This window comes from Hypanus sabinus, chromosome 22 (genome assembly GCF_030144855.1).
Source record: "Hypanus sabinus isolate sHypSab1 chromosome 22, sHypSab1.hap1, whole genome shotgun sequence".
Taxonomy (NCBI): Eukaryota; Metazoa; Chordata; class Chondrichthyes; order Myliobatiformes; family Dasyatidae; genus Hypanus; species Hypanus sabinus.
In genome coordinates this window covers 27,264,806-27,336,894 of record NC_082727.1, presented here as the reverse complement: position 1 = coordinate 27,336,894, position 72,089 = coordinate 27,264,806, and the positions used below count along the sequence as shown (strand labels likewise).

Here is a 72,089-nt window from a genome sequence, read left to right as displayed (position 1 = left end):
GGATCTGATTGAAACATATAAGATTATTAAGGGATTGGACACACTGGAGGCAGGAAGCATGTTCCCACTGATGGGTGAGTCCAGAACTAGAGGCCACAGTTTAAGAATAAGGGGTAAGCCATTTAGAACAGAGATGAAGAAAAACTTTTTCAGCCAGAGAGTGGTGGATATGTGGAATGCTCTGCCCCAGAAGGCAGTGGAGGCCAAGTCTCTGGATGCATTCAAGAGAGAGTTAGATAGAGCTCTTATAGATAGCGGGGTCAAGGGATATGGGGAGAGGGCAGGAACGGGGTACTGATTGTGTATGATCAGCCATGATTACAGTGAATGGCAGTGCTGGCTAGAAGGGCCAAATGGCCTACTCCTGCACCTACTGTCTATTGTCTACTGTCTTTTTATAAGAATGCAAGCTGCATTTAAGCCAGTGGTTTACTAGAAACTGATATCAAACCTGATGAATAGTTGTGATTATTTCTTTAAGTTGTATATACATTGCATAGGATCATAAAATCATAAAGCACTAAGTGCAGAAACAGGCACATCGGCCTATCTGCTCTGTGCCATATTGTTATTCTTTCTAGTCCCATCAATCCACACCTGGAGCATACCCCTCTAAATCTCTCCAATCTACATATTTATTCAAATTTTCCATAAATGTTGAAATCAAACACTCCTGCCACCCTCGGAGTGAAAAAATTCCCCCTCAGGCTTCCTTAAATATTTCATCTGTCATGATTAACCTTATGACCTCTAGTTCTAGTCTCACCCAACCTCCATGAAAAAAAGCCTATCTATACCCCACATAATTTTTGTATACCTCTATCAGATCTCCCCTCATTCTCTTACACTCCAGGGTTAAAGTAACTATTCAGCCTTTTCCAATAACTTGGGTCCTCATGTCTTGGCAACATCTTATAAATTTTCTCTGAACTCTTTCAAAGTTATTGATATCAATGGTGTAGGTAGTTAACAAAAACAGTATGCCAAATTAGAATCAGAAACGGGTTTATTATCACCGGCATATGTCATGAAATTTGTTAACTTAGCAGCAGCAGTACAATGCAATACGTCATAATATAGAAATAATGAATAAATAAATTACAGTAAATATATATAGAGAATAGGTTAAAATAGTGCAAAAACAGAAATAATATATAGTTTTTTAAAGTGAGGTAGTGTTCATGGGTTCAATGTCCATTTAGGAATCGTATGGCAGAGGGGAAGAAGCTGTTCCTCAATCAGGCTTCTGTACCTCCTTCCTTATGGTAACAATGAGAAGAGGGCATACCCTGGGTGAGGGGGATCCGTTATAACGGACGTAGTCTTTCTGAGGCCCCGCTCCTTGAAGATGGAGCTGACTTATTTTACGAATTTCTGTAGCTTCTTTCGAACCTGTGCAGCAGCACCGCCCCCCCCCCCCATAACAGACTGTCAGAATGCTCTCCACGGTACATCTATAGATGTTTGAGTGTTTTCAAATTCCTCAAACTCCTAACAAAATATAGCAGCTGTCTCGCTGCATCATTATGTTGGCACCAGGTTATATCCTCTGTTACGTATTCAGGCAACAATAAATATATGAGTTGGGCAAGGGTTTATAAAACAAACAACACGTTTATTAAACACTGAAAACAAACCCCCCAAAAGTAAACAAACACTAACATAACGGGAAATCAGCTGCTATGCAGCAGCTTGAACAGTTCTTAAAGCAATGCAGCTCAAACAGTTCTTAAAGCGATGTTGCAAAAACAGTTCTTTAAAGTAGTATTGCCAAAAGTTCGAAATGCTCACAGTCCATTTAAAAGGAGAGACTTTTTAAGATGATTTAAATTCTCTTTCACGTCGTTTTGCTTCGATCCCCGACGTCGAACTTCCCACGAAGAATTTACGAAACGTAACGGCTTAAAGGCACTGACCTTTCCTTTATCACTGTCCTCAATCTTTTCTGCTATCCCGCAGAGATTAACGCGAGAACAGTCAACGAATTCCTTCCGAATAAGGATTAAACAAGGTCGAACCCGTTTCACCGTCGAACATCGATTCTCCTCGATCTTTAACTCCCGAACTCCGATCTTCACTCTCCACTGATTCTCAACTAGCAGTATTGTAAAGAAACTGCTGGCAATGACCTTTTAAACTTTAGGCATTAGATAAAAACTTTATCCTTCAACTAAACTGCGTCATCACATTAAATCACGCAGTGGCATGAAGTCAGCTTGGCAAATCCAGCCACGAACTGCCCCCCCCCCTCACAGGGTAGGGTCTTCCTTTTATACCCTGTAAAAAAAACCTGTCACATGATCTCTACTGGCGGGAAAATGACATCACTCCACCATCACAAGACCATTACCTCAAGTCCAGTATAGCTTTGACCCCAGTCACGTGACAAGGGTACCACTGTCATGTGTCACGGGTACATAACACCTCAGAGACACAAAGTACACTGCAGATGCTGTGGTCAAAGCAACATGTACAACAAGCTGGAGGAACTCAGCAGGTTGGGCAGCATCCATGGAAAACGAACCATCAATGTTTCCAGCCGAAACATTGACTGCTCATTTTCCATGGATGCTGCCCGACCTGTTGAGTTCCTCCAGCTTGTTGTATATGTTGCTATATCCTCAGAGATCTTGACACCAAGGAACTTGCAATTGCTCACTCGCTCCACTTCTGATCCCTCTATGAGGATTGGTTTGTGTTTCCTCGTCTTACCCTTCGTAAAGTCAACAATCAGCTCTTTCATCTTACTGACATTGAGTGTATGGTTGCGCTGCAAAAACAATCAACTGATGTATCTTGCTCCTGTACGCCTTTCACCTTCATTTGAGATTCTACCAACAATGGTCATATCATCAACAAATTTATAGATGATATTTGAGCTATGCCTAGCCACACAGTCATTGGTATAGAGAGAGTAGAGCAGTGGGCTAAGCATACATCTGAGGTGTGCCAAGTGTTGATCGTCAGCGAGAAAATATTATCACCAATCCACATAGATTGTGGTCTTCTGGTTAGGAAAGTCAAAGATCCAGTTGCAGGAGGTACAGAAGCTCAGGTTTTGTAGCTTATTGATCAGGATTGTGGGAACTGTGGGAACGCTGAGCTATAGTCAATGAACAGCAACACGACATAGGTGTTTGTATTGTTCAGGTGATCTAGGCTGTGTGAAGAGCAATTGAGACTGCAATTGCCATAGACCTATTGTGATGATAGGTTAATTACAGTGGGTCCAGGTCCTTGCTGAGGCAGGAGTTTATTCTAGCCATGACCAAACTCTCAAAGCATTTCATCATGGTAGATGTGAGTTCTACTGCGCATTAGGCAGTAAGGCAGCTCACAACCACTCTTAGGCACTGATACAATTGTTGCCTTTTTAAAGCAGGTGGGAACTTCTGATCAGAGCAGAGACAGGTTGAAAATGTTCTTGAATATTCCCACTAGTTGGAAGGTACAAGCTTTCAGAGCCTTACCAGGTATTCCACTGGGGCCTGCCACCTTGCAAAGGTTCATCCTCCTTAAAGACAGCATACCATCAGCCTCCAAGACAGCGATCACAGGATCACTGGGTGCAGCAGGGATCTTCACAGCTGTAGTTATATTCTCCCTCACTAAATGAGGCATCTTTCATGTCCCTTTCCAAAAATACCAGAGAACTTTACATACAATGTAAAAAGCTCAAAAATATTAATCAATCTACATGCAGCACACACTCAATAAAATAATGACAAAATAATCCAGATTATTTTATTAACATCAATTAAAGATAAATATTAGCAAAAAGCATTAGACGTATCTGCTGTAGCATCACCTTCAAGGTTCAATGTGTTTTGCATTCAGAAATGCTCTTCCGCACACCACTGTAGTAATGTGTAGTTATTTGAATTACTCTCACCTTCCTGTTACCTTGAACTATTCTGAGCTGACTGCTCTCATTAAAAAAGCTTTTTTTTTACCCACATAATTGTCCGTCACTGATTTTTTTTTTTGCACCATTCTCTGTAAACTCTACAGACTGTTGTAGACACAGTCTCCAGACAACTCTTAAAAACTTCTTCCCCATTCTGATGATTGGTCTGAACAACAGCTGAACTTCTTGACCGCATCATTATGTATTGAGTTGCTGCCGCATGATTGGCTATTAGCTACTTTCATTAACAAACAGGTGTATGGTGAACTTAATAAAGTGACCACTGAGTGTATATTACATTCACCTGAAAGAGTAGGGAGAGTTTAATCTAAAATAAGTTAGCAGCAATCCAATACTCCCCTCAGTATTGCACTGGTATTAGCATGTATCCTCCAACCTGATAGTGTAAATATTGATTTCTCCTTCTAGGAAACAAATACCACCACCTGCCTCCCCCCCCCAACCTATTCCTCACTTTGACCTTTTACTTCTTCTCACCTGCCTGTTACTTTCCCTTGGGTCCACACCTCCTTCACTTTTCTCCTGGCCAATTCTACTCTGTTGGATTTTCTTCTCCAGTCTTTGATATTTCCTACCTATCTGGCTTCACATATCACCATCCAGCTCGCCTCTTTCCCCTCCTACCACCTTTTTTATTCTGCTACCTTCCCCTTTGTTTCTCAGTACTGAAGAAGGGTCTCGGCCCTAAACATCAACTGTTTATTCTTTTCTGTAGATGCTACCTGACTTGGTGAGTTCCTCCAGTGTTTTCTGTGTTGCTTTGGATTTCCAGCATATGCAGACTTTCTTGTATTTGTATTAGCATGATTTTTTTATCATTAGGTCTCTGAGATGAATTGCTCTGCATAGGTGAGCTCTGCCAAAGCTGATACTTTGAACAAATATCTTTAGTAATTCACCTATCAGGATATGCACAACCCTACCAAGAGTAGCATTTATTCTCTGTATCAGAGGGTGAACTGAAAGAATGATGGAAACAGGTAATCTCTTAACATTTCTGAAATACTCAGATGAGCATAGAAAGTTATGGGTCAAATGCTGGTAAATGAGATTATTATAGGTGGGTTACTTGGGCATGGTGGGGTGAAGAATCTGTTTTTATGCAGTTGATTATCACTGTGAAATAACTTGTTCATTGATCCTTCACAACCTTGTTTTAGACTTTCATATTGTGGCCAGCATTTGGTCCATAATGACAGATGAGGAAGCTCTTTAACTCAACAACCATTTTAGTGTGATAGACACAAAACAGACTGGGCACCATGACCTGGAGAGTGAACCCAACCAATCTCACAGAGATGGGGTAGGTGACCATCACACATCCTGGTTACAGTTAGGGTGACCCTTGAATACACAAGTGAGTAACCAAACAAAAATGAACAATAAACAGTACTGGTCATTAGAAATGCAGGGGCAGGTTGTCAAACCCCCCCCCCCCCCCCCCCGCCAAGTGTCACAATATGCTGGAATTATCTTTGGAGCACATTTTGCAGAATGAGTGAGCAACCTCCAGTATCATTGCAATGCATCCTGGCTGCATTAATATTGCAATTTCCATTGATACAATGCAAACTTGAAAATCCTGAAACTGCTGTTCATAATTCAATGCTACACAGTATACTTCATGCCAGCTCTGAACTCTGAACAGAGGCTCTGCAAGGAAGCAAGGGCTTGGGCTAATTGCATTATTCATAAAAATTTTGCATCAGGTCAGGCATATATTTTGGTATTAATCTGAGTAGAAAGAAGTAGCTGGAAAAGCTTTGTATAAGTTTCATAATTTTAAAAATATCTTTAAATTGATTTTGATGCCCTTTCTTTAAAATAAAATCTACTTGGCTTATACATTTCAAAGTGACTAAAGATGTTACAAACAGCTTCAAAGGTTTCCAGTTGTAAAGTTTTATTTTATTTCAGTTGCTTTATCCTTAAAGTGCTGGAGTGTCAGTTTTTAAATGTGTGTTATAGCCTATCTGTCAATGTATTTTGTTGGTTATTTTGATGATGGAGCTTGGTCAGCCCACTCATATGATCTTATTTACAATACAGAAGTACCTTATTACATTGAATCTTCCTGTGTTTTCTGCAAATTCTGAGAATCACTTGAGATACATTCTTTAAATTCAAGGTCAGCAAGGTTAGTCAGGAGTCACCACTAACTAAATTCTGACCATTGATGTACAACCTCTCAGAGAAGTCTGTTAAGCAACCCATGATAAATCTAGTTAATCATATTGCTGAAATAACCCCTAGGCATGCTGTCTCAAATACAATAGAATGTTTCATCTGCTCAGGGACAACACACCTACTTAAAAGAGTTTCTTATTAGATAATTTTCTGCTCAAATTCATTTGCATGATACCAAATGAAATGTCTGCTGCGAAGTAGCACAGCAGGATTAACATTTTAATGTATAATTTTATTTAAATTTTGCTAAAATAAACTTCCTTGTTATACTTGAGTAAAAGCTTGTTTGATTGGTGCAGCTGAAAATGGAGTTATAATCAAATGCAAGCATTCTTAATCAGTCCCTTCCAGACCTGTTAATGGCTCAATCTTAAATTTCAGAAAATAGTAATGGTTTGCATTGAGGACCAGCAGATGATTTCCTGGAAAAATAAAAATGCCATTAAATTATTTTGAAAATCTACCTCTGAATAGGCATGCATCCAATTGAACTTAATTTTTAGAGCTTCCTTGAAGTCTACAAACCTGTGCACTTACTGAAAACTCCCAATGGTGATACTTTATCTAAAGAACTGTCAGTTATGTGAATAATGTTAGTTTCAAGCATTGTTTTGGGAACTAGCCAGGCAGTGAGGTTAAGAGTAAAAAAAGTAGAGCTGATGGCACGATGATGGAAATGAGGGAGGAGCAAGGGCTCTCAGGGACTCAATCAGGAGAGACATGTTAGTAGAGGAAAGATTCAAGCTGATGCCAGAAGGGGATATGAAGATGACAAGCTTCTTCACACTCAAGATGGTAGAAAATCACTGAAATTATCATTCTAAAAGGTCCATGGAAGTTCTATCAAAATATTTTTCAGATACTAAGTGATTTGAGGTTAATATAGGAAGCTGGAACTGATATTAAATATCTGCCATGATCTTATGGAATGGCAAAGCAGGCTTGAAGGGCCAAATGGCCTTCTCCTGCTTCTATTTCATGTTCTCAAATTTGATGTTCACTGAATGTAATTTGCAGTTATATTTAGGGCTTAACCAAAATAGGTTGATTGCACTTACAAGTGGATTTAAAATTAGCAGCTTATTACTACTAGGTCACATGAGTTAAAACCTGAAAAAAAGGTTTGAAGGCCATTGACCTAGGGGAAGCCATACCAGTTTCACTTGGATTATCAGAAGGTCTGAGAAAGCCCCACATAAAAAGTTCGTAGTATACAACATTAAAGAATGTTGTCATCAGTCTTCACTGTGGAAAACACAAGCAGTATGGTGGAAGTTGCAGGTATCAGGGCCATGAAATGTATGAAGTTACCATTACTAGAGAAGGTTCTTGAGAAACTGAAAGGTCTGAAGGTAGATAAGTCACCTGGACCAGATGATGTACACCCCAGAGTTCTGAAAGAGGTGGCTGAAGTGATTGTACAGACATTAGTAATGATCTTTCAAGAATCACTAGATTCCAGAATGGTTCTGGGACTGGAAAATTGCAAATGTTACTCCACTCTTCAAGAAGGGAGAGAGAAAGAAGAAAGAAAATTATAGGCCAGTTCATTTGATGGTGGTTGGGAAGAAATTGGAGTTGATTGTTAAGGATGAGGTCTCTGGGTACTTGGAGGCACATGATAAAATAAGCTGTAATCAGCATAATTTTCTCAATGGAAAATCTTGCCTGATGAATCCGCTGGAATTCTTTGAAGAAATAACAAGCAGGATAAACAAAGGAGGATCAGTTGATGTTGTGTACTTGGATTTTCATTGACAAAGCACCACAATGAGGCTGCTTAACAAGCTACAAGCCCATATGGTATCACAGGAAAGATTCCAGCATGGATAAAGCAGTGGCCGATTGGCAGAAGGCAAAGAGTGGGAACAATGGGAACCTTTTCTGGTTGGCTGCCGGTAACTACTGATTTTCCCACAGGGATCTGAGTTTGGACCGATTCTTTTGACATTATATGTCAATGATTTGGATGAAGGAATTGATGGCTTTGTTGCAAAGTTTACAGATATGAAGATAGGTGGAGAGGCAGGTTGTTTTGAGAAAGTAGATAGGCTACAGGAGGACTTAGATTGGGAGAATGGGCAAAAAGTGGCAGATGGAATACATTGTCAAGAAGTGTATGGTCATGTAATTTGGCAGAAGAAATAAAAGTTGACTATTTTCTAAATGGAGAGAAAATACAGAAAACTGAGGTTGAAAGGGACTCGGGGGTTCTTACACAGAACTCTCTAAAGGTTAACTTGCAGATTGAGTTAGTGGTGAGGAAGGCAAATTCATTTTAAGAGACCTAGAATATAAAACCGAGAATGTAATGTTGAATACTATGAGCAGTTTTGAGCCCCTTATCTTTGAAAAAATATGTGCTGAAGCTGCAGAGGTTCACGAAAATGACTCCAGGTTTGAATGGCTTATCATGTGAAGAGCAACTGATGGCTCTGGGCCTGTATTCACTAGAATTCAAAAGAATGAGGAGCAACCTAATAGAAACCTGTCGAATGGAGTAAGACCTTGATGGAGTGGGTGTGGAGATAATGTTTCCTATGGTGGGAGAGTCTAAAACCAGAGGACTCAGCCTTAGAATAGAGGGACGTCCTTTTAGAATGGAGATGAGGAGAAATTTCTTTAGCCAGAAACTGGCGAATCAGTGGAATTCTTCACCACAGGCAGCTGTGTATGCCAAGTCTTTATGTATATTTAAGGCAGAGGTTGATAGATTCTTCATTGATCAGGGCATGAAGGGATATGGTGGGGGGGGGGGGGGGGGGGGAGGTATGAGACTGGGACTGAGAGGAAAATTTGAATCCGCAATGATCAAAGGGTGGAGCAGATTTGACTGGCCACATAGCCTAATTCTGCTCTAATATCATGGATTTTGGTCTGATTGGAGTTAATATACTAACATAGATTGGAAATTGAATGACAGACAGGGAATAGAGAATTTAAATAAATGGGACTTTCTTGGGTTAGCAGGCAGTGATTAGAAGGTTGTACAGGGATCAGTGCTTGGGCTCCTGCTACTCATAATAAATCTAAGGAATTGGACAAATAGAATATATGCACCATTTTCAAGTGTGCCAATGACATAAAACTGGATGGAATAGTGGATTATCTCTAATGTATCTGCCTCTACTACCACCCCTTGCAGGGTATTTCATGCACCCACCACTCTGTGGGGAATAAAACAGCTTACCTCAGACCCCCCCCCCCCCCCACTTAAACTTTCCTCCAATCACCTTAATATGCTCCTTCATTTTTATCAATTTCTGTCCTGGAAAAAAATCTCTGGCTATCCACTTGATCTATGGCTCATATCATCTTGGACACCTCTATCAAATCAGCCCTCAACCTCCTTCACTCCAAGGAGGAAAGCCCTAGTTCACTCAAACGACATGTGCTTTAATCCAGGCCCATCCTGGTAAATCTCCTCTGCACCTTCTAAAGCTTTCACATCCCTCCTATAATGAGGCAACCAGAATTAGACAGTGGGCAAATGCATAGCCCTTTAACATTGTAAATAATGCTAATAACACTAAGTGAAGTTGGAATAGAAAATGTTGATATCAAAGGACCCAGTAGTCACCAAGCTATTGAGGTAGCAAATGATACTTTTGCCTTCACTGTAAAAGATTTTAAGTACAAGAGAAGCACAGCTTGCTACAATTATATAGGGTTTTGGTGATACCACATTTGAAATATTCTTAATGTTTTAGTGTCAAGGTAAGATATACTGTCTAAAGAGGGAGTAAATGCAATGAGTGTTCAACAGATTGATTCTCAGGATGGTGGGACTGCTGTATGAGAAGATACTGAGTAGACTAGACCTGTATTCATTAGGGTTTACAGGAATGAGATTCCATTAAAACACACAAAATCTGATAGGACTCCGCAGACTTGTCAAAGGGAGAAAATTTCCTCTGATTGGGAAGTCTAAAACCAGGATTCTGAGTTTGAGAATACAGGTAATAGCACATAGGGTTGAGATGTGGAATTCTTATGGAATTCTCTGTCACAACGTATACTAGATACCAAATCACTTGTAGAAGGAGGGAAAGAGATTTTTGACATTAAAGGCATCAGGGTTTATGAAAAGAGAGCAGGAATAAGATATTATGATATAGTATTGTATTTTATGGCAGAGTAGGTTTGGGTTGCCTACTTTTGCTTGTTCATGGGTTTAGATGTAGAGAATTCAAGTTGCTGTGCTGAACTATTTAGTTCATTGCAATAAATAGTCTTGGGTTAGCTAACAAGTATTGATTTTGCCGCTCAACATAAAAGTGGGCATGCTGAGGTAATGGCATACAAATGGAAATAGCATACCTCACTGAAGGAATTAAGTGAAGCACAATTTGCCCTTCTCCAAGGATTTAAAAGTTCCCATGATTCCTTTCTGCTAGGGAATTTTCATTGAGTCCTGATCAAATATTGTGTATTTTATTTCTTTATTGTGTGTGATATCTTGCAGTCACTCTGAATTGGTAATTAGAGGTGCACCTCAAGACTCTATGCTTAGGCCACTGCTCTACTGTCATTTTACATATGACCGTGTGGCTAGAAACACCTCATGCCATCTATAAATTCACCAAAGACACACTGTTTCTGGCAGAATCTCTGATGATGAGGTTTAGGGTTCAGTGGAGGAAAGAATGATTAGCTTCAAGTTTCTGGGCATCAGCATCTTACAGGATCTATCCTGGACCCAACATTTTGACACAACTACAAAGAAGGTGCACCAATGGCTATATATCATTAGGAACTTGAGATTCATTATGTCACCAAAGTCTTTATCAAAATTCTACAGCTGTACCATGGAGAGCATTCTGACTGGTTACATCACCAGCTGGTACAGAGGCTCCAAAGAACAGTAAAAGGCCGCAGAGGGTTTAGACTCAGCTAGCTCCATCACCAGCACAAGCCTCCCCACCACCAAGCACATTTTCAAAATACAGTGCCTCAAGAACTAATATCAGGAAGGAGGTACAGGAAAACTGAAGATCCAGACTCAATATTTTAGGATCAGCTCCTAAGCAATCAGGTATCTAAATTGTCCACGAGCACTACCTTACTATTCCTCTTTTGCACTATTTATTTTATCTTTATTATAACATAGTATTTTTGTTTTGCACTGTACTTCTGTCAGAAAACAAATTTCACATCATTTATCAGCAATAATAAATCTGATTTTTATTCTATGTATGCAATTGCTGCCTTAACACCACCAAGTCAATGAGCTCCCTCCAAAGAGTAAAATACTACGCTAAATTTACAGAACAGAGACTAGCTGTTATCACCAACTATAATCATGAGTGTCCTGCACAAGCAACTATTGCTGTTCTATTTGCGCCACCTATAGCTTGATTTCTAGTACTCATTGCTAAGTGCAAGGTTTGGATCCATTCCACTTCAGATAATTTTAGCTGAGGCTGACACAAACCTGGAAACTCTCACTACATTTCCAAGGCCCTGGGCATTCTAGAACAAATGCTGTATCACTGCAGTATGAAAGGCCTGCCTCCAACAAATGCTGCCGAATATAACCCCACTCAGGGTAGATTCTAATTTGCACTATGGATTATGTATGTACTAATTGAGTCTTGAAGCCTGTAAGATCCAACGAAGTACTGGATCATTAAAGACCTACATTTTAAGTGAGATTAGAAACCAAGACATCATCTGCTTACTAAAGTGGATGTAAAATATTCCAATACAATATTTCATGGAAAAGCACAGAAGCTTATCTGAGGACAATATTCAATCCATAGAAAATAATATAAATACAAGAGACTGATGATGCTTTACTCCAGAGCAGAAGACTGTTGGAGGAACTCATTGGTCAGATAGAATCTGTGGAGGCAAGATAGTCAATGTTTCAGGTCAAGATCTGACATCATCCCTCTATCACCACCAATACCACCTAACACACTGAGTTCCTCCAGTAGTTTAATTTTTGCAATAGAAAAAAATCTGAATTTCTAAACTATCTGAATATCACACTATCATTTGTTGATCCTTGACACTGATATGCACCAATTGTTTCCTTTATTACAACAAACACCACATTTTAAAAGTACTTTACCGACAAATAGGTATTTTGGAACAACCCAGGAACATGGAAATTATAGATGCGAGTTTTTCTTTGCTGCATCTAATTCTTGTATTAATATATGCTTTGATTAGATTTCCCTTAAATGCATTCTTTATCTTCATTTCAATCATGTCTTGAGATATCAAATTCTATCTTCTAACGGTGAGTAGAGAGGTTACTACTATGTAATAGCAAAGTAAAAGGACTAGAGTAGACGATTCAGCCCTTCACACTTGTCCTACCATTTAATCAGATTATGATTGTGTTCCACTATTTCCATTATCACTTTCCAATAGCATCCAAAAATCTGTTAATCTGGCTCTTGTATACACTGTGTATAGTGAATCCTTGATGCACTATTGTCCAAAATTCTTTTCATCCTTGAGTATGCTTAAAGATCAGAAAATTATGATTTGGGATCAGAAAATTCCAAAAATTCAAAATCCTTGGGAAAACAATTTCTTTTCATCTTTGCCTTAAATGGGGAAACACTTCACCATGACACAATGTCACCTTACAAAGAACAATACAGCATAACGCAAGCTGACCTTTTAACCTACTCTAAGATCAATCTAACTCTTCCCTCCTACTGAGCCAAGCAACACACACAAAATGCTGGAGGAACTCAGCATGCCAGGCAGCATCTAGGAAAAGTCTACAGTCGGTGTTTCAGGCCAAAACCCCTCAGCAGTCCTTCAGATTTTCAGCATCTGCTGACTTTCTCTTGTTTATGATTTGACCTCCTATAATGCCTCCATTTTTCTATCATCCATATGTCTATCTAGGTAACACAAGTGAATATGCAGATGCTGGAAATAAATAAAAACACAAAATGCTGGCAGAACTCAGCAGGCCAGACAGCATTTATGGGAGGAGGTGGTGACGACATTTCGGGCCGAAACGTCATCACCACCTCCTCCCACAGATGCTGTCTGGCCTGCTAAGTTCTGCCAGCATTTTGTGTTTTTGTCTATCTAGGTATTTCTTAATTCTCCTAATGTATCTGCCTCTACTACCACCCCTGGCAGGGATTTCATGCACCCATCACTCTGTGTAAAAACAAATAAATAAATAACCTCCAACATCCCCCTTGTGCTTTCCTCCTTTCACCATATTATGCTCCCTTGCGTTAGCCATTCTACCCTGGGAAAGTCAATGACTGTCCACTTGACCTATGCTTCTTAGCATCTTGTACACCTCTATCAAGTCATCTCTTATCCTCCTTTTCTCCAGACAGAAGAGCCCTAGCTGCTCAACCTGCTCTCATAACACAAAAACTTTGTGCACCAGATAAAAACATCATCATAGTGTTTCAGTAATATCACCTCATTCTTGAAACTCTTAAACATACAGGTATATCTGCTTCAGTAAAGTCATGTATTGCTGATACTGCTTTGGGAGTATTGTGTACAGCAATGATCTTCCTATTTAAGGATGATAATATAGGGTGACCACGGTAGTTGGTGGTTAGCATGATGCTACTACAATTTAGTGTTGGAGTTCCAAGTTCATTTCCAATGCTCCCTACAAGAAGTTTTTTTTTACGTCCTTCCTTTTACGTGTGGGTCTCCTCCTGATGCTCCGGTTTTCTCCCACAGTCCCACAGGTTAGAGTTAAATAGGTGGGTTGCTGGGCAGTGTGGCTCTTTGGGTTGGAAGAGTCTGTTCTGTGCTGCATCTCTGAGTAAACATAGTGGGAGCAGTTCAGAGAAGGTCGACTGGAGTAACACCTGGGATACGCAGATCTTGAAGAAAGGCTGTTCAAGTTACTCTTGTGACTTAAGTTTAGAAGAATGAGGGGATTTGATTCAAGTAAATAAAATCCCAATGAACTTGACAGGATGAGCGTGGAAAGTATGTTTCCTCTTGCGGTGGAATCTAGAACTAGAAAGACACTTTTTAAAAATAGGAAGTAGCCCAGTTAATGCAGAGAGGAGGCAATATAATTTTTCCTCTCACGACCATGAGCCATTCCAGCCCTCTTTTGCAGTGTTTGAATATCTTATGTCAGAGTCAGAGTGGTACTTGATAAGCAAGGGGACGGACGTGTATTGATTGAGAAACAACACAGAATATGCCCTTCCAGCCTTTTGACCGCACCATCCAGCAATTTAATCCTAGTCTAATCACGGGACAATTTACACTGACCAATTACCCTACCAACCCATAGGTCTGAGGACAGTGGGAGGAAACCGGTCACCGGGAGGAGAACAAGCTCCTTAGTCATCGGTAGGAATTGAACCGAGTCGCTTGTACTGTAAAATGTTGCACTAACCACGGCACTACCATGAAAATGTGAAGCTGGAATTACAATCAGACCAGCCAGCTGTGGTGCAGTTTGTTCATCGTCTTCCCATTTGGTTCACACGACGTGGAGACCTGTTCTCTGCACAACTGATCGGGCAGCGCTTTGGGGATCCCTGTTGTATTTCTTTACAAAACCTAAATACGGCAGAGACTAGCTAAAAATCAAAAGAAGGATGTGCGCTTATTATTCAGCATGCCAGATCTTGCCTTTCATTTACCTGCGGCTGTGCAAGGCCCACCACCCGACATATCGCCGCCGCTTCTTCTCCAGCCGCTCCGTTACCACGGCAACGAGGTCGGATCTCGCGGAATCTCGTGGCATTCGCGAGAGGAGGAGGGGGAGGAAGGTCCAAGGTCACGGAGTTTATCGACGCAACAGGGGCCGCTGTGCTGTCGTCAGCGGAGCCGGGGGACGGGAGGGAGGGGCGAGCTGAGCGCGGCTCGGCCCGGCCCGGCTAATGCCGTCCCTCAGCTCTGGGAGTGCAGCCTGACGGCGGCCGGGCTGAGCCGAGCCCGACGACTCGGATGCGGCGGAGTGAGGAGGAACCCAATGGACGTTATGGAAAGCCCACTGAACCTGGTGAGTGATCACTGGCTTTGCCGGTGGGGACACGGGCCCTGCTGCCGGTCGGGTTATGGGTCCATCTACCTCTGTCCAGCCGCCGCGTCTCGGGATTGGAGGCAGTGGGACATGTCCATCTCTACCCTCCTGTGGTGTGTCACCTTCCTGTGGGCCCTTGCTTTCAGTGTTTGTGCCCAACTGGATGTTGTTGTTTAGCCGGTCGATGTCCTCGCCCTGTTTGTAAACGAACAAGATTAAAATAAAGAACTGCATTCACGTACCACTTTTCAGAACACCGGCAAGTATTTACAACCCATCGTGTACTTCGCCAATGTTACGCTTGAGAGCCAGAACAACCAGTTTATACACAGTAAGAACCCACAAGCAGCAGTTTGATGACTAGATTTGTGTTTCAGTGATGTCGGTTGAAAAATAAATATTGACCGTGTCTGGGGAGTAAAGCTTCCTTACTGTTCTTCAACAGTTCTAAAATATCATTTCATTCCACGTCAATATCCGATCTGAAAATGGCACTCCTAATAACAATCCCAGTCCTGCACTGGGGTGAAGGTTTAGGTTTTAAGTCTTTGGACGTGGAACCAAATCTATGTCCTGTAAACCAAAGGCAACTCTTTGACAAGCCGAGTACTTCAACTTGTTAGGGGTGGAAGGGGAGTTGATTGGGATTTGAGAGGGAACAGGTGTAGTGTAGGCTTACCAGTGCCTTTGCACTGTTTCAAAAGTCCTAATTTCAGTACTCTGAACCTATGATGCAAAAAAAAAGTATGTTGAAACATTTCTTTACTAATTAAATAATTACAATTATATGCATATGTCAAAGATTTTTGCATCCTTGGGAGATTATATAAGTTGGACTCTGCCATTGATTTTCTTCATGACTTTTTTAATATAGAAGAATTTAACTAATTGCATCTACTTTTATGTTGAGGTGACTGGGCTGAACTTTTACATCCATGAAATAAATGGCTTGGCTAACCTTTAGAAATAAAGGTTTAAAGTCACAGTTTAAAAATACTCGGAAGTCATATGGTTGTATATGAAATTGAATATAAAATCAGTTTAATTATGTAATGTTATTCATTCAGAATATAACTTCAGACACCATGATAAATATACTTCCTGGTTTAATTTGAGAACACATACTATTTTGCTTGTTAGTTATGCAGGTGTTTTTTATTCTTATTTACAATATATGAACAAAATTATTGAAGTTATTGTCTCAGTTCAGTGCATTGCAATGAACACCAACTCTTGGAGGCTGATTTTTTTTAATTTCTAGAATTTCTCCAAGTGTTTAGCTCTGGTGGTGCTTCAGTTTTGTAGGTTAAAGCCAATGAACTCTTGTTCGGTTCCAAAATCTTTTTTAAAATCTAGCTGATTGAATCTTCATGGTGACTGACCACTGGTGCATTCAGCAGTGGTTCAGTAATCATCTTGCCTATGTCAGAAAGTGATGGCTTAAAATCAGACTGCAATGATTTGAACATGCAAATTAGGATGCCACCATAGAATATCATTAAAAGGATGATTTGTGGAGAAGTCGGCTTTTGGTTGAGACATTTGATCAGTAGCAGGTCTGCTTCTCTGGGTGAACCTAAAAGATTCCAGGAGTCTAGAAGGAGTTTTGTCAATGCTAATATTATCTCCAAAATTTTTTACTATAATTCCCTTTCTAACATTTCACTAGATGCAAATGTTTTAGGACTTCCTCCGTTGTGAAAGCCTCTGTGTAAATGTGTGTAAGTTATTTTATATGAAAGCAAACAAAAGAAGGGTCTTGGCCTGAAACATCAAAACATTTTCATGGGTGCTACCTGACCTGCTGAGTTCCTCCAGCATTTTGTGTGTGTTGCTCTGGATATCCAGCCTCTGCAGAATCTCTTGTGTTAGGCATTTTACATGCAGTAACAACCACTTCCATATTTTTGATTAAAAATTGTATTGGTTGCAAAGTGTTTCATAAAGATGCTTGAATAATTGAAATAAACATCAATTTAGAGTTGGTGTTGGGGGAAGTCTCTAAAGACTATATAGGAGAAAGAAATGACAGGAAGTGAAAAACTTCAGTGATTGAAGCTAAGCAGCCAAAGTTGTAGAGTATAACTGGGGCTCGGATAACAAGTATTTAGGATTCAAGGAATACTGTAAATTCTTTTCCCCTAGTTTGAAACCTAAGATTCCGGCTTGTCCATAATTTTGTATCAAGCAGAAGATGGCCTAACACATGGTTCAAGGCTAAAGATGGTGGTAAAATCCCATTGGATTATACCTTGGAAGCTGATACCATGTCGAAGAGAAGTTGGAATTTATATAGTTACTGTTAATTGCATTGATACAGTTATTTACTTTTGAATTGTTATAAATTAATGCTCCAGTGAAAGGCCCTGGCATTTTGTTTATAAAATACAAGTTGTTGTTTGAAGGGAGGAAGAAAAAGTTGTCCAACTTGTAAAACGCCCCTGTTTTAGAGCAGGCTAGTATTGTGGGAAGTTTTCCACTCAAGATTTCAAGCAGGACCTCAGATTGATGAATTCAGTCAGGACAATATTGCAACAGGCTTGCAGTTTAAAAACATGCCTTACATTATTTATAGAAAAACATGATTTAATTGATTCCAAATAATGAAGCACTAAGTCACTTGTTTTCCTAAGTCAATGCCCAAAGGTGTTGAATCTGTTTTGATTTTGTAGAGATGTATGCTGCAAGTTTGTTCTTAGAGGTGATACAGTGTTAGCATACGGAATATTTCAGTTTCCCTGTTGGGCATTCTTTGACACGGAATGTTGGGTAAGGGGAAGAATTGCTATCCATTAGTTACTATAAAATTAAAGCAAAAAAAGCCACTTTTTGTCGATGTTATGATTTACAATTCATTTTGCCACGTGAAACAGTACCAAGTTTCAGAATCAATTTGCACCATGTTCATGTTATCTCTTTCAACCCCCTCACTCCATCTCCATCTCTACATACATCCCCCAACTATCCACAAAAGTTAATGGCAGACGGCTGTTTTTTTGGGATGTGGATTTCTGTGATTAGAGGTGTTTCACAGAGATTGGTGCTAGATCCCTTGCTATTTCTAATCTGGGTAATTGATTTGGATGTGGATGTAGAAGGCATGATAAGCAAGTTTTTGGATGAGCCAAAGATTAGCGGAGAAGTCAACAGTGAGACCCTTCAGCAGGTCTTGGCCTAAAATGTTGACTGATTATTCCCCTCAATGTGCTGCCTGACCTGTTGAGTTCTTCCAGCATTACCTGTGTTGCTACAGATTTCCAGCATCTGTAAAATCTCTTGTGTTTAAGATTCTAATGTGGTTTGGTGCCAATTGATTTTTTTATAACTCTTTTGTGAAATAACCCAAGATCTTTCTGTATGCTCTCTGTAAATGCTAATTGTTTGCTTGTGAACTAATAGTGGTGTACCTCAGTTAAAGTCTGGGAGAATCGTATGCATATGAATACAAAATTCATCAGTACACTTGCATTTATTGCACAACGTAATAAAAATATATTTTAACACCTGCCACAAAGTTGGTCAAATATTATGCCATTATAACATGAGCACAATCTAATTTGCAAAATAGTGGCTATTGCAAGCAGAAGGGTCTAAAATCAGCTTTTCAAGAAAGCATTTGTGAATTGGCAGGGATACTAGTAGTTGACTCACCAGAGAGACTCTGCAGTAATTTTTGTTTTTGTAAATTTCCTGACATTTAAAATGTTTCCTCCAAAAAAAAGTTTGCACCAAGCAAACCTGAAAAAATAATGTAGAGGCACCAGTATGGAAATGAAGATGAAAACTGCAACAACAAATCATCTAATAATGATGGGAACTTTTATAATCTGCCCTCTTCCTCTTTTTTTTGCCATTTTCCATTGCCAAATTTTAAACATTTGCCACTTCCTACTGCTATTTTATTCCTTTGCTTTTTACAAAAACTGGCATTGTTCTGTGCCTCTACCACACACTATGTGGTAGCTGTTTCACTGAACTGCTCTTTCATTTCGTATCTACTCATATTTCAACATTACTGTGTTTTCTTCCTTGTATATTTGTTCGCTCTCTTTTCCTCACTTTCCTAATTTGTTTGCCTTTCTCCCCTTGTCCCAGCAGAAAGGCCAGAGAGCAGGAAGAAGCAAGCTGCTTAAATGATGTGGGTTGGGTGAGTGTGCGCTTAAAAGTGGAAGAGATAGAAATGAGCACCAGAACACTAAACAGAGTGTTCAGATAGATGTGCTACTAGGCAGCATGGAGGAGCAAACACATTGGTGGAGCTGTTTGACCTAGCAAGCACGTAGTTTTTTTTTTCATACGAGAAAATCTGCAGATGCTGGAAATCCGAGCACAACACACAGCAGGCCAGGCAGCATCTATGGGAAAAAATTTCAGTTGCTGTTTCGGGCTGAGACCCTTCAGCAGGTAACCCTTTGTTGGTTTTTCCATTCCTTTGCAAGCTCAATCCCACAGCTGGCGAAATGGCAGTAAAAGAAATATTTTTTTGCTTAGTTATTTCTAGTGTTCTTTATGAAGGCAGTTCAAATTATATAACAGTGAGATAGAAATGGGCATTATCACCTGTACAAAATTTTTCACTAATTCAAAATGCCTGTGTAAGAAGAGTGTATACAAACTTTTATTTCATGTCAGACACAAACGTTAAATATTGAGTGACCTTCACTATATAGAGATCAGAGCGTTAAGGTTTATAGCAGATAAAATTAGGTGCTGAGTTGGCAAAAGGGACCTTCTCCAGTTATGTTAATTTAACAGGTAGTTAGACCATCAAAAATAATTTTATTTTATTTCATATTTGCTTGTTTCCAAGACTTAGAATCAGAAACATCAAAAGCAATACATGTCATTTGCTGAAGTATCTGTCTCCGACAATCGGACTTAACTTGTGGAGATTAAAACTGCTACCTGTTCACTTGTTAAAGTAAATAATTTATTGGGTTGAGGTGAGGAGTCAGTGTTGTGCTAAATATACACATGAATCTATTTTGCTTGTCAGAACTTTTTAAGAACATTATGTGCTCCATCCTAAGATATTGTGCCAACCTATATAAATATGTTTATCTACATATGATCAGTCTGACCCTTCCCTCCTACATTACAGCCTTTAACCATCCAATTTTCTTACATCTGTGTGGCCATGTAAGAGTCTCTTCAATATCCATATCACCACCCCAGCAGCATGTTTCAGGCACCCAACACTACATCTGACATCTCCCCGTAACTTTCCACCACTTATCTTCAAAATCATCTGATATTGGCCATTACCGCCATGGGAAAAAGGTGCTGGCTGTCCACTGTATGCCCCTCGTAATCGTATACACCTCTGTCAAGTATTTTGGCCTCTTTTCTCCAAAGAGAAAAGCCCTAGTTCAGTCAACCCTTCTCATTAGACATGGTTTCTAGTCCAGGTAGCATCCAGGTAAATCCTCTCTGAAGATCCCACATCCTTACTATAATGAGGCAACCGAAACTGGACACAATACTCCAAGAAACCGAAGTTTTATAGACTGCATCATAACCATGTGGCACTGTACTCAGTCTCCCAACTACTGAAGGCCAGCACACCCTGTGCCTTCCTAACAACCCTACCAACTTCCAAAGCAAATTTGGGGGAACCTATAGAGTTGGACTCCAAGATCCCTTTTTACCTCCATTAGAAATAGGAGCAGGAATAGGCCATCTGGCCCGTTGAGCCTGCTCCGCCATTCAGTAAGATCATGGTTGACCTGTCCATGGACTGATCTCCACCTACCTGCCTTTTCTCAATAACCCTTCGTTCCCCTACTATGCAAAAATCTATCCAACCTTGTCTTAAATATATCTACTGAGGTAGCCTCCACACTGCTTTGAATCTTGCCATTAACCTTGTACCCTGCATTCAAGTTTGGTTGTCCAAAGTGAATCACTTCAAGCTTTTCCAGAATGGACTCCATCTGCCATTTCTCCAGCCAGCTCAGCATCCTGTCAATATCCTGTTATAAACTGTGACAGCCCTCCACACTATCCACAATGCCAACATTCATATTGTCTACAAACTTACTAACTCATCCTTCCGTGTCCTCATCTAAGTTCAAGGTTATTGTTCAATTTGAGTTTAATTGAATGTCATCTAAGTATACATAAATAAAACCAAATGAAGCAACATTCCTCTGGACATGGTGCACCCAAAAACATATATCACACACAGAACATAAAGCAAAATATTACAACAAATAAGTTAATAAATATAATTCAAAATGCATTTAGTACACAGTGCAGGTGAACAGTAAAAAGTAATCCAAGTCATTTATAAAAATCACAAAAAATAGGGGTCCCAGAACAGATCACCAAGAAACACCTGTCGTCACCAACATCCAGGCAGAATGTGCTCCATATTTTTAACTAAAATCTTGCATTTTAGTTTGTTACATATTGTGTAGGGATTATTTTCAGTCACATTTCCGTAAAACTGTCCCTTGACCATTACTCACATCCCTCTCCCTTCCTCCTCAGCAACTTTCAAAATGAGGAATTATCTGACCTTGTGACATCCATTCTGTAACATAGCTGAAGTTGTGACATTTTGTGAGGTGCAATTGCAGGAAGTAAGCCTACCATCCTTGGAGCAGCTAGTTGGATGTACCATGCTCCCCTCCCCGATTGACAGAGCAAGGTGGTAAACGAAATGTGCTGCTATCACATTGATCTGGATTGTGATCCTGCAGTAAGTTTTCAGCAATTAATTTAGAATCAATAACAGTGTGACTGCATCATATGTTTAGTTTGTTGTAGAGCACTGTAATGTTCTGCAATGAATATATTAATTTATCTGTATGAGATTTCCGCTAGCCTTTTTTTTGCCTGTATTTTGCATGCAGCAAAGTACAATCTGGCATGCTGAGTTATTGTAAACATGACACAAACACTTCGCCTGTGAATCTTTTGGGGTTGTCTGTTGTACTTGGTGCTCCTAATGCTAAATTCTGACCTAAGTTGGAAGACCGCTCTGTCGAGCACCTCTGCTCCATCCGCCAAAAGCGGAACTTTCCTGTGGTCAATCTTTTTAATTCCTCTTCCCATTCTTGTTTCAACATACCAGTCCATGGCCTCCTCTTCTGCCACAGGAGACCACTGTTAGGGTGGAGAAGCAACACCTCCTATTCCATCTAGGTAGCCTCCAACTTGATGTTGATTTCCGCAACTTCACAGTATTTATTTTTCTTTTTTTTTCTTTTCTCTTCCTCTTTCCCTCCCCCTTCCCTCTTCTTCTATTCCCCATTCTGGCATTTTACCTCTTCTCCTCACCTGCCTGTCTCCTCTTTCCCTTTCTCCCATTGTGCACTCTCCTCTCCTATCAGATTCATTCTCCTCCAGCCCTTTACCACCCACCTAGCTTCACCTGTCATCTTTTAGCTCGTCTTCCTTCCCCTCCCCCACCTTTTTATTCTAGTATCTTCTTCCTTCCTTTCCAGTTCCGATGAAGGGTCTCGGTCCGAAATGTGGACTGCGTATTCATTTCCATAGATGCTGCCTGACCTGCTGAGTTCATCACTTTGTGTGTGTTGATGTTCCAAATGTTGCACTGAGTCTACATTCTGAGCTATCAGGAGAAAACCTTGCTACAGATAACACAAATAATTCTTGTTCTTTTTGGGCATGTGCACCTGAATTATCTAGAGTGGTCTGGCTCGCCATGTTGTAATTTTCTCACCCATTTACAGGTTAGCGGACAAAGAAAATACCTTAATAATGGTTCTAGACCTAATACTAAACTTCAGTTGTATCTATTTTTTTAAATAAATGACAGACTTTCAAAAGTTTAGCTACCAGTGTGCTTTAGAACCAAGTATATTGTAATGTGCTCTGACATGATGGTGTTGCAGTTTATGTTAATTTAATTTTCCAAATCCTTCCTGAACCATTTGGTGTTTTTTGTTTATAATTTTGCTTAAATTGTCCCATATTTCAGTTTCAAATCTCCCAAAATTCTGAGCCCATCCTAAAAGTGCAGAATTATTAGTGAACAGCGCCACCTCTACTTGCACTTTCCAATTTTAACCTTATTTTTGTTGGCTGTCAGAGGCGGACATATTGGTGATCTGCAGGTATTTTTCATTAAAGCATGCTGAGCTTATTGAAACTTCAATGATAACAGCAACTTCCCTTTGTATTGTCCCATTAATGCAGTGGAGATATCGCAAATGCATGGTCATACTAAAAAAAAAACTGATCCCAAGTCATGAAAGGTTTATAGTTAGTGAAAGATTGGTCAGAAAAGCTTTAATGAGGATACAAAAGAGAAATTGTATATGACACAGGTTTTTAAGAGGGAAAATGACAAAGACCAGCATTTGAACATTTCAGAAAAAAATCTGTGTCTTTAGGCAAGTATTGATTATAGTATGAAATAGATAATTGCAACTTGGTTTGAGCTCTACAATTGGTGCATATCATTAAACGTGAGATGATTACATTTGTGAATTACCAAAGAGCAATTGAGACCCCAGGTATTTCAGTGGATTTTAAACCTGGCAGCGATTAAACAGAAAGAGCCTTGGATGGATATGAGATAAGGATGGGATTAAGAGGGCTGAGTATTTCAGAACTTAAAACTATTTTAATTAACAAAGTGCAATTATATTTATGACTTGTTCAGATCCTAACCTGAGGATTACCTATAGGCCTGCCAGAGTGACCTGCACTGACCAGAACCAAATACAGATTAATTTGTAATGTCAACTGTAAAGGGATGTAATGTGAGAGCATTCGGATGTACGTTTAATTGAGAAATTTAAAGGCCAGCATTTTGAACATTTCAGAAATAAAATCTGTGTCTTTAAGGAAGCATTGATTATAGTGTGAAATAGATAATTGCAGTTTAGTCAGTAATTTGAAGGTGGTACAACAGCAGCAGCTTCAGTGTGATGATCTGCTATATCTGGAAATAGGACATTCCCCACTGAGGTCTTCATGTTGTTTGTGTTTTTGTCTTTTGTACGAGTTGCAGTGTGTTCAAGTGTTGTATGTTATTTTGTGAACTTGCTGCCAAGTCATTCTCCAGTGATCAATAAGCTAGGAGACATAATGTCACGAGAAGGTTTACGCATACACTCTCTTCACAGTCCTTGCAAGCAGAAATGATAAAACTGCTGAGTTCAGTTGCAGGGCAAGAGTCATCTTGATTTGAAATGACGTATGCTGCAAGTGTATCCTGCTCAGAAGTATTGTTTCTTTTAGGCTCACCAGCAAAGCAGAAAGGCGGAGCGTATGCTAGCAGCAGGAAAATATGCCGAAGCAATTGATTGTCATGGGAAGGCTGCAGGTTGGTGAATCTTTCCATCTTATGTAACTAAAAGGTTTTCTGTACAACATCTTTGGGAATTTTCATAACTGAAAGCCAGTTCTTATTGTGGTTAAAATAATTTAGGAGAAGTTACACAATGTGATTTATTTTGGGCACTGTTTGACTATTTTATATACCTGGTGTAGTCCCCTAGTTTGGAATAATATGAAATAAGTACCGAGCTGTCCTGATGAAGATTCTCTAATGTAGTAAACTATCCCAAGGTGTTTCACGGGAGTGTAATTCAACAAAGTTTGACACCAAGTCACAGAGAAATGACTGAGGAGGAATTCCTGAGCTTGGAATATAAGCAATTGCAATTATGGAGGGACATCAGAAGGATACAAGCAGAGAAGATAACGAGTTATAAATAATTTATGAAGTATTAAACGAGGAGGAGGTTACAGAAAAGACCTGAGTGTTGGCTGACCATGCTATTAAGGCAGGGATAACATGAGTGTGAATTAACATTAATTGAGATAAAAATCTTGGAGTTCAAGGTGTACTGAAATTTATGTGTTTGAAAGTGTGAAGCCTTCAGAGTCGTTATGGTACAGCCGAACTGTAGGTAATAAAGTAATACACCATGGAAGGGGGAAATTGAGCTCATTGTGCATATGCCAAATTATGTGTGTGGCAGATCCTTAGAGTTTTATCCAATTAGTCTGATTACCTACTCCTCAATACCCTGAAATTCAGAAAATTACTTTTTGAAAAATGTTCACACCCTTCCTTAAGGCAGTGTGTTCCTTCAGGGATTGTAGATCAGCTGCATAAAGATATTCTTCTCACTTCCCCTCTGGTTCTTTTTTCCTTGATCTTAAATCTGAAAAAAAAAGTTCAGTGCAAAGGATAGGATGTAGATCAGTTGAAAATATGGGTATAGAAATGGCAGCTGGAGCTCAGTCTAGACAAGTATGAGATATTGCAGTTTTGGAAGTCAAATATAAGAGGAGATTATACAGTAAATGTCAGGACCCTTAGGAGCTTTGCTGAACAGAAGGATTGTGGGGTGCAAATCAGTGTCTCCCTGAAAGTGGCTACACGAGTGGATAAGGTGGTGGAGGATGAGTACAGTGTTCTTCATTGGTTGGAGCACTGAATTTAAAAGCTGACAATTCGTGCTGCACCTGTATAAAACTTTAATTACGTCACATTTGGAATATTTCCATATGAAGGAGGCTGATTAGCCCACCAAGTCTATGCCTGCTAGCATGTGTAGTTCTGGTCACTGCATAACTGGAAGGATGTGGAGGCTTTGGAGAGGATGCAGAAAAGATTCATCAGGATGTTAGGATTAGAGTGTTTTGGCTATAAGAAATTGGACAAATTTAGATTGTTTTCTCTGGGGAAAGTATATAAAGTTATGAAAGGTATGGTTAACGTAGGTAGTCTGTCTTTCTTCCAGGGTGGGAATATCAAATACTAGAGCTCATCGCTTTAAGGTGAGGGGGGGAGCTCTTAATGGAGTTTTATGCACAGCCAGGCGAGGTTGGGAAGTAGATACAACAGAAACATTCACAAGGCATTAGACAGGCACGTGAACAGGTGAACACGTGAATATAGACTATGTGCATGCAGGCTTAATTTGGCGCCCTGGTTGGTATAGGTATTGTGAGCTGAAGAGTCTGTTCCCATGCTATATTGGTACATGTTCAAAGGATCACTATAACAGGATGAAGCTACCAACCATTTACAGCAATTTATGAACAATTTTTATTCATTCAAGAGATGAGGACTTTATGGGCTGAGCTGGCATTTAATTAACTATTCCTAATTATCCTCGAAGGTGGCAGTGAGCTGCTGCCTTTAACTGTCTGTTCTTGATGTGTGGGTATATCCACAGTAGTGTTAGGGAGAGAGTGCCAGAAATTTGAACCACTGTGACCTATTTCCAAGTGTGTGGTGTGGAGAGCAACTTCCAGGTGGAGGTGTTTTTGCTGTCCATGTCCTTCTAGCTGGTAGAGGTGGTAGGTGCTGCCGGAGTTGCAGCAAAGCTTCCTGTAGATCATACAAATTGCTGCTACCGTGCATAATGTGCTGTAGTTTAAAATTTATTTTAAGTTCATTTAGAATCATTTTGGGTTCTAAAGTTCCTCACGGGGATTGGGTGTGAGGGTGTAGGGGTGGTATAGATGGGCTTTAAAGATCCGGACAGAAACAAGTAAAATAGGGAGGTTAGGCAGATAAGTAGATAACCAAAGTTGTGGTTTAGGGGTATAAAACATCCAGTTTATCGGGTGACTCCTTTGAGTTTTGATGCTTTATCTTGGGTGTTAGACATCAAGCAAACAGTGCTTCCATTACAGTGGTCATTAGTATTCATGCATATAGTCCAAGCAAGTAATATTGGAGTATAAAGTTGCATTGTTTGCTGTGTAACCAAAACTATGTAGTCAGCTTTATGTTTGCTATTTGCTATGTATGTATCCAATTTAGTAGGAGAATGCAATCTCCGTATTGTCTCTGTACAATTGAACACATCAATGCCTTGAGAATGTAGCTAACTTATACTTACTATGTAGCCAACTTATCAGCCAGAATGAAATCTCTGTATTGTCTCTGTACTGTTGAACACATCAGTGACTTAAGAATGTAGCCAAATAAGAAGAGAATGGTGTGTTAATGAGAGGCTAGCTAAGAGATAACTGTGGCCAGGGATGAGGTAACACGTGGCCCAAAAAGTAGATTAGAACATAATTAAGTTAATGGGTAGAAACAATAGTGGGAAGTAGGGAGCTGATGTACTGGTGATACGCAACTGTAGACCGATTGGATATGCTAATGCAACTAAACCAGGAGATTGCTATAAAAAATGCTATGCACAAGGATCGGTGGGCAATCGGTGACTAGCTCACTGACTGTCTCAGCTTTGATTTGCAAATTAAAGTTTAACACTTCTTGAATCTCCTGCGTCTCCTGGTCGTTTGTGGGGCACAAGAAACCACGACAAAAATTGACGTAGTCGGCAGGATTGGAAAGAGACCCGCGGAAAGGAAACGGCAGATTGGGGACGCTTCCCAGTCCGCTAGGGAACCCCACGGGGCTAACAGAATTAAGGGTGCACCCAAACAAAAGGTACTCGCTTTTTGCGACAATTTGGACTAAGAATTCTGTTGGTTTTGGGGAGGTCTTGGAGTCTCAGAAGTGTGGAACCACTGCCGTAGGGTCTCTCCAGTCCAAAGAATCTGGCAAAATTGGGGGTTAACAGGAGGCTCAGAGGATTGATCAAGAACACTGCAGTGAGGGTAAGTAGAAATAAGCTAATAAGAAGTTAAGTGAAGAAAAATTCCACGTGGTGTTGGTAAGTCCCAGTGGATACCGCTTCGCATGAAACAAAGGTCTGAACGGGCAGAGAAAGGAAAAATAGAGAAAATCCTCGTGGATACCGCTTCGTATGAAACGAAGGTCTGAACAGGCAGGGAAAGGAAAAATAGAGAAAATCCTCGTGGATACCGCCTTAAGAGATAAGGGTCTGAATAGACGAGGTGCAAAGAGAAAGTTCTGTGGATACCGCTGTAAATAGAGGTCTGTATGGGCAGAACAGAATAGGAAACAAGGACAGTCCAATATATAGTTTAAAGGGCTGGTAGATGGATGATAGACTAGGCATAGAATTAGAGTAAATAATATTATCCAGTAAACGAACTGTAGATCTCTGAAATACCTTAAAAAGAGAGAACAACATGACAGGTAAAGGAACGGCAGTAGAGATTCTGAACAAAAAAATCCCGGTAAATAAATATGAGATCACAAAAACTTCAGAAAAATGGGAAAAAAGAACCAAAAACCTGGTCACAGAATGGCCAAGAGAAGGAACGTTTGATGTAAGCTTGTGCGAAGAAATGGAGGCACTAATTAAAAATTACAAACCAAAAGATAAATCTAAGAAAAGAGGGCAAAAAAGAGAACAAGAAATGGAAGTGCTAAAACTCTTCAGAACGGAGGGAGAAAGGCTGAGGAGGACAGGTAGAATATTGATTACAAGCGAGGAAGACACTAAGGTGCTGGAGAAACAGCCTGTTAGAGGGAGGTACAGTGAGAAGCTGCCTTCAGCTCCGTACCCGGACGTGAAAGAAACAGAAAGGCCCCCTCCTTATAATGAGGAAGGAACCCCTAAGCAGTGCCCTCTGCTGATGGGTACAGTAAACATGCAGGGAGAAGTACAAGTTTGGGATAATGAGGATAAAAGACAATACGAGAAGGAAAAAGCGGCGATATGGAAGGAGATACAGGCAGAAAGGATAAAGGTGGAACAGGCAAAGAGAGAAATGAAAGAAGAGATTGAACAGATGAAATACTTGAGAGAGGAAAAGGAGTATGAGGAATATTGGTTATACCATAGAAATCAACAGACTAGAGAAGAAAGTGGCTCATCAGGGCAGGAAGAGCTGAGGCATTCAAGAGGAAGTGGAAAAAAGATAGGAGACGAGAGTCTTGGAGAAACACGAGAAGGGAATCAAGCACGAGTAAGGGTCATGAGGAGTCCCTGCCACAGGTGTACAGACACGGACAGGAAGAAAGAGAAGGTGACTCATTGGAGGAGCAAGAGTTAAGTGGTGAGAGAGAGGATGCGAGAATTTGTGGGGAAGAGGTAGGAAGCAGAAGCCTAGAAGAGCAGAAGGAGGCGGTAGGGAAGCAACTTGCGGAAGTAGAGAGAGAGCTAGATAAGTTACTGAGAGGGGATTGCCAGAGGAGATGTGAAAATTACTCCAGGGGCCAACCAAGTATTGAATCAGGACGGAAAGGAAGGACTCCACAGGGAGACCGAGGGAAGAAGAGGACCCCGGAGAAATTTGTGTGGGAGGCAGTAAAGACGTACCCTGAGACAGATGGGGAGTCAGGCGAGGAGGAGAGCCAGGGCAGGTGGGCAGGTGGGAAGAAGGAGGAAGAATGATGCCATTGTTAGTTAAAGGATCAGGACAAGTGCAGTATATCCCTTGGGGATCCCAGGACCTGGAAGGGCTGAAAAACACTCTGCCCAATCTACATGAAGGAGCAGGGAAATAGATTAGAGCCTTTGAAGAAGAAACGGCGGGTCAATTATTGGCTATGGGAGATTTGAAGGCATTATTGATAAGGTTGATGGGAACCTCCAAATTTAACAAACTAATGGAAATGGCTGGCATAGTAAACTCGAACGACCTGAGAACTGATGGAGACGGGTTTGACAGAGTGAGGCAGAGGGTATGGCAGGTCCTCAGGAAGCTTTATCCACCCAAAGTGGACCCCAAAGCCTTAAAGGGGGATCCACTGGGACACACTGAAAACCCAGCAGCCTACGTAGAAAACCAGTTGAAAAGGTGGAGACTGGAGACTGAGGAAGAGGTGGAAAATAGCTTATTTATCACCACACTGTTCAGACATAGCATTTTGGATGCAATGCCTCCTCAAGTAAAATCCAAACTGGAGGAAGTGGTTGGGCTGGCGTCAATGACCCCACAAGAATTTAGAGACCACGTAGTCCATGCGGTTGAGAAATACCGGAAAGACAAACGAAGGTTGGCTGAGCAGCAGGAAGAGGTGCAAAGAAAATTAATACAAATGCAGCTTGAAGAACTCAAAAAGAAGGAAAAAGAGAAAAGCAAAAAGATGCTGCCAGCAACTACCAGTCTGAGTACAGCCATCGAACTGGATGAAGCACCACTATATGGAGGAACCGATCATACTGTAAGACAAGGGCCGGAAAACCCCATGCCAATAATCAACATCTTTGGAGGAGCATTCCCACAAATGCCCTGTCAGGAACAGACTAAATTCAAACAGCCCAGACAGGACTGGAAGTCCCAAGGAGGGGTACAGAGGAGCTATGGGTAGAGGGGACCAGTGAGGAAAGAGAGGTAGAGAGATTGTGCTGGGGATGTAATCAGCCAGGTCACATGAGAAGGTCCGTTTACACCATGGCCTGTCACACACCAGCAGGAACTGATAAGAAGGGAACAGTTAGATGCAACTAGCAAAATGGCGTGGCAGAATAGACAAGCATTGGACTGGCTGTTGGCAGAAAAAGGAGGCATTTGTGTGACGTTTGGAGAGAAGTGCTGTACTTTTATACCAAATAACACTAGTCCAGAAGGATCGTTTACTAAGGCAATGTATAAGTTGAAAACTCTAAGAAAGGAAGTTAAACAGAATGCAGGGTTCAGACATCAGTTATTTGACTGGTTAGAAAATAGACTCGGAGGATGGGGAGCATGGTTGACTAAAATGGCAATAATTGTCAGTATTGTTGAGCTGTGCGCTTGTGCTGTGCTGTTTTCTTCCTTGTCTCAAGTCTCTTGTAGTGCGTGCTGCAACCAAACAATTTCCGATGCTCGTGGCAATTACTGAAGCAAGCTTAGTGGAGAAAGAAGCACCGAAGGTGTATTGTTACAGCCTACAACACCTGCAGGATGAACAAGAGCAAAATGACAGTGTGGGAGTAGATTGTAAGGGCTTCTGAGCTTTTTTTCCCTGTTTCGGGTACAAAGGGACAGGTTTTTGGCTCAGCGACCCAGGGTAACGGAGAGAATACTTTGAGGTCTTGGTGCAGAAAATTATAGTTTGACCAGAGATTTGGGAATAAGTGCTTGAGTTTATTGGGGCTTTTGTGCGTGGACTCTTAGTCTTCTTTCTCTGTGTGAGGACTATGGGTCTCAAAGGGGGGATATATTGGAGTATAAAGTTGCATTGTTTGCTGTGTAACCAAAACTATGTAGTCAGCTTTGTGTTTGCTATTTGCTATGTATGTATCCAACTTATCAGCCAGAATGAAATCTCTGTATTGTTTCTGTACTATTGAACACATCAGTGACTTCAGAATGTAGCCAAATAAGAAGAGAATGGTGTGTTAATGAGAGGCTAGCTAAGAGATAACTGTGGCCAGGGATGAGGTAACAGGTGGCCCAAAAAGTAGATTAGAACATGATTAAGTTAATGGGTAGAAACAATAGTGGGAAGTCGGGAGCTGATGTACTGGTGATACGCAACTGTAGACCGATTGGATATGCTAATGCAACTAAACCAGGAGATTGCTATAAAAAATGCTATGCACAAGGATCGGTGGGCAATCAGTGACTAGCTCACTGACTGTCTCAGCTTTGATTTGCAAATTAAAGTTTAACACTTCTTGAAGAATCTTCTGCGTCTCCTGGTTTTTTGTGGGGCACAAGAAACCACGACAGTAACAGATCCAAACCAGCATTTTCCTACCTAGCCTAGTGTAGCTTTGGTCGTTTGCCCTGTCCCATCCTTCCGCTCAATTGGGGTTATTGCATGATCAATGTTTTTTCAATATTTTTCAAAATTGCAGTGCAAGTTGAAATAGTTCTTCTAGAAATGGCAATAATTAAACATGAATGCCGACTGTCCATTGCTATATAAGCTTCAGATTTATTTATTACATGTACATCAAAACATACAGTGAAATGTGTTAACAACCAGCCTACCCAAAGACGTGCTGGGGGGCAGCCCACAAGTATCACCACACAACCTGGCACATACATGCCAACATACAGTAGCATGACCGCAGTGTTTCACAGAACAACAGAAGCCGCAAAAAAAAAAGATAACCAGCAACAAAATACACTGCTCACGCTCACACTCCAAGCAGACCTCCTGCCCCAATACAGATTGCCTCCAGTCCTTGTCCCCAGATTCTCAGACTCCCAGATTTTGGGCCTCCAACTTCAAACTTCACCCCATGACACTGATCACATTAAGATGAATTGAAGCTGGAAAGTGGACTGTTGGATTTGGATTACCTATGTGAACTTTTTAATGTCAACAATTTGAATTTTAACTTGTTCTGAAGCTTCCATAATCCAGGTTTTATCCAACATTTTAGCGACAAGGCATGTGATTTTGGTATTTATTTTGATGAATCCAGTTAATGTTTAACCTCATCATTTAGATAAAGATGTAGAGCTGTGTATGTCTGTACTTGGATCATGAGGCTGCACAGCTTTCTTTGTGTTGATATTTAAATATTTAAATAAGTTTGTTTCCTGGATAACATGGAAGTAGTGCACCTGGATGCTATTGTTATACCTCTTATTCAGTCGTTTACTTGATGACTACATTGTTTCCATGATATCCATTGTTCAGTGAGTGGGAAGGTTCTCATGGAATGGAATAATTGTGCATTAAGTGATTTTACTGTTGTCTATAAAGCCCTGGTCTTTTGTAATATTTGTCTTGTCCATTTATAAAGGGTATTAGGAGGGGTATAGATAGGGTAAATTGCAACAGGCATTTTCTACTGAGGCTGTGTAGGCATACACCCAGGGGTCATGAGTTAAGGGTGAAAGGTGAAGTGTTTAAGGGAAACATGAGGGGAAACTTCTTCACTCAAGGGGGTGAAAGTGTGTAAGGAGCTGCCAGTGCAAATGGTGTATGCGAGCTCGATTTCGAGTTTTAAGAGGAGTACATGGAGGTAAGGATATGGTCCTGGTGCAGGTCAATTGAAGTAGGCAATTTAAATGGTTCGGTATAGACTAGATGGCCCAAAGGCCTGGTTTCTGTACTGTACTTTTCTATGGTTCTAAATGTGGTAAATTTATTACTTGTTAACAACACATCATGCACCATCCACTGACAATGCTTTTTTTTCCCCTTTCTGTGCAGAACATCTTGGAGAAGCTATGAAGCTAACACGTTCAGAACAGGTATGCATTGAGTGAGAAATGTGATTAATTCACAAGTACTTTATTTAACATCACATTGAATCAGGAAAGTAAACGCTTCTTGCTTGGCACTCTCTACCCTCTCCTGATCCAGTATGAAAGAGCCATAGAAGATTACAACACAGCAAAATACATTTGACCCTTAATGTATATACCAGCCAAAAAAGGAGCTATTTGAGGCATTTCTATTTTGCATTTCTAGGTCCATTGTCTTGCAGGTTAAGGCTCCTCAAGTGTATATCCTGAAAACCTCTTCAGCGCTATTCCAGTCAGACCATCTCTAGTCTTTCTCCTGTCTCCCTTTACTAATAAAACTAAGTTTAAATTATCTAGTTATTGACACTGCCAAGGGAAATAGGTCCTTCATATTCACCTTATCTATGTGTTTTATAATATTGTATGCAGCAATTAAATCTGAGTCTGTTCCTATAAATAAAATGTTATATCCCTGATGATGACCTTGAGTATTTCCTTTGCATCTGTTCTAATACTGTGCCAAGCCTTCCTCTGGTCTGGTGACCAAAACTGAATGTGACTGTGCCATAACTGGCATCTTGTTCAGTTCCAGTATACCTTCATACCTCAGCCAACAAACTCAAGTTTCACTGTTTACTTTCATAGCCACTTTATTAAATTGCTCTCCTACTTTCAGAAATCTATGAATGTTGACTCCTAAATTTCCCTTGTCCTTCTACAAGTCTTCTAACTTGCTTTTAAATGTTTTATTAACTTTCTCTGTCTGCACTTCCCCAGTACTAACTTCATGCCTTGTCAAGATAGATTCCCTTCATCAAATGATTATTTCTTTAAATCTTCCTGCAATGTACAACTTTCCTCCCTGATCTCCACTACATAACATATTTAGGTAAAAGATTACATGACCATTAGACTCAGGAGCAAAAGTAGGCCATTCAGCCCATTGAGACTGCTCTGCCATTTTGTCATGGTTGATCTATTTCCCTCTCAACCATTATGCCTTCTCCCCATAACCTTTCACGCCCTGACAAATCAGGACCTATCAACTTCCACCTTAAATGCACGCAATGACCTGGCCTCCACAGCCACCTGTGGCAATGCATTCCACCGATTCACCACCCTCTATTTTGAGGGTGTGCCCTCTGGTCCTAGACTCCCTCAACCCCGCCCCCCCAACCAAAGGAAGCATCCTCTTCACATCCACTCCGTGTAGGCCTTTCAACATTCGATAAGTTTCAATGAAATATCCTCCTCCCTACCTCACTAGAATTTAGAAGCGGCTCACAGCCTTCAATCACTGCTCATATGATGACCCTTTTATTCCCAAAATCATTCTCATGAACCTCCTTTGAAACCTTTCCAATGTCAGCACCTGTTCTCTTAAATAGGGGACCCAAAACTGCTCACAGTACTCTGAGAGGCCTCACCAGCGCCTTATGCAGCCTCAGCATTACATCCTTGCTTTTATATTCTAGTCCTCTTGAAATTAATACTGGCATTGCATTTGCCTTCCTCAACTATCAATTCAACCTGCAAATTAATCTTTAGGGAACCCTGCATGAGAACTCCCAAGTTCCTTTGCATCTCAGATTTTTGAATTTAGTAAATAGCTTAGACAGGCTACACTACTGTCTGGTACGGGGTGGGGGGGCGCGCTCTGTGGCTACTGCACAGAACTGAAAGAAGCTACAGAAAGTTGTAAAATTAGCTCAGTCTTGAGTACTAGCCTCCATAGTATCCCTCAGGAAAGAACTGTGAAAGCCTGAAGGTACAAACTCAATGATTCAGGAACAGCTTCTTCCCCTCTGCCATCCAATTCCTATATGGCTATTCAGCCAAGAGCACTACCTCACTTTTTATTTAATCTATGTTTTCTGTTTTTGCACTATTTTTAATCTATTCAATATACATATATGTACTTTCATTCATTTACTTATTTACTTTTTTAATTATCTTTCTATATTATCATGTACTGCTGCTGCTAAGTTAACAAATTTCACAACACATGCTGGTGATAATAAACATGATTCTGATTCTTCTGGCCTCCTCCCTTCTTGAAGAGTGGAGTGACATTTGCAATTTTCCAGTCTTCCGAAACCATTCCAGAATCTGGTGATTCTTCCCCTCACTGGTGCGTGACACAGGCAGCAATCCTAGAGGTCCTGCTTTTCAGCTTTCTACCTAGCTCTCTAAATTTTATCTTTAGGACTTCCTCTCTTTTCCTTCTGATGTTATTGGTAGCAGTATATACCAATACATCTGGCTGCTCACACCCCAACCCCTCCTTATATTGTCGTGGACATGATTGGAAACATCCCTGGCCCTGGCACCTGGGAAGCAACATATCATCTGGGTGTCTCTAGTGCATCTACAGAGACTCCAGTTTACTCTTCTAGCTATGGAATCACCTATCACCACCGCATTCCTTCTTTGCCCCCTTCCTCTCTGAGTCACAATGCTAGAGACCCAGTCACTACAGCTCTTCTCTGGTAGGTTGATCCAACCTACTCTTCAAGCGCCTCCTGCCCCAACAGTATCCAAAATGGTATGCTTGTTATTGAGCAGAGCGGCCACATGGGTACTCTGAACCGTCTACCTATTTCCCTTCCCTCTCCTAACAGTCACCCATTCACCGGCCTCCTGCAGTTTAAAGGTGACTTTCTCCCTGTAGTTCCTATCTATCACCTCCTCTGGTTCTCTTATGAGCTGAAGGTCATCTAGTTGCAGCTCCAGATCTTTAACACGTTCTCTGAGATGCTGCAGCTTGGTGCAGGTGTGGTTATCCAGGATGCTAGAGGTCTCCCAGGATTCCCACATCCCACACACAGAACAAAACACTGCCCTTGGAGCCATTCTTATTGACCTAACTATACACTAACAGATGAAGATTGAGCAAGAAAAAGCTTACCAGGTACTTGTGTCACCCTTGCCTGTTATTGACCAGGGGTATTGAGCAAAGCCAAAAGTCTCCCCATTCTAACACTGCCCCGCTCCAACAATGACTGCTCCACTTGCCCATCTTATTTTTATTTGATGTAGCTAATGAATCCCAAAATTCAATTTGGCTGCTGTTCAAACTCCAAAAAAAAAGTCCATGAAGCACTGATTTTTAAAGATCCCTCCTCGACCTGGGTGAAGATACCTTTATTTTTTGCCTCCCACTTCAGATTGTCCACTGTTCAAGCTCATCTGTAAAGCGCTTATGTACACACATTTTAATTGAAATGTTTTGCAGAGGTGGGTGTTCTGTACCCCTGCTAAGAAAATTCTTCAAACTCTCTGGATACTCTTTATCCTTTTCCAGTGTCTTCCTGTATGGTAATTGCTTTAGTTGTTTCCCAGGAGTTTGCAATTACCCCGCATAAACCCAGGAATATGACAGCCAGTGGTGTAGTGGTGTCGGTACTGGATTTCGAGGCGAGTGGTCCCAGATTTGAATCCTGCTGGCTGCTTGCACACTTTCCATCCATGCTGGGTGGAGCACTGAGCTAGCAACACAGCTTCAAAACAAACACAGACAAATGCTAAAGAAATGGCGACGTTGCTGCCCAATGCTCCACAAGGCACGGAGAGGAAGAACAACATTATACTAGTAATAAGCATGGAGAATTTCAGCCATGAGCAGAAGTCTGAGCCAATCGTTTCCCTCAAAATGAAATCAACATTGTAATTGTCAAACCAATTGCTTAGTTCAATAATATTTACTGGGACTCTAAATATTGTGTTTACACAGTTGTTAAACTTCCCATAAATCCAATTGACATAATCGCCTGTGCTTTTTAAAACCGTAGCTAAATCAGTTCAGACTGTTATGCATCCCTGACAGCCACATAGACCAGGGTAGGACTATACAAAATTGCTTGTATTTCTTGATTGAAATCTTTGCACTCTATGAGGCAAAGAACTGATGAAAACAGTATCTTAAATTATAATACTTTCACTAAGTTGCTGTAAATGTCAAGCTTGAGTCACAGCTGAATGTCACTTACTTAAAAAATTCATTTTAGAATCATAGTTGTCAACTATTTCTAAGTCCCTAGAGTAAAAATTCTCTGAATCCATCTTTGAGCATAGAATCTAGAAAACACCTTTTGAACTGTTTGCCTTGCTGCCCACATTGAGGAAGGAGTGGCAGTGCTCATCAGCACTGCTCTGGTGAGGAAATAATTTAAACTAAAATATTCCGGGTGACCATTTGCTAGGACATGTTCTTCAGATCCAGATAACTGCCTACTTCCCTAGGAGCCCTCAATCATTGATCTCACAAGCATATGCAAAAAAGCTAAACCTGCTTTAAATAACCACCTTGAATCTCTTAAAACCAACATTCATTGCAGGTTTGCAAAATCTTGCAAAATTATTAATTGGAAAAACAAGCTCAAAGTTAACTAATTTCTAACCACATATGCATGTTCTAAATATTGTTGTCTTGAACAAGACAGCATGTTCCAATTACAAGTGCATGTTTATATATTAGTCATTTGTTAGAAGTTGATATATTTGAGAACGTGCATCAGATTTAGACCATAAGACACAGGAGCAGAATTAAGCCAATCGACTTATCGAGTCTGCTCTGCCACTCCATCATGGCTCATTTATTATCCCTCTCAGCCCTATTCTCCTGTGTTCTTCCTATAACCTTTGATACCCTTACTAATCAAGAACCTATAAACCTCCACTTTACCCTGTCTAATGACTTGGCCTCTTCAGTTGCAATGAATTCCTCAGATTCAGAATTATTATCACCGGCATGCGACATGAAATTTGTTAACTTAGCAGCAGCAGCTGTTCAGTGCAATACATAATCTAGCAGAGAGTAAAAAATGATAGTAATAAATAAAACATAATAATAAATTAACATGGAAATCAATTACATATATTGAATTTTTTTTTTAACTATGTAAAAACAGAAAGACTTTTTTTTTAAAGTAAGGTAGTGTCCAAAGCTTTAATGTCCATTTAGGAATTGGATGGCAGAGGGGAAGAAGCTGTTCCTGAATCACTGAGTGTGTGCCTTCAGGCTTCTGTATAGGTAGCAGTGGAAAAGAGCATGCTCTGGGTGCTGGAGGTCCCTAATAACAGACGCTGCCTTTTCTGAGACACTGCTCCCTAAAGATCTCCTGGGTGCTTTCCAGGCTAATGCCCAAGATGGAGCTGACTAGACATACAACCTTCTGCAGCTTTTTTCAGTCTTGTGCAGCAGTCCCTCCATACCAGACAGTGATGCAGCCTGTCAGAATGCTCTTCATGGTACAACTATAAAAGTTTTTGAGTGTATGTGTTGACATTCCAAATCTCTTCAAACTCCTGATAAAGTATAGCCGCTGTCCTGCCTTCTTTATAACTCCTACCCTCTGAGTAAAGAAATTCCTCTTCACCTCTGTTCTGAAGTGACATTCTTAATTCTGAGGCTGTGCCTTCTGGTCCTAGACTTCCCCACTATAGGAAAAATCCACTCCTCTCTATCTAGGCCTTTTAATATTTGATAGATTTCAATGAGATTCCCCCCACCTTATTCTTCTAAATTCCTGTGAGTACAGTCCCAGATTCATCAAAAGCTCCTCATTAATGCCAGCACAATCTTTCCTAGATAAAGGGCCCAAAACTGCCTAATCTGTCTGCCTTTCTGCATACTCCAAGTAATTATAAAACATTAGCATTATATTCTTGCTTTATATTCTAGTCCTCTCTAAATGAATGCTAATATTGCATTTGTCTTACTTACTATCGACTCAACCTGCAACTAAGCTTTTGTGGAGTTGTGCATGAGGATTCCCAAGTCTCTTTGCACCTCTGATTTCTGAATTTGATCTCCATTTAGAATAGAATCTATGCCTTTATTCCTTTTACCAAAGTGCATGATCATACACTTCCCTGTACTGCATTCCACCTGAGATTTCTTTGCCCATTCTCCTTATGTCTTGTCTTTCTGCAGACCCCCTTCTTTCTCAACACTACTGGCCCCTCCACCTATCTTTATATTGTTCACAAATTTGGCAACAAAGCCATCAATTCTGTCATCCAAATCATTGAAATATAATGTGAAAAAAACTGTTCTCAATGCCGGCCTCTATATAATCCTACTAGTCAGTGATAGCCAACCAGAAAAGGGTACCTTTATTCCCACTTTTTCCCTCTTACCAATCAGCCGATCTCTATATGTTTCTTTCCTGTAATACCATGGCTCTTAACTTATTTAGCAGCCTCATGTGTAGCACCTTGTCAAAGGCCTTCTGAAAATTCAAATAAAAGAACATTTGTTGACTCTCCTCTGTCTATCCTGCCTGATATTTCCTCAAAGAATTCCAACAGATTTGTCAGGCAAGATTTCTGCTTAAAGAAACCTTGCTGACTTCTGCCACCAAGTACCCTGAAACCTCATTGTCAATACAGGTGTGTCCCCCTTTGCAAAGGTGGAGTGTTCCTGTGAAACCTTTCTTTAGCCAAAATGTCATAAAGCGAAGAACCATTAATTTATATGGGAAAAATCTTCGTAAAAATGAAAATCCTCTTTGTAATGCAAAAACAGGTTACTAATGTAGGTCTTTTGTAAAAGCAAAATGGCATAAAGTGAACATTCGTAAAGTGGGGGGCATCTGTAATTGATTCCAACACATTATAAACCCTTGAATTCAGGCGAGCTGGCATAAAATTTCCTGTTTTCTGCCTCCCTCCCTTCTTAAAGAGTATAGTGACATTTACAGTTTTCTAGTCCTCTAGAACCACTCCACAATCTAGTGATTCTTAAAATATCACTACTAATGCCCTCACAATCTTTTCAGCTGCCTCCTTCGTAACCCTAGGGGTGTATTTCATCTGATCCAGGTAACTTACCTGCCTTCAGACCTATCAGCTTCTGAAGCATCTTCTTAGTAATAGCAACTAAACTCACTTCTGCCCTCTGACACTCTCGAATTTTTGGCATACTGCTTGTGTCTTCCACAGTGGAAATTGATGCAAAAATGCTTACTGAGTTTGTCTGCCATGTCTTTGTTCACCACTACTGCCACTTCAGCTTCATTTTCCAACAGTCCAATATCCAATCTGGCCTCTCTTTTACTCTCTATATAGCTAGGAAACAAACTTTTGGTATCCTCTTTATATTATCAGCTATTTTTTCATATCTTTTCTCTTCCATTCTGAACCCCTGACCTCTTGTGAAACAATTCTGTGTTTAATAATGCAACTAGTTTTCTGCCTCAGAAAGCCATGATACAAAGATGCCTTGTTAGCACCTCTGTGGTTATTGTTGCTGAGTTTTAATTTTCCTTGACAATAAACCTTCCCTTTGGCTACAGAGGACATTGTCTTCACAAGAAAAATGCAGTAAACATGATGTTTCTTGCAAGTACAATTTGTAGAAATCTAAGCCCAGATTAATAATTAACGTTGAGTGCTTCAAAAATCATGTGAATTAACTATTCCGTTCTCCTGCCCTCTTCACTGAGCTGTTAACCGTACAGGCTAAAACTAATAAATCTTTAAGACATTTTAGATATTTCTTGATTGTTAAAGGAAGCTATATTCCAGTCAAAGTAAACCACCACCCCTTACTCGCTTCCTCTGATGCTGAAATTCCCATTCATCTCTTTGTTACATCTTAACTATTCCAATATATTCTTCCTACTCTCTATGGTCTTGGAATTATCCAGAGCTCTACTGGCTATCTGCAAATGTGTAAATTGTGTGCACACAACACTCAGTCCTGATCGCTCATGTAGTCTGTGTGGAGTTTGCATGATCCCCCAGGTTTCCTCCCACACTCTATAGACAAGGGGGTTGATAGTTAATTGGATGCTGCAACTTGCCCCAGCCCTTCAGCACAGACTAGATGGGTCAAAGGGCCCATACCTGTGCTGTGATGTTGTTTGACTGTGCTCTGTGTGTAGGTGAGTGGTAGAATGGGGGGAATTGATGGGATTGTGGGGAGAATAAAATATGCAATGTAGGAGAATATAGGATTAGTGCAGATGGGTGATTGCTGGTTGGCTAGTCAGTGAGTTGAACAGTCTGTATCTCTTGACTCTATAACGCTGCTCTGCTTTTTGAGCTATAGAGATCAGAAGCAGAACTCTAAGGTTCAGCCAGCTTCTGGTTTGGTAACAGGTTGTTTAAATTCTCATCTGTATTTTTAAATTCTTCCATGATTTTTCCATTTACAATCTCTTAGTCTACATGGCTTTAACAGAGATTCAAGTTGATTTATCATGCATCGAAATATACAGTGAAGTATGTTAACAACCAACACACCTGAGGGTGTGCTGGGAGCAGCTCGCCAGTGTCGCCTCACATTCCTGTGCCTACGTAGCTCAGTAAAACAGCCCTTCAATGCCTGCACTAATCTAATCATAGCATGTTAAGTGTCCTTGAGTTTACGAGCCCCAAATTCTAGATTCTCCAATTTCAGGTACCTTGCTTCTCATTTGGTTTATCTCCCCCCCCTCCCCCACTGTTCCCATCTCCCTTGATTCGTTGTGTATTCCACCTTCCTTCCCAATCTGCAGCCTCCCAGCCTTTTGGTATTACCACTGTTCCCTTCTTCTTGCCTCTCCACACCAGGATCCACCTATCACCTGCCAGCTCTTACCCCACCCTTTCCACTCTCCTTTTTGTGTTGACTATCTCCAGATTAAAGGTCTTGACCCAAAACACCAGCTGTCCATAGATGCTGCCTGACCCACTGAGTTGCTTCAGCAGTTTGTTGTTGCAGGCTCCAGCCTCTGCAGTTTCTTGTATCTCTGGAATTCCCTCATTGTAGGATTATGTATAAAACTTCCTTTTGTCATCTTCCCTAACATCCCCTTTTGTGATTTAGTATCATTCCTTTTAAAGATTAGATTAGCTTTATTTGTCAAATGTACATTGAAATATCAAAACGTTCTAGGTGAAATGCATTGTTTGCATCAAATTAAATCACAGAGGGTTGTAGGTACCGTACGTACTTGGAATGTGAGAAGAAACTGGGGCACCTGGAGGAAACCTATATGGTCATGGGGAGAACATACAAACTTTACAGACAGCAGCTGGAATAGAGTTCCCATCTTACAGCTGACCTGCTGTTATTGGAGTATAAAGTTGCATTGTTTGCTGTGTAACCAAAACTATGTAGTCAGCTTTGTGTTTGCTATTTGCTATGTATGTATCCAATTTAGTAGGAGAATGAAATCTCTGTACTGTCTCTGTACTATTGAACACATCAGTGACTTAAGAATGTAGCCAAATAAGAAGATAATGGTGTGTTAATGAGAGGCTAATTAAGAGATAACTGTGGCCAGGGATGAGGTAACAGGTGGCCCAAAAAGTAGATTAGAACATGATTAAATTAATGGGTAGAAACAATAGTGGCAAGTCCGAATATTTTTAACCAACTATGAAGTTGTTGTTGAACAATGCTTTCTATGTTAGAGCATAACACCACTTATTTATGGATTGTACCTCATTGAAAAATAGGTTTTGTTTCCCAAATTTTCCTGATCAAATCTCTTGTTCTGTTTTCCAAAAGAGAGACTCAATTCTTCATTCTAAAATTCAAAGGGAAGACCACTTCAATTTTAATTTTAGATTGGAAAGGGCGTACAGTTCTTGTTGCCAAATCATAGGAAGGATTTAATTGTAGTCAGCGGTGCAATGGAGATTCACACCTGTGATGAAACATTACAGTTGTGTGAGATTGGATAAGGTGGGTCTGTTTTCCTTTGAGTAGAAGAGACAGGGCAGAAGCCCACAATAGCTGGGGCAGATGAAAAGAAACTTCTCCCCCCCCCCCCCCCCCCGCCCCACATCAGAGCATTCTGAAACATAAAATTAGAGTAAGAGGTTCAGAGATGAATCGTGAAGGACTTTTTCCCCACCCTGGTGATGGCTGGAATGTGGAACACCTTGCCCAAGGTGCAGTCAGATGCCCATAATATTCAATGTGTGTCTGGGAATTTAGATGAGTAGAGGTTAAAGAGATAAGAGATTAGCTTTACTTTTTACGTACATTGAAACATCGAAGCATACAGCGAAATGCATTGTTTGCATCAATGGCCAATATAGGTGGAAGATGTGCTGGGTGCAGTCTAAAAATGTCACCAACCTTCTGGCACCAACATAGCATGCCCAGAACTTACTAATCCTAATGTACAAACTCCTCCCAGTGGTAAGAGTAGAGTCCCGATGGGTATTAACAGCTACCCCACTGTGTCACACCATAGTATGGGTACATAGCTCTTGAATTGCCAATACATAAATTCTGTGCCAGCTGGTGGTGTAGTGGTATCAGCACTGGAGTACAAGGCAGGTGGTCCTGAGTTCAAACCCAGCCAGGTCCCAACCTGGGCGGCTCAGTACCACCCACGGTACAGTTGCGTAGCTCTTGAATTGCCGATTCATAAAGTCTGTAAACCAATTGCTGGCAAATGGTATGGTTAGTATGGGTGCAGTGGCCTGAAAGGCTTATTTCTATGCTCTAAGTACAGGACCAGAGCTTGGGTTTCATCATGTTTGGCCAAGAAAGCTTGGTTCACAACTTTCTAGCACTTTGTAAATGCTTACCACATGCATCTGCATTAACATTAACATGACAAAGGGCTCCATGAATAAAAATTCCTTCAGGATCTTTTGTATGTCACCAAGGAGATGGTAGCTGATTTTTTTCCAAGGGAAGGCATCAGATAATATCAAATAGTTCAAGCATTACAGCTTGCATTTACATGATTATACAAATTAATGAACCCACCATCCTCTCTGTGGTAATGGGCGGTAGAGTGAAGCAGAATGGGTGGAGTGCTCTTTGGTTTCATAAGTCAGAATTTCTTCAGCAGTCAGTTGGGGTTGGAAAGGTTAATCTCGGTAAAAGTGCAGCATGTAGCCAGGGTCAGATTTGCCCAGGCCTCTGATCTCATGGTGCTGTTGAGAGTATCATGGGGTTGACTCTGGGAAATCCTGGGAGGTTTTGTGAAATTGACAACATCTTGAAGCAGACTGTGCTTTCTGCTACAGTACAGTCACTGAGCAGTGATCAGCTCTTGGACAACCTGGCAAATGTACAAATGTTGTTTCCCTTTCATTCCTTAATTCTGTATGATCTACCACCAGGGAACATGGAATTCACCCAACTTGAGCAAATGACTGAGCAACAGCAATCCTGACAACTGTGTGCTGACCTGCGTCCAGAGTCACTGCTATCTTCTTCAATTTCGTCAATGAAATATTACTTTACTTTTCTGGTAGCCTCATTGTAGGAAAGATGTTAAAGCTTTAGAGAGGGTACAGAGGAGCTTTACCAGGATGCTACCTGGATTAGAGAGCATGTCTTCTGTGGATAGGTTGAGTGAGCTAGGGCTGTTCTCTCTGGGGTGACGGAGGGCGAAAGGTGATTTAATGGAGGTGCACAAAGTGATAAGAGGCTGATTAGCCAGAGACCTTTTTCCAGTAAACACAAAGTACACTGCAGATGCTGTGGTCAAAGCAACACATACAACATGCTGGAGGAACACAGTCCTGACGAAGGGTCTCGGCCCGAAACGTTGACTGCTCATTTCCACAGATGCTGCCCGACCTGCTGACCTTTTTCCAGGGAGCCTAATTCTAGTGAAAGTATAGCGGAGATGTCAGAGAATATTATTACACAGTGGTGAGTGTATGGGCTGCACTGTCAGGAATGGTGGTAGAGGCAAGTGCATTAGGGACATTTAATAAACGCTAGGATAGGCACATGGTGATAGAAGAATGGAGGGACAACTAGGAGAGAAGGGTTAGATTGACCTTAGAGAAATTGAATAGCTCAGCAGAACATCTGTACTGTAATGTTCTATGTTATGTGAAGACTTTTATTCCCATGTTAATAAGTTATTATTTTCTCAATATTCAGGCTTTATTGTCATTGGAACTACAGAGAGACAGTCATATCAAACATCAGCTTTTAATTCACGAGAGGTGGAAGAGAGCTAAGAGGGAAGAAAAGCTGAGGGCTCAGTTATACCCAGCAGCAACAGACAGGGAGGCTGATCTGCAGTTGTCTACAAAACTCTCCTCTGAATCCGATGGTCTGAAGGCACTTTCTGCGAGTGTAGAAATAGGTAGCCTTAACAAGGAGGAGTATCTGCGACGGATTCAGAATTCCTGCGATCGGGAACCAGACACTCTTCTGTTTCTGTTAGAAAAAAAGCATGTCGCTTCAAAAACCTGTGCAGTGAGCAAAACTCCTAAAGATGACAAAACAAGGATTGAGGAGCAAGAGGTGAAAATCTCTGAGTTGAAGAGACTTGTTGACCTCCTTCTGGCTGAGAACGAGAGGTTAAAGAAGGAGAATAAGCAGCTGAAGACGGAGATTGCGAGGCTCAGGAAGTCCCCATTGGAGAAGGAATTGGATGTGGAGTCTGACTTTGTACAGTCGGAGTTATGGTGCTTGAGTCAACCGTCCACTGATGTCACCAATGCTGGGAAAGCAAAAGACATTCCAATACCCAACCTTCCTCCTTTGGAAATGCCAGCTCAGGACATTTCACTGGTTGATCTCCCCCTTTTAGAACTTCCTGAGGAGGTGGTGTGTAACCTGAAAGAACTATTGGACAACCAAAAGGAAACCTCAAAAGACACACTATAGGGAGTATACTTGCAAAAAAAAAGTTAACAAATTAAAGGTACAGTGCCTCAGAATAGCAGTCAATGTTCCTGTTGTGTGTACAACACGAGTGCCAGATGATCAGATGTATGATCTTTATGACTTTCTCATGCAGGTGGACTGGGGCACTGTTTACAGCTGGGTACTCAGTTTCATGAATCAGCCTGTGCCACTCAGTGAACTCTTAATGTGATGTGTATTTCAAAGCCAATCAGGAACGTTACACGTATTTCTACTGTATAATGAGGGAACCAAATCAACAACTTCTCAATGATCAGTTTACATTACAATAATTGGGGTGCATCATTGTATACCTTTTTTATTGTAGTCTTTCAATCTAAACAAATTAGTCTGTGTGATATAAATTGTCTAAAGATGAACTGTAACTTTTTTGTTGCTGCATGAATGAATAAAATAGTATCAGTATTTGATTTGCAGATCAGATAATTAAATAAAAATACTATCCTTGCAATTTGATTTTATAGAATTTACCGTTTTTTTAAAGCACTATTGTCACATGTTTGGTTGTACATTTCCCCTTTGAGCCAGCTGGTTGGAGGATCCAACCTCATCGGGTGGATGCTGGAGGTGAGGGGCACCACTGGACCAGAACTGAAAGATTATATGACCTTGTTTGAAGAGGAGACTTCTGATGCTGTGATCTGCTTTCCTCTCGATGGGCATTTACTCTGTTACTGTTGACATGATCCTGAGTGGCTTTAAAATAATTCATCATGAATGTTGCTTCAGCAGAACCTCACAGATGCTTTAAAAACATTCCTATCAGTGCATCACATATGACCTGTCATTAAAATGACCAATATAGTGCCACGCTTTAAGAATTTAGTGCTTGTTAACAGCTAATTCCAATGTAGTTTAAATTTGGCTAGTTTTGAATTTTGATTTATCAGAATGGAGACTTGAACCTCTAATAAAAAATAACAGTCCACAGGTTTATAACAAAAATAATGTGGCACTGGGTATCCTTTCTGCTTGTACCTAGGAGCTATTTTAGTTTTCCTACTGAATATGGGGACATAAAGGTATTTGCCTGTATGTTTCTGTTGCAGCTGACTGAAAAGACTGTCCATAAATTTTGATAAATCTGTTTACTTAAACCCATTTTTACCATTTCAGTAACTCCAGCCTTGAGTGAACTGCCTCTCCCATTCTGTAATGAACAGAATTACTTTGTATTTGTATCTTTACGGCAAATTAAACTGATTAGCTCGGGAAGTCTGTTAAATGTAAGGATCTATGATTTGAAGTAAGGAATAATATTCCATTTTTTTGCAAAGTAAATGTTAATTTATATTTGGCTTTGGTGGAGAGAAGGCGTGAAATTTACTCAACTGATTTATTAGGACATAGGATCAGAATTAGGCTGTTCAGTCTGTCAAGTCTGCTCCACCGTTCCATCATGGCTGATTTATTATCCATCTCAACCCCCCCACCCCCCATTCCCCTGCATCCTCCTTGATACCCCAACCAAGAATCTGTAAACCTCTGCTTTAAATATACCCAGTGACTTAGCCTCCACAGCAATGAATTCCACAGATTTGCCACCCTCCAGTTAAAGAAATTCCTCCTCAGGGACGGACTTGTATTCTGAGTTTGTACTAGATTCTCCCACCATTGGAAATATCTTCTGCACATCATTCCAGCAAGGCCTTTCAATATTCAATAGGTTTCAATGAGATTCCCTGCTCATTCTTCTAAACTCCGGTGAGTACAGTCCCAGAGCCATCAAATGTTCTTCATATGTTAATCCTTTAATTCATAGGATTATTCTTGTGAACCTCCTCTGTATCCTCTCCAATGCCAGCACATCCTTTCAAGTTCCAATTCAGTTTCTTGTCACTCAACTGTACACATATCTATCGTCAAATTAAGCAATGTTTCTCTGGACCAAAGTGTACAACACGGTACATATAACTCACACATCTAACACGTGAAGTAATATTACCACAAGTAAGTTAACAAATAATAACGTCCATACATGATACAAGTTCAAAAGTAAACAAACTAACACTAATGGCACTTAATATGTGATGAGGCCTGGGCGGTGGCAGAGAGTCCTTACAGTGTGGGGGAAGAAGCTGTTTCACATCCTAACAGTTCCTGCCCTAATGTGGCGGCACCTCCTGCTCGATGGTGTGTGGGTGTCAGAGATGGCTGGACAGATGGGGGCACCATGGACAATGTTAAGAGCCCGGTACACGCACCACTCCTGATACATATTCCGGATGTGTGCGAGAGAGACCTCAATGATCCTGTCAGCGGTCCTTGCAATCCTTTGTAGGGACTTGCGGTCAGATCCCTTTTCTTAGATAAGCACCCCTAAACTGCTCACAATACTCCCAGTGAGGCCAAGTCATAAAGAAGTATATTTGAAGCGGAGGTTGATTGGTTCTTAATTAATCGGCATCAAAGGTTACAGGGAGAAGACAGAAGAATGGGGCTAAGAGGGATAATAAGTCAGCCATGATGGAAAGGTGGAACAGACTCAATGGACCAAATGGCCTAATTCTGCTCCTGTGTCTTATATCTTAATGGTCCTGATAGGACCTTGTCAAAGACTTTCTTAGAGACCATATAGACAACAACCAATGCCTTGCCTTCAACTTTCCTGGTAACTTCCACAAAATACTCTATGGTATAAGGTTGGTTACACATGACCTACTGACTATCCCTAATTAGTCCCTGTCTATCCGAATGCTTATACTGTATGTCTGGTCTCTTCGAATCTGTTCTAATAACTTACCCACTTCTGATGTTAGGCTCACTGGGATACAAATTCCCGGCTTATTCTTACAGCCTTTCTTAAACAAAATACATCATTAGCAGTTCTCCAGCACCTCACCCATGGCTAAAGACATTTTAAATCCCTCTGCTAGAATACCTGCAATTTCTGCAGTAGCCTCCCACAAGGTACAAGGTACCTTGTCGGGCCCTGGGGATTTATCTCCCTAATTTGCCTCAAGACAGCAAACCTCTCCTCTTCTGTAATCTGCAAATGGTCCAGGAGCCCACTACTGCTTTGGCTCACTTCTATAAACTCTGCAGCCATCTCCCAAGTAAATACAGATGCAAAAAATCTATTTTAAGATCTTTGTATCTTCTGGCTCCAAGCATAGATGACTGCTGATTTTCAAGAGAATGAATTTTGACCATTGTAATCCCTTTGCTCTTAATATATCTGTAGAAGCCTTTGGGATTCTCCTCCACTTTGCTAGAGTAATCTCATGCCTTCTTTTATCCCTCCAGATTTCCTCCTTAAGTGTTCTCTTGCATTTTGTTTAATCCTAAAATGCATCAGTTGTTCCTTCCTGCCTATAACCAGTATGCACGTTATTTTCTTAACCAGGGCCTCAACCTCCCTCAAAGCCCAAGGTTACCAAAACCTGTTAACCATGCCTTTTATTTTGACAACACACAAACTCTATACTCACAAAATTTCATATTTGAATGCCTCCTATTTACCAAATACACTTTTGCCAGAAAACAACCTGTCCCAATCCACACTTGCCAGATCCCTTCCGATACCAACAGAATTGGCCTTTCTCCAACTCAGAATGATCTTCCAAGGACCACACCTATCCTTTTCCTTAATTATCTTGAAACAAACGGCATTATGACTACTAGATGCTACATGTTTTCCTACACAAACATGTCACCTGTCCTGCCTCATTCCTCGGGTGGAGATTCTGTATCCCGCTCTCTCATTGGGACTTCTATGTACTGATGAAGGAAACTTCCCTGAACACATTTGACGAAATTTCCACCCCATACCAATGACTCCTTCTGTCTAAAACCCTCCTGGTCTTTTCATTGCTAGCTGCCGATGGGATATCAACCGTCTTGATTTCACCACTCCTCTTCCAATTCCAACCTCCAGAACATTTGGCTCTCCACTCTCTCCGCACTAAATCTAATCTCACCATCAAACCCGCAGATAAGGGTGGTGCTGTAGTAGTCTGCAGACTGACCTCTGCCTTGCTGAGGCTTGGCAACAACTGTCAGACACATCCTCTTACTCTTTGAACAGGACCCCACTAAGGAGCACCAGGCCATTGTCTCCCAAACCATCACCAACCTCATTGACTCTGAGGTTCTCCCATCCACTGCCACCAACCTCATAGTTTCCGCACCTGGCACCTCCCATTTCTACCAGCTACCCAAACTCCACAAACCTGCTTGTCCAGGTAGACCCATTGTTTCAGCTTGCTCCTGCCCCATTGAACTCATATCTGCATACCTCGACTCTGTTTTATTCCCTGGTTCAGTTCCTTCCCACCTACATCTGTGACACTTCACAAGCTCTTGATCTTTTCAATGATTTCATGTTCCCTGGCCCTGATCATTGTATTTTCACTATGGATGTCCAGTCCCTATACACCTCCATCCCCCACCAGGAAGGTCTCAAAGCTTTCTGTTTCTTTCTGGACACCAGACTCAACCAGCTCCCCTCCACCACCACTCTCCTCCATCTAGTGGAACTTGTCCTCACTCTCAGTAATTTCCCCTTCGGCACCTCCCACTTCCTCCAAACAAAAGGGGTAGCCATGAGTACTCACACGGGTCCCAGCTTTGCCTGCCTGTTTGTCAGCTTTGTGGAATGGTCTATGTTCCAAGCCTATACTGGTGTCACTCCCCAACTTTTCCTATGCTATGTCGATAACCACATTGGTGTTACTTCCTGCAGTCATGCAGAGCTTGTTGGCTATCAATTTTGCTTCCAACTTCCACCCTGCCTCAAATTTACCTGGTCCATTTCCAACACCTCCCTTTTCTTTCTCAGTCTGTCTCTACCTCTGGAGACAGCTTATCTACTGATGTCATAACTACCTGGACTATACCTCTTCCCACCCTGTTACTTGTAAAAATGCTATCACCTTTTCTCAATCTGCTGTCAGGATCTGGCTTTTCATTCCAGAGCAAAGATGTCCCCCTTCAAGGAAAAGGGTTTCCTTCCTCCACCATCAACGCTGCCCTCAACCACATCTCTTCCATTTCACACACATCTGCCCTCACCCCATCCTCCCGCCACTTCAGCAGGGAATAGGGTTCCTCTTGTCCTCACCTACCACCCCACCAGCCTCCACATCCAACACATAACTCTCCGTAACTTATGCCATCTCCAGCAGGATACGGCCTCCTGTATGTCAATAAGACCCGATGCAGATTTGGAGACCACTTTGCCGTGCACCTACACGCCATCTGCCAGAAAAAGTGGGATCTCCCAGTGGCCACCCATTTTAATTCCACTTCCCTTTCCCATTCCAACATGTCAGTCCATGGCCTCCTCTACTGTTGTGATGAGGCCACGCTCAGGTTGGAGGAGCAGCACCTTATATTCCGTTTAGGTAGACTCCGACCTGATGGCACGAACTTTGATTTCTCAAACTTCCAGTAATGCCCCCCTCTCCTTCACCATTTCCATTCCCTTTTCCCTCTCTCACCTTATCTCTTCACCCATCCATCACCTCCCTCTGGTGCTCTTCCCCCTTTTCGTTCTTTCGCAGTCTTCTGTCCTCTCCTATTAGATTCCCCCTTCTCCAGCCCTTTATCTCTTTCACCAGTCAACTTCCCAGCTCTTTACCTCCTCTGCCCACCCCCCCCCCCCCAGTTTCACCTATCACCTTGTGGTTCTTCCTCTCCTCCCCCCACTTTCTAACTCTGACTCCTCATCTTTTTTTCCCAGTCCTGATGAAGGGTCTCGGCCTGAAACGTCAACTGTACTTTTTTCGATAGGCGCTGCCTGGTCTGCTGAGTTCCTCCAGCATTTCGTGTGTGTTTGTGTGTGTGACAAACTCTTCCCCATCCAGCCCTTTTACAGTATGGGAGTCCCAGTCAATATGTGGAAAATTACAATCACCTGCTATCACAACCTAGTGTTTCCTGCAACAGTCTGAGATCTCTCTGCAAATTTGCTTTTCTAAATCCCACAGACCCATAATACAATCCAATTAACATAGTCATCACTTTCTTATCCCTCAGTTCCACCCATATAGCTTCAGCCTGTCCTATCTGAGCACTGCCATGACAATTTCCTGACTGGTAATGCCACCCCTCCCCCTTCAGTCCCTCCGCTCTGTCAATGGAACCCCTGGGCACTGAGCTACCAGTCCTGCCCTTCTGCCACCAAGTCTCACTAATGGCTGCAATGTCATGCTGATCCACGCTCTAAACTCATCTGCCTTTCCTACAGTACTCCTTCCATTGAAATGTACATCCCACCATGCTCAACCATTCCATTCCTGACTTTGTATGTAGACTTCACAATTCTGTTCCCCACAACCACTCCACTATCTGTTCTGGCACTCTGGTTCCCATCCCCTGCAACCACCACCCACTGCAGACCTTCCCACAAAGATGTTTTTCCCCTTCAGTTCAGATGCAAACCGTGCTGTCTGTACAGGTTCCACCTTCCATGCATCCAATGATCCAAAAGTCAGATGCCCACCCCATTATTCCATCACCTTAACCATGTGGTAAACTGTATGATCGTCCTGTTTCTGGCCTCACTAGCAGGTGACATAGGTAACAGTCCTGAGAGCAGAACCTTGTCACCCTTCCATCCCATGTCGTTGGTTCCAATGTGGCCTACAACCTTTGACTGCTCACACTCCTGCTTAGGAATGTGCAATGGACCCGATCTGAGATATCCCCAATCCTGGCACCCAGGAGGCAACATACCATCCAGGAACCTCCTTTCTGTCTCCCTAACTAACAAATCCCCTATTACCACAGCTTGCCTCTTCAGTGCCAGAGACCTGACTGCTGTTGCTTTCCTCTACTAGGTCATCCACCACCCCACACGTGGTATCCAAAACAGTATGCCTGTTATTGAGGGGAATGGCTACAGGTGTACTCTGAACCAACTGCTAATCCCCTTTCCCCCTCTGATGGTTACTTGTGTCCTGCATCTCAGGTATAATTACCTCCCTGTACTAAGGGCTAAATGCATGATGTATTTTGTACAAAGGCCTGTCACTACTCAGTGGAAGTGGTAGATGCCGGTTTGCTCCCAACATTTGACAGCTCTCAATGACAGGGTACAGAAGCTACGGTCCAGGTCCAGGTCAATGAGACCAGGCAGAGTTACGGTTTAGCATGAACTAAATGGGCCGAAGGAGCGTTTCTGTCCTGTAGTGCTCTATGACTCTATACCAGTGGTTCCCAAACTTTGTTGGGTTGCCACTGCCTTGGCTTCCAGACCACATCCCCAGCACCCCCTCTTCCTTTCCAGCTATCACATAAAAACTAAAGGATTTTGATTTGTGATGCATTGGAAGAAAATAACAATGTAAATTCGAAGTAGTGACAAATAATTGCAAAAATTATTCAAATCTATTTAAAGCTACAAATAAAATAATTCCTTTATTTTATCACAGTAATAACAATTTTCATCAACAATTTTAGAGTATACATTAGTAGTCCAACTATTCACTACTTCATTGCTTTTTCACCTCTCAGTGAGAAGGATGGGCTTGGTGCAGTGATGTCAGTCTCAGATGCCCACATTTGCAGTCGGTTATGATGCTTTGAAAGAAGCTGGGAGATGGACTGAAGCTATTCTCCACTAAACATAATGTTGGAAAGGCACAAAAGAACGTCTTTTTTCCACAGTGTAGGATCACATTCAGAGATTTCTTTCTGCAACCAAAAGTTTTCATATGATTTTTGAACCATAGCTTCAGCTCAAAGTCATTTTGTGTCCTTCCTCCATTCTTCATGTTAATTCCTCATTATAGTGTTCAGGAATAGATTTATTACCCAATCTGGAATTGAATTGAGGGAAGATACTGAAATCTCTCTGATATGTCCTTATCTGGCTCACCCAAATGGACACAGTATACTTGAAGATCATCGGCTGATATTTTTTCTTGCTCTTCTAACTCAGAAAAGCTTGGAAATTGGAAATGGTTGCGACAGCCAATGTTACACTTAAATAGGGCAAAAATGTGGAGATAATTGATTTGACTTTGATATGAATCCTTGCAATTGAAGATTGATTTAATTAAACTTTGCGGATAATTCTGACAAATAAGCAATGTCAGCCCTGATACTCTTGAGTTGAATACTGAATGAAGCATTTGAGTCTTGAAAGAATTTTATCAGAGATTCAAAAAGTGCATAAAACATCTCAGGCAGTTTCCTTTTACTTCTGTGTGCAACAGCAAGCATTCAAACTGTTTATCATTCTCAATACAATGTTCTCAAAATAATTGAGAATTGAGAGCATGGGCAGCTGATCACTTTTTTGCGACAAGATGTTGTCTGTGGATTATGCAGTGTATGATAAATATGTTAGGTACAGCTTTTTTGAAGAAAGTAATAACGTGGCAGTATGTCCTGTCATTGATGGTGCCCCATCTGTTGCATAAGCAAGAATACTGGTGAGCAGAATATCCTTCTCTTTGCTCAACAATCAAAATATTGACTCCCCTTCGTAATTCTTTCCAGCTCCCTTGCAAATAAGAACTCTTTGAACGAATCTTTCATCTTTTATGAAGTAAACATAACCAAAAAGCAAAGATTCGTTGCCTCGCAAAGTTGAATAATCCCTCTGTGGAGCAAAGTTCAAAGATCAAAGTAAAATTTATTATCAGAGGACATACATGTCACCACATACAACCCTGAGATTCTATTTCTGTGTGCGTATTTAGCAAATCTATAGAACAGTTACTGTAACCAATGAATAACAAACTGTTAAAATGCAAATATAAATAAATAAATAGCAATAAGTAACATGAAATAACAAAGATAAAGGGTCCTCAAAGTAAGACAAAGTGGGAACACCAGGAATAGAATGAGCGTATTTAGCTTCTTTCGTTCAAATGCCTGGTGGTTGAGGGGTAGTAACTGCTCTTGAACCCGGTGCTACGAGTCCTGAGGCACTTGTGCCTTCTACCTGATGGCAGCAGCAGGAAGAGAGCATGGCCTGGGTGGTGAGGATCTTTGATGGTGGAATCTGCTTTCCTATTGCAACGTTTCACATAGATATGCTCAGTGGTTGGGAGAGTTTTACTGGGCCGATTCCACTACCTTTTGTAAGATTTTCTTCTCAAAGCAATGCAGCCAGTCAGCACACCACACATCTATAGAAATTTGCCAAGGTTTTTAATAGCATGAGAACTTCTGTAGACTCCTGAGGAAGTAGAGACACTGTTGTGCTTTCTTCGCAAGCATATTTATATGATGGATCCAGGACAGGTCTTCTGAGACAGTGATACCCAGGAATTTAAAGTTACTGACCCTCGTCACCTCTGATCCTCCGATGAAGACTGGCTCACGGGCCTTCTGCCATTTTCGTTATGGATTAATGACCACAGTCAAACACCAATTGTTGAAGTCCAGCCTCAAACACTGCGATCAATAAAGGGGAAAGTCATGATGCTATCATAGCTCAAGCGAATCCTCACTCTTTGCCTGAAGGTACATCAATTGGGGCAGTGATATCTCTGTTGTGCTGTGAGCTCAAGAAATGCAGTCAAGACTGATTGAAAGGGGGATTCTGAACTTTACCCCATTGAACGCTGTTTCAATAATATTTGATTAATATTGTAAATATATTCTTTGTGTAAGCATTCTTTGTTTAGGTAAATCATTAAGCATTATATGTAACAGTACATATATGTAAAATTACATACGTCATCACATTCCACATCATATCTGCCACCTTGCTGAAAGTAAAATCTGTTAGACTCACATTTCAGACTCTCCATCATTTCCTTTAAATTAATTTTATGTTTTGGAGTTACAAAAGTTTTAGGCTACCACCTACCTGTTGAAGCGCAGCGAGACGTTTGAATTTTTTAAAAAGCACAGCAAAAACGGTGGAGTGAAAAGGCATTTGGTTCCTTCAGGAACAGACAGACATGACTGAATTTTTTTTAAAGGCAGAAAACAGAATTCATAAACTGAGTGCCAGATGATGATAATTTTTTAAAAAAAAAGATTAGTAGATATTATACATGGAGTAGATTGAGCTCTATTTTAAAGCTAATGAAATAGCCAATGAGAAACAAGTACCAGTTTTGCTGAGTGCATTGGGTTTAAAGGCATACACTTGGCTTCGATGTTTGACTGCTCCAGAAAACCACAGGAAGTTAACTTTGCTGACATTGTGAAAGTAATGCAGTGACATTTAGAACTGAAGCCATTGTTGATTGCAGAACACTTTAGGTTTCATAAACCAAATCAAAACGAAGGGGTGTCCATTTCAGCATACGTGACTGAATTAGATTGTCTGAGCATGGTCAGTTCAGTGATGAGTTTAATGATACACTGAGAGATCGTACAGTTTGTGGAATCTTACAAGAAAATATTGAAAAACAGCTCCTAACTGAAACATTTAAAGAGCAGTTGAAATTGCTATATCAATGGAAACAGCAGCCAGAGACACAATTGAGTTGCAATCAGGTAGGAAAGTGAGCGTGAACAAAATCGCAATGTCTAAACAGAAACCAGTCTGACCGAACAAATTGTGTTACGTTGTGGCAGGGGCTCACATACACCAGACAAATGCAGATTTAAAGCTGATACTTACAGAAAGATTAGGACACATACAAAGGGCATGTCAGATAGAGAAAATAAATGGACTGCACAGGGGAGGGAAAAAGATAAAAAAGTCAAGTTGTATTTTCAGAAAGAACACTAATCTGCGTGCTGTTGATGAAAAAGCTGATAACAATGAGAGGGACACAGATCTGGATAGCCTTGAGATTTACAATGTGAAAGCTAACAATGGACAAGCAATATGGCTTATACTAAAAGTAAAAGGCAAATTAACTAAAATGGAATTGGGCACTGGCTCAGCCATTTCAGTAATTCCACAAAATGAGTTTGAAAGGCATTACAAAGATACTGAACCGAAGCAGGTAGATATGCCAATTAAGAAGTTATACTGGAGACAAGATAACTCCTGTGGGAATGAAATTCGTAACAGTGAGATACAACAAGCAACAAGCCACATTGGGTTTGTATGTGGTAAAACCAGGAGGGCCAGCATTGTGGGGACATGATTGACTGAGATTGCTACAATTTGATTGGAGAGTCATCCACAATTTGCATACCACATTCCCTGTAAGTCAAGTGAAAGTGATTTTTAAAAATTACCGGACAATGACACAGCAGTGTTCATGGGTGCCACTGGAAAACTCAAGCATATCAAAGGTCAAATAGTGTTCAATGGAAATGCCACACCCAAGTTTTGCAAGGCCCACCTGGTTCCTTATACCATCCATGAAAAAATAGCCAGTGAGCTAGATCACATGGGAGGCTGAAGAAATTCTTTCCGAGGTTGAGTGGAACCCATGGGCAATGCCAGAGGTCCCAGCAATCAAGAAGGATTAGTTTGTCAGGATCTGTGGTGATTTTAAGGTCACCATCAACCCTGTACTGAAAGTAGATCAATAGCCTCTGCCCAGGACAGAAGATATCTTTGCAAACCTTTCTGGAGGAAAACACTTCAGCAAAGTGGACTTAGCTGAGGCCTGCTTACAGATGGAGATGGAAAAAGAGTCCAAAGGGTTTCTTGCCATAAATACTCACAAAGGGTTTATTGCTATAGTAAGCTTATTTTTGGGTTAACACTCTGGCAGAAAGCTACGGACCAGTGGTTCAAAGCTGCCCAGGCATTCATTGTTACCTGGATGACATCATTGTTACCTGTAAGGATGACAAGAGAATCTCAAGACAGTGTTAAAAAGATTGGAAAATTGTGGGCTCAGAACACGACACAACAAATATGAGTTTTTTTAAACTAAGCATCACTTACTGTGGTCACACCATTGATACACAAGTGTGCTGAGAAAATTCAAACAGGGGTGGATGCCCCAACGCCTAAAGACGTATCATAGCTGTGGTCCCTTTTTAGGATCTGTCAATTATTGTAACAGTTTCCTGCCAAACCTGTCTCCTGTGTTCCACTTCTTGTGCTCATTACTACAGATCGGGAAGAAATGGCAATGGACAAAGCAGTGTGAGGTGGCTTTCCAAAAGGTAAAGGGAATGGTGGGGTCAGACACTTCACCCACACATTATGACCAGCATGTCCAGAAGAAAGGTATTCAGAGCTGTTAAAACAACTTCCTTCATCGCAGAGTCAACCCCTACAGCCACCACAGAAAAAGCCCTGGAACTTGAGATGGTTTCACAGCCACAAGTTGCTGCTGCCTTGTCAGGAAAAACATTATCCCACAAGAGTAAGAAAGCCTCCACAGTGATTAAATCTTTAGGCCTGAATGAGACAATTTAATATTCACTATACTGAGGATGTCTATACAGTAGTTGTATTATATAGTATACTACATATACAGTTGAGATGCATTCTACATACATTGAGTTGCAGTTTTATCGCTAAGCAGGGAGGAGTGTTACGTATTTAATATTTGAGTAATATTGTAAATGTTTTGTTTGAATAAGCATTGTTTGCTTAAATAATTCATGTAACAAAATGTGAACAGCATACGGCATCACACTGCCACCTCATATACGCACGCATCTCGCTTAAAGTGAAAACTAAGCTAGGCTCGCATTCTGGGCTCTCCATCTGTTGTTTCAGAGCTACAAAACATAACAAACGCTAGAACCTACTTCACAGGAATTGCTAGAGTATGGGACTTGTGTGCTAGCTAACACTGTACTGTAGGGAATGGTAATAATGCCCTTGGAAGTAAATCTTCAGTCCAGATTTCTCATGATGTGCCAAATGCAGAAGTGTCACATTGCTTTTCAACAACTATAATGTGCTTTGAGCAAAGTCTATAAAATCAGTCAATTTGCAACAGCAGAGTTGATTACGTGATCATCGTAATCGATTATGAGGCACTAAGAATAAAATGCTTGTAATAAATAATTCATTTCCTAAATTAAGGCTGTAATGCCTCAGCAGACCCCATTGCTGTAAAGTGCCCCCAGCACCCTCTTCATTGTTATCGCCACTTTAGAAACTCTCACTGCCCCTGGGGTCGATATCCCCGACTCTGGGAACTACTGCTCTGTACTGTGCTATTTTATTACAAGATGTTCAGAAAGGTGACAAGTAGCTGTTGAAACCCATGAAATTAGCAGAAAGCTCCCACGGGTCAAGCAGGAGATACCCAGAGTTGAATTGCTACATCACTCTGCACGGCCCCTTCCGCTTCCTCACTGCAAGAGGTTTATTGATGAGCAGCTGAAGATAGTCATAGAATATGGTTATTGACCCTTCAGCCCATCTGGTCTCTGCTAACCAAGCTGGGTTCAGCTTAGATGGGCTATTTGCTAGCATCTATACCTTTCCAGTTCATACGCCTGTCCAACTGAGTTTAGAAATTATTAATGCATTTACCTCAACCGCTTCCTGAGGCAGCTCATTCCACATAGGTGTCTCCCTCTGGGTAAAAACAACTTGCCCCTCAAACTACTATTAAATCTTTCCCCTCTCACCTTAAACCTTTGCCCCCGGTTCTTGGTTCCATAACTTTGGGGAAAATACTGAGTGTACTCAGCCTACCAACGCCCCTCATTATTGTAGACAGCTCCATAAGCGCACATCTCAGTCTCCCACTCTCTAAGGAATAAAGTCCCAGTCTGACCAATCTCCCCCTCAAGTCCTGGCAATATATCTTCTGCACTCTTTCCAGTTCCTATAGCAGGGTGACCAAAACTGAACACAGTACTCCATCCTTCACCATCCTATCTACCTGTGACTCCACTTTCAGGTAACCATGGACTTGAACTCCAAGTCCTTCTGTTCTGTAACACTCCACAGGGCTCTACGTTCATTGTGAAAGTCCTACCTTAAATTGACTTTCCGAAACGCAACACCTTGCACTAATACAATTGAAAGTCCATTTGCTATTCCTCGGCCCACTTGCACAGATGATCAAGGTTGCCCCTGAATGCCCCTTAATTTTTTTTGTTAGAGCCTTTTTCATTATACCAAAAAATCATTGAGCACATGATAAAAACTGATAAGCATAAAGTTGCTTGGGGCAGTAAGCATATTTTTCTGACAAGTGCCGGTTTCTGATGAATGGAGAGCCCGGAGTAGATGTTCTGTCTTGTGCAAGCACGCTGTTGGATCGGATGTTGCGATTCAGATGTCCCGTAACTTCAGTCTTCATTTCTGCCGGTTCACCTCTCCGTCAGCTTCTTCAAATCCTCTATTGACACCTCTGTTGTTGGATGAACCACAGGTGACGGTAAGTCAGCTTACAAGAGTGAGATAGGACATTTGGGTGAGTGACAACCTCCCACTCAACAGCAGAAAAACTAAAAAAAAGCTGATTGCTAACTTCAGGAAAAGGAAGGAGAGCAAACTTGCCTCTTACCAATGAAAGTCACTGGTGGAGAGAGTTAGGAGCTTTAAATTACTGGGTGTTAACATATTGGATGAACTGTCCTGGACCCAGCATATCGACACAATCATGAGGAAAGTGTACTTTACTTTCTTAGAAAGTTACAGGCATTCGACTTGTCACTTACTGCATGCTCTAACTTCTACAGCTGTGCTGTTGGAAATATCCTGACTGGTTGCATCATAGTCACATGTACAACAACATAAGCAGATGCAGAGTAGTTGACTAAGCCCTGTACGTCACGGCGCCATCTCTGCCAACCGGGCTAGACCGTCATTTTGCAACTACCATCAGGTAGGAGGTGCAGAAGCCTACACAAGCCAGGTTCAAGAAAAGCTACTTTCCACCATTTAGTTCTTGAACCAACCATCAAAACCCAAATCCCTATGGTTTAGCAACATCATGACAACCTTTATCACTCAGCACTACCATAGACTTCTTTTTTGTTCTAATTGTGTTTTTGGTAGTTAAAAAAAAGATGTATTTTATGCTTTATTTATTTTTTCCTCTGAATGCTACCTATTTGGTGTTATATGCCTGTGATAGTGCTGTTTTTCATTGCATCTGTACAGAGACAGTATATATTTGTGCACCAGACAGTAAACTCCAGTTTGACTTCGCTCCTCGGACTCCACATTGCAGGAAGTACGAGTTTCCTAACAGAGTCCTTTGCAGTTCCGCCACAGGGCTCTACGGCTATCAGACTACACTGCTGTTACCCACTGTCATGCCGGGTAGCGAGGTAGCTGATCCAGAATGAGGGGCACATGTCCATTTCTTTTATTCACTGTCTGGTCCATTACGTTCATGTTTTGCAGTTCTTTTAACCCCACAAAACAGTGCATCAGCCCAAGTCCTTTTGTTTGATGAATTCGATTTGGATTATGCTCGTTGCTCCGGGGCTGCAAAAATCGGCCTTAGCACCAGTCTGCCCTACTTAAAATCAGTCCACATATTCAAATGGAAGGTGCACTGTGGCTGTAAGTGTTGGGAGTTTTATGATCTTAACACAAGTTGCCAAACTTGCTGAGTTCAGTCCTCAAACACCCTGCGTCCCACACAATGATCAATTTATTCTTCCTGCATCACCCATCAGCTAATCATCTCTGTAAATGAATACTTAATCCAAACTTTCTTATCTTGTTATCCATTTTTGAGGTGTTGTGCTGAGGACAGGATTTTTATCCAGCACTAATTGTCCTTGAGCCATTTTCTTTCCCTGATGATGTTCTTCCGGTCAAGGTCCGCCCTCCCAAAGAATTATTTATCCGGATGTTCCAAAACTGAGATAGAGAAAAGATAGCAATACATCTCCCTGTCAGGATAGTGTGTGGCTTGAAGGGAAAGTTACAAGTGGAGATTGGAGTTGCGGATGTACTTCCTGCGGCTCTTGAGGAAATATGGTCTGCCTCAGGAATTGCTGCTGCAGTTCTACACTGCAGTCATTGAGTCTGTCCTGTGCACCTCCATCACTGTGTGGTTTGGAGCCGCCACCAAGCAGGATAGCACCAGACTACAGCGCACAGTGAGGACTGCCGAGCGCATCATTGGAGCCTCCCTGCCCTCTATTGTGGACCTGTACTCTTCCAGGTTGAAGAAGAGGGCGGGGAACATCATAAAGGACTCCTTCCATCCTGCGCACGGACTGTTTGAACTGCTTCCATCTGGTAGGTGCTTCAGATCCCTCCAGACTAAGACTAATAGGCACTGGAGAGGTTTTTCCCTACTGCGGTCACTTTGTTGAACAGTTAACTTCCGGTTAACTGTTGGCTAACTATTACTTGGATTGCACTACTTGTATGTATAATCTATATTTTCATTTATATTTATCATTATTATTGTTATGAGCAGAGAGACAACATCTGCCGGAAGTAAATTCCTTGTATGTGCACAGGTACTTGGCGATTAAAGTCTGATTCTGATTCTGAGATTCTCATTTGCCGGATGAACGTACGCTTTTGGTGATGATGGTCGCAGGCTCTAGGAAATGCTGTTGCATCCCAGGCAAGTAATTGCAGGTCCTGGAGCAACGGGTGTGTGCGATTAAGTGTCTGTTTGAAATTGTGGATGGAATGCCAGTCGAACAGAAACGTGTTGCTCTGCCTTGGATGATGTCGACCTTGGATAATGTTTGAACTGTGGTTACCCTGGCTGGCAGAGATTATTCCATCTCACCCTGTGCATTATAGATGATGTGACTTGCCTCTCATCAGCCCACACTTCCATAATCCCCAGCAGCACCTTGGGATAAACTCTGGAATACAACAGCCCAAAGTGCACCCTCCTCCCCACCCCCACCCCCACAGCCCTTCTGCTCCTGGCTTCCCTCAGCGGACATTCCCTGGAATGTATTTAGTCTTGAGCAGGTTGGAGTAATAGATCTCTGTACTGGAAATAAACTCTATACAAAGGAACATAAAGAACATATAACACTACAGCACAGTACAGGCCCTTTGGCCCACAATGTTGTGCCGACCCATTAACTTACTCCAAGATCAATCTAACCCTTCCCTTCTACGTAGCCCCCCACATACACCACATCCACTCCTCCACCCTGATCAAAGAATTCAGTCAGACTCGTGAAGCACAACTTGCTCCTCACAAAGCCCATGCTGGCCATCCGTAATCAGACTGTGCTTCTCCAAATGCTTGTGAATCCTGTCTCTAAGAATCTTCTCCAGTCATTTTCCCACCTCTGAAGTGAGACTCACCGGTCTATAATTCCCAGGGTTTTCCTTACTCCCCTTCTTGAACAACGGAATAACATTTGCCAATTGTTAGGTCAACTTCTATGGCCAAATGGGCAACAATCTCTCCCCTCACTTCCCGTAGTAACCTGGGGTATATTCCATCCAGCCCTGGGAATTTATCTATCCTAATGTGTTTCAAATGCTCCAATGCACTAATGTTGGCATGTTTTAGCATATCTGTCTGTTTTTATGCTGGCCTCACAAGCACGTCTGGTGAATACAGAAGCAAAGTGTTCACCGAGGGCCTCCCCACCACCTCTCAAATCTGAAATAACAGGAGGATTCAGTCTCTGTGGAAAGGGGTAGAGTTAATGCCTCTGGGTGGAGAACAGGAGAGAGCCATCCACTGGCTCTTAGCCGGGGGAAGTGTTTGAACTTGTGAAACACACACAAGTTGCAGGAGGAACCCATCAGGTCAGGCAGCATCTATAGGGGAGAATAAACAGTCGATGTTTCAGGCTGAGACCCGTTGTCAGTCTTGACGGATCGATGATCGCTGTAAAAGCAATTGCACTAATCACTGCACTACGTGCTGCCCTGAGTTAACAAAATTAACTTTCAATCATCTTGATTTGATTGGAATCCACTGGTCCTGTTTTCCTGCTCCCCCATAGGGAAGCTGCAGTAACTTTAGTGGTGATATCGGAGGCTGCTTTGGGAATTGGGACTGAGGCAGAACGGGACAAGACAGTAAAGACAACAGAACGTGTGAGGGGTTACTGCCCCCGCCTGGAGAAGTGGCAGAACTGAAATTATTTATGGTGCCTTGAAGCAAAAGTGAAGGAAATATCCAGTATTGCACCTTGGTTACCATAAATCGTGTTAATTACACTTGTAAACTAGAATACTACTGACTGTCCTTCATTATGATGGAATATTTGACGAACCACATTTACAACTCAAGAGCAGTACCTTTGAAAGTGTGCACTCTCAGCTTTGATTTTCAACTGGTGTGGTTATTTTTAGACCATAAGACATTGGTGAAGAATTAGGCCATTCAGCCCATCGAGACTGCTCCACCATTCCATCATGGCTGATTTATTATCCTTCTCAACCCCATTCTCCTGCCTTTTTCCTGTAACCTTTGATGCCCTTAATAACCAAGTATCTATCATCCTCCACTTTAAATATACCCAATGACTTGACCTCCACAGATGTACCACCTTCTGACTGAAGAAATTCCTCCTCATCTCTGTTCTAAACAGATGTCCTTCTATTCTGAGGCTGTGCGCTTTGATCCTAAACTCCCCTACTGTCGTAAACATCCTCATTACATCCACTCTACCAAGGCCTTTCAATATTCGAGGGGTTTCAATGAGATCCTCCCTCATTCTTCTAAACTCAAGCCATCAAACACTCCTCATACATTAATTTCATTAACTCTTTCATTGCTTCCTCTGGACCCTCCGCAATGCCAGCACATTTTTTCTTCGATAAGGGGCTCCAAACTGCTCACCATACACAATACGACTCATTCTCTTTATATGAGTTTTAGAATATTGTCTGAAATGTGCCTACTGGGATGTGTTCTGTATTTTCTGTCTGTAAATTTGTATTCGTGGCAAAGGTGAAGTTGTATTCAATAAAAAAAGTTTCCATTTTACTGATACGTTTCATGAAGCTTGAGCCATAGGCTGGAGAGAGACTCCACTGACAGATTAATAAGCCTGGAGACATGGTGCAAATATCTAAAGACAGATACCTTGTGTAATACACCCCCAAGGCTGTTTTAACGACTTTGTATAGTTACCCTTGTTCAACATTCAACATCCTTCAATGTCATTTCCAGTGCACAAGTGCAAAGAATGAAATAATTGTTACTCCAGATCCGATGCAGCACAAGCAAAAACACAACAAGATAAAGAACACAATAATTTAAAACCCCAATAAATATAAATACATAAGATAGTTTACATACATTGATTATTTGTAGGTCCATAAAGTGACACTAGGCACAGGAGTGTCTGTGCATAAGGTGGCTGACAGGAAATGATAAAGTAATAGTGTTGGGGAGTGTGGTGAGGTGAACTCGTGGGTGGAGGCCTTACTGAGGGGGGAAAGTAACTGATTTTGAGTCTGGTAGTCCTGGTGTGGATGCTACATAGGCTCCTCCCTGATGGGAGAGGGACAAGGTGGGTGGGATCCTCCATGATGTCATGGCCTTTTCCCGGCACCTTTCGGTCTACATGTCCTTGATGGTGGGTAGGCTAGTGCTGGCGATGCGTTGGCTGTTTTGACGACCCATTGCAGAGCCGTCCTGTCTGCCGCAGTGCAGTTTCTGTGCCAGGCAGAGATGTTCTTCACTGCACATCTGTAAAAGGACATGAGCAAAGGTGTGCATAGTCTGGCTTTCTGCAGCCTCCTCAGAAAGCACAGGCATTGGTGAGCTTTCGCGACTGTGTAGGATGTGTTCGGGGACTACGAGAGGTTGTGTGAGATGTGTACTGCCAGGAGTTTGGAACCGCTGGGCTGCTGGCCGAAAGAACGCTGTGAGCTCTCCTGAAGACAATAACCATCTCCTTTGTCTCGTTGCAATTGATGAAGAGGTTATTTGCCTGGTACTAGGCCTCCTGCTGTTCCACCTCCTCTCTGTAGGCCGTCTCATCCTTGTTGGTGACGAGCCCCACCACTGTCGTCTCCTGAGTGAACTTGACGATATAACTCGGGTGTTTGGCCGAGCAGTCCTGTGTGAGCAGAGTGTACAACAATGGGCCCAGCACACAGCCCTGAGGGACATCTGTGTTGAGGATGATGGAGAGGGAGAGTGGTTGTGCATCCTGATTATCTGAGATCTGTTAGTTAGGAAATCCAACACCCAGTTGTACAGTGGTGTACTTAGACCGAGGAATAGAAGTTTGTTCACCAAAGTCTGTGGGACAATAATGTTGAATGCCAAAATGAAATCCAGAAACAACATTCTGACATAAGTGTCCTTGTTTTCTAGCTTTGTCACGGCCAGTTGCTATAGCCTTTGTTATTGAGCGGTTTTATCAGTAAGCATGTTAGTGAGCGTCCAGTGTGGAAGGAAAGGAGTTTTTGATATGTGCCATCAATAGCCGTAAACAGCTCTTCATGATGATTGGTGTCAGGTCCACCGGGTGGTAGTCGTTTAGTTCTGAATGTGTAGTGTTCTTTGGTACAGGGTTGATGGTTTCTGATTTGAAACGTGTGGGGAAAGCAGCCTGGACGAGTGAAGTGTTGCAGAGATCTGTGCCCACCTGTCGGGGGGGGGCGGGGGGTACATTTCGTGACTGGCATTGTGCTGCATGCCTTGACGCCTGCACAATTGTTGTTTAGAGCATCAAGGAGGTAAGTTGTTAATTTTGCATCAATCCGACTACAACAAATCAGAAGAACCCTTGTGCTATTCAGGACCAACAGATTTAACATTGCTTCCTAACAAGCACAGGCCCAGGAAATCTGAGCGTCAATGCCTGAGTAACCTTCAGGCACATAGCACATGGCATTCACTCACTCACACTCTCTCTGGGTTGTATGAGGTCAGTAGTCCCTGACTGAGTTGAGTTATAGCTTGAATGTTTTGAAATTCCAAAGGACGAGAAGGCTGAGGAGGTTAAAATACAGATTTGGGTCATTCTCTTCAAGATGTGAGAAAGCGCACAGTGCATCAGAAAACAAAAGAGTTTCAGCAGATGTTGGAAATCCAGGGTGATACACACTCAACAGGTCAGGCAGCCTCTGCGGAGAGGAATAAACAATCGACGTTTTGGGCTGAGACCCTTTATCAGGATTCCTGCTGAGCCCCTACAGCATTTTTGTGTGTAAATACACTTCCTGCTGTTAAAATCTTTCCTATAACTATAATACAGGATGGGGATTCAAATAATGAACTTCATGTGGTTCTATTTCTGTGGAAGAAAGCTCACAGGAACAATACAGATTAGAAATGATCTGTTGGTGAATACAATGTGTTTTTACAACTATCTAAATATTAATAGATTTCACTTCCATAGTGATCAAAATTATACTTTATTTGGAAACAATTTTATATTTATTTTTGCACCAGTATTCTTTTACTAATTCATTTATACTTTAAAAAAATTACTACAAGTCTCAATTAATTTTTTCTAAATATCATTAATGCTTTTGGCACTTGAATAACCCGAGAATGTGAAGGGTACTGTATAAATGCAGTTTGTTAAGCTCTTGCAGTGAAATCTAACAATTGTCATTTGGAAGTCTAGATCACTGGACAGAAATAGTGTATATAGCTATAAGTGGCTAACATGAGCGGGCATAGTTTTCAGGTGCTTGGAAATAGATACTGAGAGGATGTCAGGGGTAAGTTTTTCACACAGAGAGTGGTGGGTACATGGAATGCACTGCTGGCAGTGGTGATGGAAGTGGATACAATAGGGTCTTTAAGAGCCTCTTAGATAGATACATGGAGCTTAGAAAAATAGAGGGCTATGCGGTAGGGAAATTCTAGGCAGTTTCTAGAGTAGGTTACATGGTCAGCACAGCATTGTGGACCGAAGGGCCGGTAATGTCCTGTAGATTTCTATGTTCTAAGTTTATGCAGGCACAAGAGAATGCACATGCTGGAATCTGGAGAGTCTCAGCCAGTCAAGCAACATCTGTGGGGTCGGGGTGGGGGAAGGAGCTGTCAATATTACAGGTCGAAACCCTGCATCAGTTCTGAGGGAACAGAGGGGAGTATGGAGAGAGGGAGGGCTGAGACAGGAGCCAGAAGTAATTGGTGGACCATGCAAGAATGAAGGATGATGGGCAGATGGATTCAGGTAGAAGAGCGGGGCTGGTTTTCCCATTGTTGTTTTGTTGCTTGTTGTGGTCTCCATTGTTCTGCTGAGCATTGTAAGCATGCTATGTTGGCACCAGAATGTGTGGTGACCCTTCGGGGCACCCTTGGGTGTGTTGGTTGTTAACATTAATGATGAATTTCACTGTACATTTCAATGTGATAAATAAACTTGAATCTTGAGAAGAGGAGAGGTGGAGTTGGGAGACAGAGGTAGGTGGATGACAGATGCAGGGAGCTTTAGGTCACACACCACTAGGTTCAAGAATAGACCATCAGACCATAAGATATAGGAGCAGAGTTAGGCCATTTGGCCCATCAAGCCTGCTCCACCATTTCATCATGGCTGTTCTAATTTTCCTTTCAGACAGTCTTCTGTCTTCTCCCCATATCCCTTCATTCCCTAATCAATCAAGAATCTATCAACTTCTGCCTTGACTAGACATAATTAGCCTCCACAGGTGCCCATGGAAATGAATTCCTCAGATTCACCACTCTCTGGCTGAAAAAATTCCTCACCTTCGTATGAAAAGGATGCCTCTCTATTCTGAGGCTGTGTCCTCTGGTCTTAGACTCTCCCACCATAGGAAACATCTTCTCCACATCTGCTCTATCAAGGTCACCATCAACCAGCCAGAAAAGGCTCACTTTATTACCACTCTTTGCCTCCTGCCAATCAGCCACTGCTTTATCCATGCTCTGATTTTAATTACCTCCTAAGGAATTTACCTCTGGGAAAAGAATGTTCTGTGCCATAGTGTGTGGAGATCTGATGTTTACAGCACATCATCACCTGCTGCACAAATATTGCCACCTCTTCTTCCAAATGATATCAACACCCTTTCTCCGATTTGGATCGCTGATGATCTTGAACAGAAAGCTTGAAAAAACTAGTATCACATTCCATTGAGGTAAGCCCCTGAAATTTCACTGATACACCCAAGCTCTAAACTTGAAAATGAACGCTGGTATTTGCTGTTGAGAGTCTTTAGATCAACCTAGTCGATGACATTACCTCATTGCAAATTTCTGAACTGAAACCAGATGGAGACAGCAGCCAGAGCACGAGGCAAGAGGTGAAATTGAGGTGGTGGCGTTCGCCACAAAAAGACATTGCAGATCAAAACCAGCTAATGATGTCGGGGTCATCTGCAGTATTAGGTACTCCCAGTGCGGCCTTCTTTGCATCTATGAGATCAGACATAACGTGAGGGACTGCTTTGTTGGGTACCTTCACTCCATCCACCACAAAGGGTGGGATTTCCCAGTGGCCACCAATTTCAATTTGACTTTCCATTCCCGTCCTGCCATGGGGAGACTATACTCAGGTTGGAGAAGTGACACCTCATATTTAACTTTAGTAGACTAAAACCTGATGGCATAAATATTGATTTCTCTAATTTACCGCAATTTCTACCCCCACCCCTTCTCTTTTTCCATTTCCCATTCTGGTTCCCTTCTCACCACTTCTCTTTTGCTCATCACATCCCTCTGGTGCCCCCAGTTGTTCCCTTTCTCCTGTGGTCTACTCTCCTCTTATCAGATTCCTTCCTCTTCAGCTCATTCATTTCCTTTTGCACCTACAGTACTGTGCAAAAGTCTTAAGTGCACAGTCATAGAAAACTACAGCACAAAAACAGGCTCTTTGGCCCTTCTAGTCCGTGGTGAACCATTTAAATCTTATCCTATTGATTTTCACCCAGACCATAGCCTTCCATCTATGTACCTATCCAAACTTCTAAATGTTGAAATCAAAATCGTTTCCACCACTTGCACTCATTCCACACTTGTACCACCCTAGTAAAGAAGTTTTAGCTCATGTTCCCCCTAAACATTTCACCTTTCACCCTTAACCCATGACCTCTAGTTGTAGACTCACCAGACATCAATGAAAAATGCCTGCTTGCATTTACCCTATGTTTTACCTCTCCTAATTTTGTATACCTCTATCAAATCTCCTCTCAATCTTCTACTGTACATTCTAGGGAAAGTAGTTCCAAATCTATTCAATCTTTCCTTGTAACTCAGGTCCTCCAGTCCCGGCAACATCCTTGTAACCATTCTTCTTCAATCTTATTTGCATCTTTCCTGCAGGTAAGTGACCTAAACTGCAAACAAACTCTAAATCAGGCCTCACTAATGTCTTACACAACTTCAACATACCATCCCAATTCCTGTACTCAGTACTTCAGCATATGAAGACAAATGTGCCAAAAACTTCCTTTATGACTCTATGCTCTCTATGTAAGACTGAGCTGGTCCTCCCAAAGTGCAACACCTCATACTTGTCTGAATTAAATTCCATCTGCTATTTTTGAGCCCATTTTTCCAGCAGGTCCAGATCCTACTGCAAGCGTTAATAGTCTTCCTCACTGTCCAAGCTTGGTGTCATCTGCAAATTTATCGATCCAGTTAACCACATTATCATCCAGATTGTTGATATAAATGACAAACAACAATGGAACCAGCACCACTCCACTAAACACAGGTCACCAGTCAGAGAGGTAACCATCTACTCCCACTCTCTGGCATCTCCCATAAAATCAATGCCTAATCCAATCTACGGTCTTGTCTTGAATGCCAAGCCACTAAACCTTCTTGACCAACCTTCCATGCAGGGCCTTGTCAAATACCTTACTGAAGTCTATGTAGACAACATCCACTGCCTTACCTTCATCAACTTTCCTGGTAACTTCCTCAAAATACTCTACAAGATTGGATAGACAGGACTGACCACACACAAAACCATGATGACCAGCCTTAATGATTCCCTGTCTATCAAAATGCTCAAATATCTGATCCCTTAGAATACCTTCCAGTTCATCAGCCTATAATCTCCTGGTTTATTCTTAGAGTTTTTCTTAAACAGAGGAACATTAGCTGTCCTACAATCCCTCTGGTACATCACCTGTCACTAAGGATGATTATCTCTGCTAGGTCCTCTTCAATGTCTGCACTTGCCTCCCACAGAATCCAAGGGAACACATTGTCAGACTCTAGGGATTTGTCCACCCTAATTTGCCTCAGAACAACGAACACCTTTTGACTGCATAATTCAGAATTCAGTACAGTTCATGGAACATTGCAGTCAGTTCAAGGTAGAGCTGCTGCCTCACAACTCTGACAACAGTTGTCTGTGTGGAGACAGCACTCTTGGGGATTATTTTGGAGTTATGAAATTATGGAAAAGCAGATTTTAATTAAAAGTGGCAAGAGACTGCAGAACCAGTCTTCAGGTAAATAAAGGCTGTTTACAATTTAACATCAACTGGTACTTTAAGGCTATAAAGAAGAGTCTTGGTCCAAAATATCAAGTGCTCATTCCCCTCCACTGATGCTGCCTGACCTGCTTAGTTCCTCCAACATTTTGTGTGTTGTTCCAGATCTCCAACATCTATAGTCTCACTTGTAGACTGCATGAGGTTCCTCCAGGTGATTCACTTTCCACCCACATCTCAAAGGTGTGCTGCAAGTTGCCCCTTTGTATAGGTGGGGTGCAGGAGAAATAGCAGGGAATTCATGCATAGGAAAGTTAAAAAAAGGTGGTAGAAGCAGATACAGAGGCATTTAGGTAGGCACATCAACAGGCAGGGAGTTAAGGGATATAGATTATATGCAGTTGATATTTTGCATCACAGCCAGCACACACACACACTGTGACGCACTGTCTTACATTATTGGGGGGATAAAAGGGGGAATGGGATTGATGGGAATGTTCTACAAGCCAGCAGAGTTGATGGTCTTCCAGCTGAGATGAGAAAACACAATTAAAATGAAATTGCGCTTGTAACCTGGAAATGCAACGGCCAATTTACAGAGGAAACATTTACAAAAGGCACGTGGACTGAGTGTTAGAATGGCCAACATGCTTGCAGCAACTTTTGTGAAATAGTCCCATTGGATCTTTTACACCCAACCAAGAAAGAAGATGACTTTGGTAATGCAGCGTGCTGGAGGATCACTGGGGCTTTTCTACTCTAGTGCCTGGAGTGGAACTTGACTCAGTTTCAGAGGATGGAATGCTACCTACTCAGCCACAGCTGACATATTGAGAAAAATGAAATACGTATAAAATATTTTCCAAAAAACCACTAGGCCCGACATTTGAACACAAATATACTGGTTTACACAAAATGGCTATTTTTGGATAACAGATGAATCAATTTTATTGCAAAATGTAAAACCCTTTTGAATTTTAATGTATAAAGCATGTGACACTTGTAGTTTAACAAACTGAAGCAAGCTATGCTTTAAAAAAATACATTATTGATGTATAATATATATGTATGCATTTACATAGAATAACTACTTTCTCTTCTTAAAAGTCATTTTGCTTGCAAAAGTTCACAATAACTAATATAAAACAGAATGTCAGTTTGAATAAATTACAATGCTGTAAGATGTTTAAATGTTACAATGAACACTTAATTAAAAGCTAATGTATATAGAATATCCATCCAGTCATTTTCCATACAATAAGGAACTTCGAAGTATATTTCTTTAGGCAGGACTTTTAGGATGACTGTGCGATTC

At 41.4% G+C, this 72,089-nt stretch overlaps 2 protein-coding genes across 7 annotated transcripts in view; one reads left to right on the top strand and one right to left on the bottom strand.

Annotated features, from left to right (window-relative positions):
• Window positions 1–14,896: 14,896 nt before the first annotated feature.
• nrbf2b (nuclear receptor binding factor 2b) lies at window positions 14,897–46,152 on the top strand. Its single transcript, XM_059947358.1, has 4 exons — window positions 14,897–15,086; window positions 24,324–24,408; window positions 33,034–33,074; window positions 44,923–46,152. Exons 1-4 carry the CDS (start codon window positions 15,057–15,059, stop codon window positions 45,655–45,657), a joined length of 891 nt encoding a protein of 296 aa, XP_059803341.1. The 5' UTR covers window positions 14,897–15,056; the 3' UTR covers window positions 45,658–46,152.
• A 25,518-nt stretch (window positions 46,153–71,670) lies between these two features.
• jmjd1cb (jumonji domain containing 1Cb) overlaps window positions 71,671–72,089 on the bottom strand; it is a 190,647-nt gene continuing 190,228 nt past the window's right edge. For 3 of the 6 annotated variants that reach the window (XM_059947355.1, XM_059947357.1, XM_059947356.1), the window contains one exon: window positions 71,673–72,089. This exon is cut by the window's right edge and continues 456 nt beyond it. The gene's annotated coding sequence lies outside the window, so the exon portion shown is untranslated. The other 3 variants (XM_059947351.1, XM_059947354.1, XM_059947352.1) reach the window with 2 other exon arrangements.

Bases quoted from the DNA above. Each gene is read 5' to 3' on its own strand.
- nrbf2b (XM_059947358.1), top strand. From the start codon at position 15,057: ATGGACGTTATGGAAAGCCCACTGAACCTG. The intron at 15,087-24,323 runs GTGAGTGATCAC...TGTTTCTTTTAG, and splicing joins TGGAAAGCCCACTGAACCTG to GCTCACCAGCAAAGCAGAAA. The intron at 33,075-44,922 runs GTATGCATTGAG...CTCAATATTCAG, and splicing joins AGCTAACACGTTCAGAACAG to GCTTTATTGTCATTGGAACT.